Below are 72,089 nucleotides of genomic sequence, written 5' to 3' on the forward strand. Positions count from 1 at the left end.
ACGGCCAAACTTTAGGAGTTTGGGCCGTAAACTCCAATTTAGCTGTGAGCTCATGATATAAGCATGAGTTTACCCCTTTTCTTCACCATTCCTTCCTTTCCAACTCAAGAACACCCAATTCTCTCTCAAGTATCATAAGTTCTTCATTCCAATCTTCCAAAAAATGTAAGTTTTTCTTCTCTTGATTTGTTGTTACAACTACTTATCTAGTGGTTATACATGATTTCATCCATGAAATCCTTTCTTTTCCATAGATCTTCAAGTGTTCTTCATTTCACCAAGAACGCATACTAGTGTTCTTGGGCTTTAAGCACACTTACAAGCTCCTATATTGTAAGTACACTACTCTTAACTAGTTACATGCTTAAATCACTTGTTAAACCCTTAGAAATCATCAAGAAACTCAAGAACATATGGTGTTTACGGCTAAGGCAATCTTCTTGGGCCGTAAACACTATTAAGTGGTGCAATTGTGCCACCACTCCTTCCTAAGGCTTGGAACTTGGCCTAGAACACCTTCCCTTTAAGCTAAGAACCTTAAACATCGAATTGGTACAAGTCACCATGGGTTTACGGCCGTAAACCCATAAGGGCCACAAACCCTAGGTCGTTAACTCATGGAGAATTGGTCCTTGGGCCGTAAACTCTAAAGCAAAGCCATACAACCCTTAGATGTAGCCCTTTATTACTTATAACACTTGAATCAAAGTGTTTTCCATGTTCTAGGGTGTCTTACTTGCTTAATTAGTGTTATAATCACTAATTAGATACATATATGTGCCTTTATATATTAAATAGGATTAGTGTGTGTGTGTGACAACCCAAGTTGTCCCGTTACATTTCTCCGTTACTGCTAACGAAATATTCCACTGTTCAAAAGTTCCATTAATTAAAGGGCGTCAGTTTAATAAACATTTCCATTTGATTACCTTTAACAAGCCGTTAAGTCGTGATAAAAGGAAATAAAAACACAGGACACACATTTCCATTAAGATGGAAGATGTCAAGTTTTGTGTTACGACCACTAAATCGGGTGCGACCAAAAGCCCCGTTTAACGGCAGTATCGGGTAAAATTTCCACTGTGCCCCGACTCAAAACCCTATATAAGGGTGAGTGGAGCCTATTGGAAACTTTTTACACTCTCTCTCTATACTCTCTCTCTAGATTCGTTTTCGCCCCGAAACCGCAACCAAACGCTTCCAAATTGTAAGTCTGCTTACCCTAGCTTATTCTAAACATAGTGATTTATGTTTATAGCCCAAAAATCATCCAAGATGGCATGGAATAAGGAGTTTACGGCCCAGGAACATTCTAGGGCCGTAAACCCCTAAATTGGTGCCAAACATGCCTCTAAACTTGTCCATAAGCTTGGGAATAATTAGGGGATATAGCCTAGGAGTGTTTAAACATTAAAAGGCATGATTTTAGGACTCAAACAAGAGTTTACGGCCCAAGCACAAGCTTAGGCCGTAAACTCCTCAAAATCATGTCAAAATGTCCCAAATGTGCACCAAACTCATCCTAGGGCTTATTACATAACTTAGGGACTTATCCTCTTGATTTTAGACACTTGAAACACTCCAAATGATTTAAAGAAAGGATTTTATGGCCCAAGCATTTATCTAGGCCGTAAACTCCCCAAAACCCCCTCAAATGTTGGTTTTAATCACCCAAAATAGCATCAAACTTCATAAGAAAATTCCAGGAAGGCAATAGGGGCTTAAAACTTCACTAAACCCAAAGGTTGAGAGTTTACGGCCGTAAACTCCCTTGGGAGAGTTCCTAGGCCGTAAACTCTTGTTTAGTACCCTTAGAGGCCTCAAACCCACACATACCTTTTAGGAAAAGTGCTTGGAATAATTCTTTGAACAAGCTAGAAGCATCAAACACCCAAGAATAGGACCTTGGGAGTTTACGGCCGTAAACTCCCTTAGGTTGGGCTGTAAACTCCTTGTTTGGTCCATGTTGGTGTTTTAAATCCATTTACACACTTGATATGTGAGTATAGCAAAGTCCCACAACTGATAAGAGACCCTTAGCACCTGTAAACGCTACCCGGGACCCCAAACACTCAACCAAAAGTGTTTTCCACTCCTTTGAGTGTGTATAATTGTTTAATTAGTATATTATATGCTAATTGTATGTGAACATATGTTATCATATGTTAAAATAGGTCTTTGTGTGTGTTCAAGTCCTTACGTGACCCCGAACGCCCAATCGGCACTTTCGTCGGACCTACTTACACCAAGTGAGTTCATACCCCTGAATGAACCTTTTAAATGCTTTTAAATGTTTTATAGGGGGGAATACAAGTTAAACATGCCAGTTATCATGTCAATCGCATATGATTGATAACCCGCATGCACAAGATTTTACCACTTTTACACTGTTTTACCGAGTGGGACACTAAAATGACTTTTACCTGTTTCATAACTTTTACTTATACTGATTTATTCAAATTCATCCTAAATTGGTTTATGAAAGATCCTCTAAGGTTTTAAACGTATTTTACAAAGGAATACAATTTGTGATTTTCTCTGTACATAAAGGCTTTTCATTAAAGATTTCCCTTTTTGACGTATACTTTTACTTGTTAAACACTGCTGTATCGCTTATACTTATTTTTATACTCTGACTCGGTAACACTTTCACTTATACCTATAGTCGATTATACATGATGATGCTTATACTTATTCACGCTCTTACTTAGTGATATCGATTCTACTTCACTTATACTTGATATTGACTCTACTTCACTTATACTGGATATCTACTCTACTTCACTTATACTTAATACGCTCTCGCTTCACTTATTGTCGCCTCCACTTCGTGATACGCTTATACTTGTTCGAAACTTCTACATCACTTGCGACCGCTCCTACTTCACTCGTCAGACACTCCTACTTCACAAGAATCCCTTATACTTGATACACTTATACTTTACGATTTTGTTATTCCACACTGTATGAATTCACACCATGATGATATGTCTTCAACTATTACACACTTAGTCGTAGTTAGATGTACGTCTGTGCTTATATAGATACATATAAGTAACGATTGAAAGACTTAGGAAGGCTCATCCGCCCTATTTCCTTTTCTTCGTTGAGATGTGGTCTGGTGGGATCGGGTGGCCATCCGAAAGTCGTTTGGTTCATTACTTATTTACTGTGTATATGAGTATGGACATACAGGAAATTCTCCAGTCAGTCTGTTAAGAGTCTCTACCTCTAGTCTACACTTACATTAGAAACCCACTCCCTCTTAGTAACACACTATCCTCTATTTGGGATGCATCTTCGGGATGCGGCCTTCTCCATCGTCTAGTTGGTAACCAGAGTCTCCTGTAGGGAGAGCGGACATTGTGTGTATAGGCCTATACGGGATTGACAACCCCGCACCCTGACTGCTAGCTACAGTCCACGGCCCACCAAGCCAAGGGGTGACAAATATCACATTATATAGATGCTTGTAGGGCGTCTAGTACTCTAGTCAGTATGGTTACGAATATCATGGGTTGCCTTATAATTCATGGCTTTAAGGTAACAGTATTTCATCAGCGATTTACACTGTATGCTGATGTCACCTTTTTCAAAGTCACACTGTTTTGACCTTGCTAGATGTATCTTTAATTTGATACCGTCTAGGGTCTGTTATCTCTGTTTTGACCTTGCCAGATGTATCTTTCATTTGATACCGTCTGGGGTTTGTTATCTCTGTTTGACCTTACAAGATGTATCTTTCGTTTGATACCGTCTGGGGTCTGTTATCTCTGTTTGACCTTTCAAGATGTACCTTTCATTTGGTATCATCTGTGGTCTGTCTTCACTGTTTTGACCTTGCGAGATGTACCTTTCATTTGGTATCGTCTGCGGTCTGTCTTCATTGTTATGACCTTGCAAGATGTACCTTCCATTTGGTATCATCTTCGGTCTGCGTTCACTGTTTTAGACCTTACCAGTTGTACCTTTCATTTGGTACCTTCTGGGGTCTGTTTCTCCATTTGTTAGACTGAACCAGCCGTGTCGTTAGTTCGATACTTTCCTGGAGTCTATGACTCTTTTGCCTTAGTCAGCAGTCCTCACTGCTGAGGCATATGATATTCCCTGATGTCGTTGCTTTCCTCAATAATCAAATTCAGTATTTTGATAATGATAGCAATTTAGGGAAAACTACTTTTTACCCTACATCACTGACCAGTCTTGGTAGAAGGCTGCTTTTATTAAAGAAAATATAGGATTTTCTGGAAAGGACTCTAATACACTGAAATCACTTAAATTACTACTTTCTTAAGTTATTTGAATGAAATGTCACTAAATGCTTATGAACTCACCAGCATTTGTAAAAATGCTAATACTCGCTTTTCAAATAACTTGTATTCTCAGGTTAGCATTAGACAGGTACATCCCCGGAGCTGTTGATGATGATAGCTTTGTACTATGCTGTATTTATTCTATTACTCGTATCACTTTAAAATGTTGTAATGTAACCTTGTAAAACTATTACTATTAATGCAATGTTTTGTTGCACTTTGATTACTATAATGCATGTGTTGTGATACTTGACATGTCGTCATCCACCCCAGAACGTTTCCGCCGTTCCGGTTTTGGGGTGTGACAGATTGGTATCAGAGCATTGTTTATAGTGAGCTAAGTATATCAAATCATAAAAGATATACAGCCTATAAATGCAAAGGGATAAAACACTCTGAACAATAAATTATACTTTAAAATATAACCATATTTTACCAAAGTATAATAACATCCAGAATCTAAACACTCGAACAAAAGTATCACAAGAAGAACAAGAATAAAAGTCTTCGGATGTTGAGCACTACAGACAAATCTGGGCAGTTATGTAATCGTACGCTGGAATAAATGTAACCTGATCAACTACCTTTATTCGAGATGCGATGAACGTGTGCTCATGAGTGATTGTGGTGTGCAACAGGTCTGAAACTTACCAACTAGGACTTGCTAGAGCCAAACATAAAGTTAAAATACTATAGGAGTATTTTGGAACACTAAAAGATCCACACTAATCCCAGAACCCATATTCAAAGATAAGAACCAAACAAGAATTAAAATACCATAGGGGTATTTAGGATACATAGATAACCTAGTGTGAGAACTAAAAGATCCTTATTGATATACCTACAACTACAGAGGGTATACTTCCAAGGTTATATATAATAAGGATCCCATAGGCTAAGAATGTGTGGTTTTGCTCTACTTCCTTTTCCTCGTTGGGATGTGGTCCTAGAGTAGTACCACGTATTCGAAGGCCTATCGGATCTAAGCTATATATGATTTGTATACCCTGTGTAATAGTAGCAGGACTCGATATGGATTACCCAGTGAAATGTTAATAATCTATTAGGATTCTTTAGACATTTCCATTCTCGCACGAACCCTGTAGAAAACCCTATCCACTTCAGTACATAACATAAGAGTTGATTCCGACCCCGAAGAAGTTCATTGAGAATATTTCCTGTTCGGGAATAAATGAACTGGGTCGAGACTATTGAATACACCAAGTGCCCATGTTCTTTTAGGGACATCGGTGAGAAACTCGCCTAAACTTCGGAGATTCCCAGTCATCCATCGCGAAGTGATGACACCCAGAGTTGGAATCAGAAGGAAGGCGGAGTAGAAATTCAATATGTCCATACGAGGAGAGAACCCTAGGAAACTGCCCGAAGGACACCAACGCCGATTCCAGTCAAAGATACGAGGCAGACCGAGGGAGCCAGTACGTGGAACCCGAGAAGTGTCTTTTCCTCGTGTTCGTTACGCTAATACACCCATAAAATAATACAATTTAGTGAGTTAGTGATTACACTGCTCACGCTATGTGTTAGGTAAATCGCCTTGTTCCCGTTGCCAGTAATGCGCTTAGAGCGGATCCTCACACCTCTGTGAGGTTATTTAGCCATAAGCCCTCATGAGCCTCTCTTCCCGCAGCTTCGTTCCGAACTATTCTCAAATCTCTCCAGACCGGAGAGTGAAACCTTTCTCAGTATAAAGGTAACTTAGTAGGAACGACTCGCATCTTATGGCCTTTTCTGATACTCATACATTCACTTCGATTACCAGGACTACATCATAGGGATGTAGGTCGACACTCAGACAACCAATACCCGAGGCACGGGAAAAATACTATGCCTAATACGTTCAGGACAGAAACGTCCAGGGTTAACCATCGTCTCTCATTACCTTGTATTCCTTTCCGTGTAGGAAAAACCATGCCACCGAAGAAGCGTAACCAATCCACAAGCAAGAAACCTACTCTCCTATTTGATGAAGCTACGTTCCAAGCTGCAGTTTCAGCAGCCGTAGCAGCTATCATGGCTCACCTGAATGCTAACAACGCCAATGTTAGCAAGGTGCCCGTTGGAAATTCCAATTCTGACGATGGACAGCATCAATCCACACTTCCATACTCAGCCACCCGAGAACCCCAACTGAACCCACTAAAGAGAAAACTCAAGATAGAGGAGGGAAGTACCTCGGCTCAAGGACCTTCAGAAGGGCAACGAGCTTAGGCAGCCTGTACCCCTGTCAACCCTTCCCTCCCGACTCCAAGAAGACCGTATCTAGGAGACCTTCCCCATTGCAGCAAGTGCAGCTACCATCATCATGGTGCCTGCCAGGAACTCTATTGTGCTAGGTGCCACATGAAGGGGCATACTGCTCGTGTATGCAAAACTCTGGTGGAACGTATAACAGCAATCGCCAATGCGGCGGCCACACAGGTTTGCCGCCTATGTGGCGAGTTTGGACACTTCAAGAAGGACTGCCAAATCGAAGGAAAAGACAAAGACACAGAAGGAGCCTGACACTACTGCTTAGGGAGAAACGTCAAGGAACTCGGTAGATTTTGGTACGACTCTCGATCTCATATAACTAAGCTAAGAACAATAAAAGACTAATTCAAATGCAAATTCTTTCCAGTAAGGCGAAAGTCGCAACACTGTTATAAAATTTAAAATTCATTAGGTAAAACTAGAGTGGCTAAACATATACGTTACGGCCATGTATATTTAAGATGGACAAACCTAGAGTGAGCGAATGCCGCCTCATCTCATGTTCCTCGTTTGGTTGTGGATTTAGGGTGGGGTCGCTCAGTCAACAGTCCTCCCCACCTTAAATATACATGACTAGTATATGTGAGGCGATTATAAAAATGCCTCGTGAGAATCCGTTCATGAAAAGATACTCTATTCGGAAACACTTAGAACTCTCTATAGTTCTGCGTCGACTCTATCGGTCCAAGTATCCGTGGTAGTGATATGTAGGACGAAACCCGAGACGCCTCGAACTTGTGTGCCTGTTCGGCACATGACTCTATCGATCTTCACTTTATATCATGTCGGAGTGTGCCAACTTCGACGACTCTATTGATCATGGTTTGATTTCGTGCAACCATGTGTACCTTCTTAGTGCTGTGAGCTTTCTCCATAGCCATATCGGCAAAGGAAGGTTCTTTCGAACCTGAACCTAACACAAATAATCAAACTTAATGCGATCCGTCAATCGTCCCTCTTATCTCAAAACTTCTGAAGTACCCAAGGGAGGGTACCCTGCACTGTGGACCGACCCCTCGTAGTCAGATGACAACCGAAGCGAAGGACACTACAGATACTCTAGAAGACGACAACCAGCTGGAGCATACTCCGTAGATTCCCCTGGGTGACCCTTCTCACCTCACACAATAGGTTCGTGAACCCAGAGAATAGAACTCATGAGGCTGGCCACTATGACCAGGTATACTGCTGGTATCCATCAAGTATTGGCGGTTAAGCCAAGCATGAGTTCTACCATGAACCTCTTCGCAAAACACTTTCACCCCATTCGATAACATAGGAGCAGAAATCAAGAGAACTACTGCGGATTGAGCTAGTAAAGTTCCGAGTGAAGAGACCCTATACCCACTAGATTTGACTTAGACCGAGAAAACTCAGAACCTTCGGGAGAGTAGTCGCGGTAGGTGCTCGCACTACTCATGCACCTTGCCCACCCAGTTATAGACCAGTGGTGCTTATCATCCTCCACCCTCTCGCAAGGAGGAAATCGTCGTCGCCCTGTAGACGATAGACTTCATTCTCCGAAGTGAACACTAGGATACCGAGAACCACAGGGTAACCTTCGCAGCCAAGAATACTTGGTCAAAGTGCGAAGGTAGTTGCGTTAAATCTCATGACCCGGATCCCAAAAAGATTATAGACTCGACACCAGCCTTGGTGTTAGTCGAGGGATTATGCAGGAGCACGCACTTTCCACACTAGAATAAACCACAATCTTAGAGATTCCTTGGACTATTAGGTGTTCCACGAATACTATCTCAGGCAGAGATAGTAGAACCACCTCCCGAGATAGTCCAACACTCTTCTAGTGAAACCCTATCTCCCCGACCCTCAAGGTTTCTGTATCTCAAGCTTCGTTAGTGCAGGTCCATGTTGCACAAGCTTGAGATAGACACTCTATAGCAAACCGATGACCATAGTCGTGCAACCCACTTGACGATCTAGGAAGTCTCTATCAGCCAGTGGAAAGAAAACACGAAACCGAAGACCACCGGAGCTTCCTAAGAACTAACCTGAAGGACTACACATCCAGTACAAGTGAGAACGTTAGGAACTTCGTAATGGCGATCACGCCAGTGATGATCTTGCCATAGAAGTACACTATGTTCTTAGTACTGAAAATCTCTACTCCTTTCCGAGAGCCTAGGACCATCCGAGAATCCTCATGGAGACATGGTCCAACCCTTTTCAGGCCGCTACTACTTTCGGATATACCACAAAGTTCACATTCGATCGACTCACTTCTTAGACTTGATACGTGAATTCCCGACAACACTCTTCGTACTTCACTCATCTTGATAGAATCCATCGAGAACCCTAACCTTGTAGATACACCAGTTGGAACCCACTAGCCACACGAGAAGGAATCCGCATCCCGTACGCGAGAGTCTGTTGAAATGACAAACACGGACCAGAGATCACTTGGAGATGCAAGGACAACCACATAGGAAGTACTCTCTTACCTCTACTTGGCCATTCATACCTACTTCCTTGCCTAGATCTGAATTTCGGGATGAAATTCCCTCTAACGGGGGGCTGATGTGACAACCCAAGTTGTCCCGTTACATTTCTCCGTTACCGCTAACAGAATATTCCACTGTTCAAAAGTTCCGTTAATTAGAGGGCGTCAGTTTAATAAACATTTCCATTTGATTACCTTTAACAAGCCGTTAAGAATTATTTAATAAGTGAAATATTAAATAATAATCATTGGTAGAAATTAATCTAAGCAATAATGGACTTAGTGGATTAAGTCCTTAGTGGGTTAAGCCCTTAATGGGTTAAGTAAGAAACATTTAACCCTAATTGTCATTTTATGTGAAACCCTAATGTCACATGGGCCTTAAGTTGGGCTTTTCAATTGGGTAATTGGTAATTCGGCCAATAATAGGCCATCCAATAATGATTATGGACTAGAATATCTAGTTGGGCTTTAGGGTAAGGCCCTAATGAAGGATTAGGCCCAATTTGGAAAATTGGGCCATAGATGGGCCATAGTTTGGGCCTAGATGGTTGTATGATATTGGGCCTTTAGAATGCGACATGTTGGACCGAACTGAGAAATTGGGCCTTAAAGGAAGTCCATGTAGAGGTTTGGGCCTAATTTAGTGATCCATGCATGGATCATGAAAGCCCAAAATGTGATGGATTAGTGATTACTAGTGGGCTAGAAGGTGGTTTGGGCTCAATGGTTGGGTTGTGCATGGTAACCCACAAATTCAATTAAGGTTGCATGAAGACTAGGGCAACATTTTTAAGGCTTCATAAGTGCTAAAAACGTTACTATTTGCTTCATAAAGCCTCCTAGCCGTTTTTGACACTCTTTGGTGGATTAGGGTTACACTTTAATGCTTATAATGACTCCTTAATGCTTCTTATGGCTCCTTAAGCAAGCATAGCCGTTTTTTTTTCATTCACAAGTCTCATGGACGTTTTTTTTGTGTTCTTTCAAGAGTTACCTTAATTTCTATTTACTAGTTTTAATGAATAATTGGTTGGTTGGCTTGTAACCACCAAATTTGTAATAAAGGCTTCATATAAAGCCAAATTATGCATGGAAAAAGCAATGCACGAATTTTAATCAAAGAACCATTATTTTCACCTTGAATTATTGTTATAATTCTCAAATTATCTTGTTGGGACGTGTTCTTGACTTGATACGAACTCAATCCAATAGGTCTTGGATTGTTTTCATCGGTATACAACTTAATAGGTCTTGAGTTGTTACTATACTAATCTATCTATTTCTTTCCATTCACATATCATTTGTGGTTGCTATTCTCTCTTAATTTACCTAAACACTACCCTACTCACTAAATCAAGCCCATACACGCATCATAAGTGGTATCAGAGCGCAGAATGGATTTTGATGATCCAGAGTTCCTACAAAATCTTCGAGAAGCATTAAGAAACATCCAAGAAGGTGGAAATCGAAGGCAACCCCGCCGTGGTGAACATAGGGTTGTGGAAGAATTCAAGGTGTCTGAATTGCCTGACTTTGTTGGTGGAACTGATCCTGAACGCTACTTGGAGTGGGAAAGGAAGATTGAAAGAATGTTCGAGTTCAAAGAAGTGGATGATGAAAAAAGCTGCAAGTATGCCATTCTCAAGCTAAGTGGTGGTGCTTCATTGTGGTTTGAAGGGCTTAAGGCCAAGAGAACCCGTGAAGGCAAAGAAAAAATTTGTTCTTGGCTTTCTCTAAAACGAAAGCTAAGAAAGAGATATGTTCCTTCTACTCATAGAATTGCCACTTACAAGAAGATTGCTGATTTGAGGCAAGGAAAAATGAGTGTTGGAGAATACATTGATGAATTTGAGAAGTTGTCCTTGATGGGGGATATTGAAGAAATTGAAGAACAAAAAATGACTCGTTTTCTAAAAGGGTTGAACTACAACATTGCCAATGTTGTGGAGTTGTATCCTTATGCTGATTTTGGAACTCTTTGTGGTTTGTGTTTGAAGTTGGAGGGGCAAGCCAAAGCACGTTATGGTGGGAGTTCAAGTTCAAGTCTCGAAAATCCCAAGTCAAAGTCGTGGTCCAAGCCCGAGTCTAGCAATAGACAAAATTCTGTTTCTACTCCTTCTGGTTCTAGTAGTGTTCCTGTTGCTCCTAAACTTACTAGTGGTACCAAAGAAACTAGTTTGGCGAAAATTAGATGTTTCAAGTGTCAAGGTTTTGGTCATTACCAAAATGCTTGTCCAAACAAAAGGGTGGTGACTTTAAGGGAGGCCATTGAATGTCGTGAAGAGTTGGAGGAAGAAGAGAGGTTGGCGGGTATTTTTTATGATACACAACAAGAAGAGGAAGCAGAGGAGGAGGTAGAGTATGAAGCACCGGTGTATGATACAGTTTTGGTGCTTAGAACCCTTAAAACTCAAGGGGTTCAAACCGTGGCTGATATGGATCAACGAGACCAATTGTTTCACACCAAATGTTTGGTTAGTGACAAGTGGTGTAGTTTGATTATTGATGGTGGAAGTTGTACTAATGTTGCTTCTAATGAAATGGTGACCAAATTGGGTTTGTCTACAACAAACCACCCAAAACCATATGTTCTTCATTGGTTGGATGATGGAAGCAAAGTAAAGGTGACAAAACAGGTTAGAGTTGGTCTAACTATGGGGTCTTATGAAGATGAAGTGTTGTGTGATGTTATTCCTATGGATGCATGTCATATTTTGTTGGGGCGTCCTTGGCAATTTGATAGGGACGTGTTACATAGAGGGAGGAGCAATGAATATGAGTTGAAACACAATAATAAAAAAATTGTGTTAAAACCCATGTCCCCAACGGCCATAAGGTCCATGAATTCTAAACAAGTAAAAAAACCTAATCTTTCTATGTTTGCTAGTGAAAGGGAGGTGGAGCAAGTTCTTGACAAAGGTGATGTTATCTACATGCTTGTGGCCAAAGAGCATGCAAAGGTGGAGAAGATGGTGCATGGAGAAAACACTATTGCTGATTTGCTTTTGGAGTTTCAAGATGTGTTTCCAAGCGAATTACCACCGGGTTTGCCTCCAATCCGTGGTATCGAACACCAAATTGACCTTATTCCGGGTGCTCCTTTGCCCAATAAAGCTGCCTATAGATGTAATCCGGAGGTGACAAAAGAGTTGCAAAAACAAATTGATGAACTCATGAAAATGGGTTATGTTCGTGAAAGCCTAAGTCCTTGTGCTGTTCCAGTTTTGTTGGTTCCAAAAAAAAGATGGTTCTTGGAGGATGTGTGTTGATAGTAGGGCCGTTAATAACATCACCATAAAATACCGATTTCCTATTCCTAGAGTTGATGATTTGTTGGACGAGTTGCATGGTTCTATTGTGTTCTCAAAAATTGATTTGAGAAGTGGTTACCATCAAATTCGTATGCGTGAAGGGGATGAATGGAAAACAGCCTTTAAAACTAAACATGGCTTGTATGAATGGACCGTGATGCCTTTCGGTCTAACTAACGCACCTAGCACTTTCATGCGACTAATGAATGAAGTGCTAAAATCTTTTTTGGGCAGGTTTGTGGTTGTGTACCTTGATGATATCTTGGTATATAGCAAGAGCTTGGAGGATCATTTGGTGCACTTAAAACAGGTTTTCAAGACGCTTAGAGCTCAAAAACTCTATGGAAAGCAAGAAAAATGTTCGTTTTTAGTGGAAGAAGTGGCATTTTTGGGTTTTGTGGTTTCAAAAAATGGCGTGTCCGTAGACCCATCCAAGACTGAAGCAATCAAGTCATGGCCTATTCCTACTAATATTTCTGAAGTTAGATCATTTCATGGTCTTGCTTCTTTCTATAGAAGATTTGTTCGTGATTTTAGCACCATTGCAAGTCCCATAACAGGTTGTTTGAAGAAAGGAGTCTTTGCATGGGGAGAAGAAGCTCAAAAGGCATTTGAGAAACTCAAGGCATTGTTGTGTGATGCTCCTATTTTGGCTTTTCCTGATTTTTCTCAACCATTTGAAGTGGAGTGTGATGCAAGTGGAGTTGGTATTGGGGTTGTTTTGATCCAATCCAAACGTCCTATTGCTTATTTTTCTGAAAAGTTGGGTGGTGCTCGTTTGAATTATTGCACTTATGATAAGGAGTTTTATGCTATTGTTCGTGCTTTAGATCATTGGAGTCATTATTTGCGTGCAAATCATTTTATTTTGCATTCTGATCATGAATCCTTGAAGTACATCAATGGGCAACAAAAGTTGAGCACAAGACATGCAAAGTGGGTGGAGTTCTTGCAATCCTTTCATTTTTCATGCAAATACAAGGATGGCAAAAGCAATGTGGTGGCTGATGCACTCTCGAGGCGTTACTCATTATTGGTGACTTTGGATGTTCGTTTCTTGGGATTTGAAACTCTAAAGGACCATTATCAATCTGATATGGACTTTGGAGATATGTTTTTGAAATGTGCAGGTGGTCCTAATGGTGAATTTGTAATTCAAGATGGCTTTCTATTCAAAGGCAATCGCCTTTGTGTCCCAAAACATGCAATACGGGAGTTGTTGATTCGTGAAGCTCATGGCGGTGGTTTGGCTGGTCATTTTGGCATTACCAAAACTTTGCAGGTGCTTAAAGAACATTTCTTTTGGCCGAAGATGTTGGGGGATGTAACCAACATAGTGGGCAAGTGTGTTACATGTCATATGGCGAAAACAACTTTCAAGCATGGTGTTTACACTCCTTTGCCGGTTCCTATTTGTCCTTGGGAAGATGTGTCCATGGATTTCATTATGGCTTTGCCTAGAACTCAAAGGGGGAAGGATTCCATTATGGTGGTGGTGGATAGGTTTTCAAAAATGGCTCACTTTGTGCCATGTCATAAAACCAATGATGCATCTAATGTGGCTGATTTGTATTTTAAAGAGGTGGTTCGTTTGCATGGTATTCCTAAAACAATTGTTTCTGATAGGGATTCCAAATTTCTAAGTTACTTTTGGAACACTTTATGGAGGAAAGTGGGTACTAAGTTACTTTTTAGTACATCCCATCATCCACAAACGGATGGGTAAACGGAGGTTACTAATAGAACTTTGGGTGCTTTGTTGAGAGGGTTGGTTAGCAAAACTCAAAAAGATTGGGACATCAAACTTGCACATGCTGAATTTGCCTATAATCGTTCTCCTACTTATGCTACAGGTCACTCTCCTTTTGAGGTGGTGTATGGTGTGAATCCTTACATGCCTTTGGATTTGATTCCATTACCAAAGGATGAATTGGTTGTGACAACCGTCATATTCTGGTCAATTCAAAGTCAAATAAAGTCAACAAGTCAAACCGGTCAGCTCCACTAACCCGTGTGTGCTTGGACTTACGCTCAGTATTTACTAAACAAGTCGCTACTCTAATAAGAAAACATGAATCGAAAAGTACGTACAACTAGATCTCTTTAACCTAAAAACTGTACTACGTGGCGAGCCAAACTGATAAAACAATGATGCATACTCATCGGGAGTGTGTAAGATCCTTAAACAAGGCTTAACAGGGTTTACGAACCATGCATTGCGATGCCGGACACTCACAATTGTCACACATGGATCCCCTCTCAATCGTTTTCACTCTATCTCTGACTATGTCAAATCTCTCCCTAATCGCTCCAAGTGTGTGAAATCTCTCCCAAATATCTCTCTGTATGAGAAATCTCTCCAAGAATGTCAAATCTCTCCCAAATCCCTCTAAGTATGTGAAACCTCTCTCAAATATCTCTTTGTATGATAAATCTCTCCAAGAATGTCAAATCTCTCCCAAATCTCTCCACGTATGTGAAATCTCTCCCAAATATCTCTCTGTATGAGAAATCTCTCCAAGAATGTCAAATCTCTCCCAAATCTCTCCACGTATGTGAAATCTCCCCCAAATATCTCTCTGTATGAGAAATCTCTCCAAGAATGTCAAATCTCTCCCAAATCCCTCTAAGTATGTAAAATCTCTCTCAAATATCTCTCTGTATGAGAAATCTCTCCAAGAATGTCAAATCTCTCCCAAATCCCTCTAAGTATGTGAAATCTCTCTCAAATATCTCTTTGTATGAGAAATCTCTCCAAGAATGTCAAATCTCTCCCAAATCTCTCCAAGTGTGAGAAATCTCTCCCAAATCTCTCTCAAAAGTTTCCCGTAACTTTTTGGAATCAGTCGGGTCATTCCGGCCCTTAACCGGGTCAAAAACGGCTTAAAACGGGGCGAAAACGAGAAAAATAGGCTTTAGGAACCGAAACCGGAATGAGAGGCTTCTTAGGACCAACCGAGCCTCTGGTGGCTAAGAGAACCGAAGCTACTATTCACCAACCGAGCCTCTGGTGGCTAAGAGAACCGAGACCGAACCCAAGAAGCAAGAACCGGAACCGAGAGTACTGTTCACAACCGAGCGGTCGGTCCCTCTCGGTCCGTCCCACGCTCTGTTCGCTGTCTCGCTCTCTGTTCGCTACACGCTCTGTTCGCTGTCTCGCTCTCTGTTCGCTGTCTCGCTCTCTGTTCGCTACTCGCTCTCTGTTCGCGTCCCACTCCCTGTCCGCGTCCCACTCTCTGCTCCGCTTCGCCTCTCTGTTCTCCTTCTCACTCTCTGTCTCGCGCGCCTCTCTGTCCCCTCCCACCTCTCGGTTCCTACCCTCTCCCTTCTCCCCTCTCGGCTCCTTCCTTCTCTCTTCTTCTTCTCTCGGTTTCCGCCTCCCTCTCTCTCTCGGTTCAGCATAAGAGGCCGAGCCTCGGCCATAAATTCGCATGTGTCATTTTTAGCCCATTTTTGATATTTTTAACATTTTAAGCTCGTTTTTCGTGATTTTAAAGCGGGATTTTCTCCAGAAATTATATTTTAACATAATAAACTCTAAATATTCATAATTTAAACATATTTTGATGAAAATCATTATTTAAATAATAAAAATCAAATGGATGAATTATTAAAGGTGGAGTGTTGACTTTGCCTTATCCAAAGTCACAAGCAACCACCCCACACCCACTCTTTGACTAACCACACCTCTCCACCTTACCTAGGTCACATCAATGTCTTTTCCACTCAATTATCCCTCCTCCCCACGTTTTTGAGGGCTGATTATTCATCCTCTCTCCTCACTTCTCTCATTTGCTCTCATTTCACAAGAAGATCAAACTCTTTCCTCTCTCACTTTCTCTCTCTAGAAATTCGAGATTCAAGGGCTGATCTTGAGTTTTTCCTCCACATTTGGTAAGCATAATCCATTCTCTTTATGATTATCTCATTTATTTCCACTCAAATCATGGATATCTTAGACAAACTCTCTCATAATTGTGTTAGATCTTCGAATCTTCAAGTGATTCTTCAAGTGTTCTTGGGTTGAACACTTTCCTTCTTCAACACTTACCTACTGGAATCACTTAAGGTGAGTTCATACCCCTACATTTTCATGTTTTCTCAAGTTTTCAGGGGGGGAATACAAGTTAAAACACTAAGAACATATCTAAATTTTTCTAACAGACTTCATCAGAAAAGTTCAACTCCATTCACAGACTGTTTTGGGCATCTTAAACACTTTTGTTTTCAAAACTGTACAAGGTGCAAATAGTTCAAGTTTTTAGCTTTAAAATGGCTACTTGCACATCTCCATACGATTTTTCTACAATTTATGGTGATTTTTACAAAACTGCCTATCATTTCAAACAACAATCCGGACCAGTCTGTGATTATGGACTTATTCACCCAAGTTAGAGGTCATTATAAATTGTGATAAAAATTATGAGCAAACTAGACACATTTTGTGAACTCTCAGAAATTACGGATCTAGTTTTCGACTTCGTATGATTTTTCTATGATTTTTCCAAAACAGGGCAGAATTGCTAAATTTTGCCAACAGCATGTAAATATCATAACACTTTGTATTATGTTGTGTATAATCATAAGTTCTAATATTTGAATGTGTTTCCTTGCTAGTTTATCATTATGAACTGAAACTAAAACATTCATATTAAATATTATTCATTCATTTTGGAACACGTGCTATTAAACTATAAAAAGTATAGTCAATAAATTCACAACACTAATACTTTTCCATAAAAGAGTTCATACATAGTACATACATTTTAGATAAACTATAATAGGTATAGTTTATGATACATCACTCTACGCACTCGTACAAGAAGGGTACATTCATACAAGAAAGATTTCTATTCGCACACATTTCACGTAAATTTATTAAGCTATGGTTCAATAAATTCACAACACTAATACTTTTCCATAAAAGAGTTCATACATAGTACATACATTTTAGATAAACTATAATAGGTATAGTTTATGATACATCACTCTACGCACTCGTACAAGAAGGGTACATTCATACAAGAAATCTTTATATTCACACACATTTCACGTAAACTTGTTATCATATATTGTGAGTTTCTCTATTTTTCTCTCTCTCTCTCCCCGTACGTCCGAGTGCGGGATATAATTCCTGGTAGTTATAATCAGAATCTCCTTGAAGGAGAACGTGATACTTGTATATAGATCTATATTGGGATTGACACCCCACACCTTGCTGCTAGCTACAGTTGGACCTGCAGGTCTACGGGTGACAAATGTCATTTCATTTTTCGCGACACTGAGAACGTCGTGGCAGGTTCACATAGTCATAGTATGATTATAACGGCTCACATAGGGAACAATCCATAAGTTTACGGGATTTTATTTTTAAAACCTAAATGAGTTTTATGTCGATTTAAAATCACCTTTTATCTCTATGGGTACAAATACAAAGTACCGGGTCTCTATACAAAAAGGGGTACAAATACAAAGTGCCGGGTCTCTATACAAAGCTATTATGATATTAAAACTACACTTCCTCTAAAATTGTTAGACTTCAACTATAGTCGCTGAGCGTATATGTTGAGTCATATAAGAATTTAGTCTTGATTGGCCTAGAATTGGTGGTGCCCGCCTCATCTCCTGTTCCTCGTTGGGTTGTGGACCTAGGGCAGACCCACTATATTCAACGTTTTATCTAAGTTAAGCCTTATATAACTTTATATGTTGGACGATTATAGAGGAACTCTACGGATTACTCTAGGGTTCATTACAGCATCATGTAGGATTATTTCTATTCATACTTAACTAAGAAAATATTGGATTTTCTGGAAATCAAACTAAATCGATTTTACAAGGAAAAACGGTTTCTACTTCAAACAAAACTCTTATGAACTCACCAACCTTTGTGTTGACACTCTTTAAAACTACTTGTATTCTCAGGAAATCAGTGAAACAGGAAAACTTCATCGCTTTGAGGATGGGACGCTAAACCGTCAACAAATTATTTTGTCATCATAATGTAATTGCTTTTGAAACATGTAAACATATACTTTGGTGTAACTTTTGCAATTATATATATGGTGGTTGTTTTTACTTTGAGCACTATTATACACGTTGTTGTGATACTGTACATGAAGTCCTCCACCCCCAGACGTTTCCGCCATCCTTGGTTTGGGGGTGTGACAGATTGGTATCAGAGCATTGTTTATAGTGAACTAAGTATATCGAACCACATAAGATATACAAACTATAAATGCATTGGGACTAAGGTCTCTGATTTTAAGATTTCAAAACCACTATACCTTTAAGAATAAATAACTCTTGTTAAAAGTATACATGCATGCATACATACTAAGGTCAGCATTATTTTAGGACAAAACAAAAGTAATGATTGTTGGATATCACAGGTAAGCCTGGGGATGTATGATCAGTCTTGGGAATAGCATAGCCTGATCAACTATGCTGGTCCGAGGAGTGATTAGCATATGCCCAAGAATGGTTGTGATGTGGCAACAAGTCTAAAAACTTACCAACACTACCACAATGGAATACCATAGGGGTATTTTGGCATTATTAAAATTACATCTGCGAGAACTAAATAGATCTTTATCAATAGGTCAATAGTTGCTTAGTGGATACATTAAAATTTTATGTATCCAGGACGTCATAGACTTAGAATCTGTGGATCTTTGCTCTACTTCCTGTTCTCGTTGGATTGGGGATTTAGAGTTAGGGTCGCTTATTCGAAGGTCTATCCTGTCCCGAATACATATAATTAGTATGCACTAAACAATTTGTTGAAGTACCTGATAAAGATCATCGTATAATTAGCCAATTAGTACTTTTGCTTAATTATTTCTTATATCCCCATTTCTCGCGAAGATATCATGGCTGGATTTCCATCCACACGACGACCCGTACTACCCTAACCACGATAATACCAAATGGCTCGGAGAGGAGCCGGAGAATGATTACCCAACCCCTGTAGATGGTCACCAAGCTGAAGGCTATGCTGATGGTTCTGACCCCGACCCTGAAGTGGAGAACTTAACCCCGATGACTCTTGTTCCGAATCCCAACCCTTGACCGGCTTTCAAGGCCCGACGCCTCCTTGGGTAGAGTGCTTGGAAACCTGGAGCAAAGAACAAGACCAACATATGTCGTTTAATAGAGAACGAAGCTTCTACAACATAAACGAAGGAAACTCAGCAGATAAATTTTTTTTTCCAATCCTAGTCTATAGAGTTGCCCGAAACGAGATTCAGGGTAGAACAACTCTCCATAGTATCGCAGAGGTTGATGCAAATACAAGAATACATACGATCCGCACCAATCGCCTTGAGCACACTCGCGAAAAATCTAAGAGAGACCACAAAACCCACTAACTCGTGAAGTTCATTAATATGGACTTCCTTTATGAATTATATATAAGGAATTCTTAAATCGAAGAATAACGCAGGAAAGAACAAGACCAACATATGTCGTTTAATAGAGAACGAAGATTCTACAACATAAACGAAGGAAACTCAGCAGATAATTTTTTTTTTCCAATCCTAGTCTATAGAGTTGCCCGAAACGAGATTCAGGGTAGAACAACTCTCCATAGTATCGCAGAGGTTGATGCAAATACAAGAATACATACGATCCGCACCAATCGCCTTGAGCACACTCGCGAAAAATCTAAGAGAGACCACAAAACCCACTAACTCGTGAAGTTCATTAATATGGACTTCCTTTATGAATTATATATAAGGAATTCTTAAATCGAAGAATAACGCAGGAAAAATCAAATTCTATAACAACTGACTTGTCTTTACTAGTAGGAACTTACCATCTGATCAGTTTTCCTTTTTGCAAACTCATGACAGAACGATGCCACCAAGGAAAAGACCCAGACCTTCGGGCAGCACAACGCCACCACCTCCAACGCCACCTCCCCAGTTTGATCCCAAAATGTTCCAAGCTGCAGTAACAGCAGCCGTGGTAGCTGCAATGTCACAAATTGGCACAAATAGCACTGGTGGTGCTGGATCTGGAGCCACAAACCCTAACCACGGGAATAGTGCAGGACGCACAAGGGAATGCACTTACAAGGACTTCACAAATGGCAAACCCGATTCCTTCGATGGAAGTGGGGGTGTCCTCGCATTAATTCAATGGTTCGAGAGGACCGAAGCAATCTTTGAAATTTGTGCTTGCCCCGAAGCGAGCAAAGTCAAGTACGCGACATTCACCTTCATCGGAAGAGCTCTCACTTGGTGGAACGGCAAAGTTAAGTCGCTTACGCTTGCAGTGGCTAACTCGTTAAGTTGGGAGGACTTAAAGAAGATGATGTTGAAGGAATATTGCCCAAGAGGTGAAGTGCAAAAGCTGGAGCAAGAACTATGGAATCTCAGAATGGCAGGCTCCGACCTTACAACTTACACCAACCGATTTTGTGATCTAGCACTCCTTTGTCCCGCTATGGTCACCCCGGAAGACAAAAAGTTGGAGCGTTACCTCTGGGGATTGTCCCCCGAAATTCAAGATAGCGTGCTCGCCTCAAGACCAACTACCTTCGACAGCGCCAAGGAGTTAGCACAACAACTCATTGACCATCATGCCCACCATGACACTATGACAACCACCCTTACCCAAGCAAGAGGAGGGAACAACGAAAGAAAGTTTTGGGACAACAAGAAGGACCAATCAACCCAAGGCCTCGCTAGGAAGCAACAGATCCTTGCTGTTCATGCTGCCACAACCCTCACCACACCAACTCCCATGAAACCATACGCTGGAACACTTCCAAAATGCAACAAGTGTAACTTCCATCACACTGGGGCTTGCCGAAAGATGCATTGCAAAAACTGCGACAGAGAGGGGCACACTGCTCGTTTCTGTAAGGCACCAGCACGACCTATCAACCAGGTACCCGGCTCTAGAGTAAGCCCAACCTGTTACGAGTGTGGAGAAACAGGACACTTTAAAAGGGAATGCCCAAGGACAAGAGATGCTGGTGGTGGTGGGAGGGTGTTTGCAATCACCGAGGGAGAAACCACTCCGGAACTGCCCGCAAATATCAGTACGTGTTTCTAACATCGACATTTAAATCCCGAAATTCTTTATATGATAAATCTAGCATCGATTAAAGCATGCATAGTAGTAATCATGTGACATCGGGCGAGTTATTCCTCGCCATAATCAAATTCTTGTACTACGAAAAGTCATCCCCATCTTTCCTCTAAATTCCTGGATCCCCATTCGAAGTGCAAATTTCGGGACGAAATTCCCTTTAACGGGGGGATGATGTGACAACCGTCATATTCTGGTCAATTCAAAGTCAAATAAAGTCAACAAGTCAAACCGGTCAGCTCCACTAACCCGTGTGTGCTTGGACTTACGCTCAGTATTTACTAAACAAGTCGCTACTCTAATAAGAAAACATGAATCGAAAAGTACGTACAACTAGATCTCTTTAACCAAAAACTGTACTACGTGGCGAGCCAAACTGATAAAACAATGATGCATACTCATCGGGAGTGTGTAAGATCCTTAAACAAGGCTTAACAGGGTTTACGAACCATGCATTGCGATGCCGGACACTCACAATTGTCACACATGGATCCCCTCTCAATCGTTTTCACTCTATCTCTGACTATGTCAAATCTCTCCCTAATCGCTCCAAGTGTGTGAAATCTCTCCCAAATATCTCTCTGTATGAGAAATCTCTCCAAGAATGTCAAATCTCTCCCAAATCCCTCTAAGTATGTGAAACCTCTCTCAAATATCTCTTTGTATGATAAATCTCTCCAAGAATGTCAAATCTCTCCCAAATCTCTCCACGTATGTGAAATCTCTCCCAAATATCTCTCTGTATGAGAAATCTCTCCAAGAATGTCAAATCTCTCCCAAATCTCTCCACATATGTGAAATCTCCCCCAAATATCTCTCTGTATGAGAAATCTCTCCAAGAATGTCAAATCTCTCCCAAATCCCTCTAAGTATGTAAAATCTCTCTCAAATATCTCTCTGTATGAGAAATCTCTCCAAGAATGTCAAATCTCTCCCAAATCCCTCTAAGTATGTGAAATCTCTCTCAAATATCTCTTTGTATGAGAAATCTCTCCAAGAATGTCAAATCTCTCCCAAATCTCTCCAAGTGTGAGAAATCTCTCCCAAATCTCTCTCAAAAGTTTCCCGTAACTTTTTGGAATCAGTCGGGTCATTCCGGCCCTTAACCGGGTCAAAAACGGCTTAAAACGGGGCGAAAACGAGAAAAATAGGCTTTAGGAACCGAAACCGGAATGAGAGGCTTCTTAGGACCAACCGAGCCTCTGGTGGCTAAGAGAACCGAAGCTACTATTCACCAACCGAGCCTCTGGTGGCTAAGAGAACCGAGACCGAACCCAAGAAGCAAGAACCGGAACCGAGAGTACTGTTCACAACCGAGCGGTCGGTCCCTCTCGGTCCGTCCCACGCTCTGTTCGCTGTCTCGCTCTCTGTTCGCTACACGCTCTGTTCGCTGTCTCGCTCTCTGTTCGCTACTCGCTCTCTGTTCGCGTCCCACTCCCTGTCCGCGTCCCACTCTCTGCTCCGCTTCGCCTCTCTGTTCTCCTTCTCACTCTCTGTCTCGCGCGCCTCTCTGTCCCCTCCCACCTCTCGGTTCCTACCCTCTCCCTTCTCCCCTCTCGGCTCCTTCCTTCTCTCTTCTTCTTCTCTCGGTTTCCGCCTCCCTCTCTCTCTCGGTTCAGCATAAGAGGCCGAGCCTCGGCCAGAAATTCGCATGTGTCATTTTTAGCCCATTTTTGATATTTTTAACATTTTAAGCCCGTTTTTCGTGATTTTAAAGCGGGATTTTCTCCAGAAATTATATTTTAACATAATAAACTCTAAATATTCATAATTTAAACATATTTTGATGAAAATCATTATTTAAATAATAAAAATCAAATGGATGAATTATTAAAGGTGGAGTGTTGACTTTGCCTTATCCAAAGTCACAAGCAACCACCCCACACCCACTCTTTGACTAACCACACCTCTCCACCTTACCTAGGTCACATCAATGTCTTTTCCACTCAATTATCCCTCCTCCCCACGTTTTTGAGGGCTGATTATTCATCCTCTCTCCTCACTTCTCTCATTTGCTCTCATTTCACAAGAAGATCAAACTCTTTCCTCTCTCACTTTCTCTCTCTAGAAATTCGAGATTCAAGGGCTGATCTTGAGTTTTTCCTCCACATTTGGTAAGCATAATCCATTCTCTTTATGATTATCTCATTTATTTCCACTCAAATCATGGATATCTTAGACAAACTCTCTCATAATTGTGTTAGATCTTCGAATCTTCAAGTGATTCTTCAAGTGTTCTTGGGTTGAACACTTTCCTTCTTCAACACTTACCTACTGGAATCACTTAAGGTGAGTTCATACCCCTACATTTTCATGTTTTCTCAAGTTTTCAGGGGGGGAATACAAGTTAAAACACTAAGAACATATCTAAATTTTTCTAACAGACTTCATCAGAAAAGTTCAACTCCATTCACAGACTGTTTTGGGCATCTTAAACACTTTTGTTTTCAAAACTGTACAAGGTACAAATAGTTCAAGTTTTTAGCTTTAAAATGGCTACTTGCACATCTCCATACGATTTTTCTACAATTTATGGTGATTTTTACAAAACTGCCTATCATTTCAAACAACAATCCGGACCAGTCTGTGATTATGGACTTATTCACCCAAGTTAGAGGTCATTATAAATTGTGATAAAAATTATGAGCAAACTAGACACATTTTGTGAACTCTCAGAAATTACGGATCTAGTTTTCGACTTCGTATGATTTTTCTATGATTTTTCCAAAACAGGGCAGAATTGCTAAATTTTGCCAACAGCATGTAAATATCATAACACTTTGTATTATGTTGAGCAAAGTGTATAATCATAAGTTCTAATATTTGAATGTGTTTCCTTGCTAGTTTATCATTATGAACTGAAACTAAAACATTCATATTAAATATTATTCATTCATTTTGGAACACGTGCTATTAAACTATAAAAAGTATAGTCAATAAATTCACAACACTAATACTTTTCCATAAAAGAGTTCATACATAGTACATACATTTTAGATAAACTATAATAGGTATAGTTTATGATACATCACTCTACGCACTCGTACAAGAAGGGTACATTCATACAAGAAAGATTTCTATTCGCACACATTTCACGTAAATTTATTAAGCTATGGTTCAATAAATTCACAACACTAATACTTTTCCATAAAAGAGTTCATACATAGTACATACATTTTAGATAAACTATAATAGGTATAGTTTATAATACATCACTCTACGCACTCGTACAAGAAGGGTACATTCATACAAGAAATCTTTATATTCACACACATTTCACGTAAACTTGTTATCCTATATTGTGAGTTTCTCTATTTTTCTCTCTCTCTCTCTCCCCGTACGTCCGAGTGCGGGATATAATTCCTGGTAGTTATAATCAGAATCTCCTTGAGGGAGAACGTGATACTTGTATATAGATCTATATTGGGATTGACACCCCACACCTTGCTGCTAGCTACAGTTGGACCTGCAGGTCTACGGGTGACAAATGTCATTTCATTTTTTGCGACACTGAGAACGTCGTGGCAGGTTCACATAGTCATAGTATGATTATAACGGCTCACATAGGGAACAATCCATAAGTTTACGGGATTTTATTTTTAAAACCTAAATGAGTTTTATGTCGATTTAAAATCACCTTTTATCTCTATGGGTACAAATACAAAGTACCGGGTCTCTATACAAAAAGGGGTACAAATACAAAGTGCCGGGTCTCTATACAAAGCTATTATGATATTAAAACTACACTTCCTCTAAAATTTTTAGACTTCAACTATAGTCGCTGAGCGTATATGTTGAGTCATATAAGAATTTAGTCTTGATTGGCCTAGAATTGGTGGTGCCCGCCTCATCTCCTGTTCCTCGTTGGGTTGTGGACCTAGGGCAGACCCACTATATTCAACGTTTTATCTAAGTTAAGCCTTATATAACTTTATATGTTGGACGATTATAGAGGAACTCTACGGATTACTCTAGGGTTCATTACAGCATCATGTAGGATTATTTCTATTCATACTTAACTAAGAAAATATTGGATTTTCTGGAAATCAAACTAAATCGATTTTACAAGGAAAAACGGTTTCTACTTCAAACAAAACTCTTATGAACTCACCAACCTTTGTGTTGACACTCTTTAAAACTACTTGTATTCTCAGGAAATCAGTGAAACAGGAAAACTTCATCGCTTTGAGGATGGGACGCTAAACCGTCAACAAATTATTTTGTCATCATAATGTAATTGCTTTTGAAACATGTAAACATATACTTTGGTGTAACTTTTGCAATTATATATATGGTGGTTGTTTTTACTTTGAGCACTATTATACACGTTGTTGTGATACTGTACATGAAGTCCTCCACCCCCAGACGTTTCCGCCATCCTTGGTTTGGGGGTGTGACATTGGTTCACAAGTATGCTAATGACAAGTTGAAGGCCATGATGAAACTACACCAACAAGTTCGTGAGAAGATTGAAGCTGTGAATGAGATGTACAAACAGAAGTCAAACAAGCATAGGAAACCACGTGTCTTTCAAGATGGTGACTTGGTGTGGGTGTATATGAGGAAAGAACGTTTTCCTAACAAAAGGAAAAACAAGTTGATGCCAAGAGTTGAAGGTCCTTACAGAGTGGTGTCACGTGTCAATGATAATGCTTATAAGGTAGATTTGGGAGGAGACCATGGAGTGCATGCTACCTTTAATGTGGGAGATCTTTCACCTTATCTTGATGATGATGGACTTGATGAATTGAGGTCAATTCCTTTCAAAGGGGGAAGGGATGATCCATGCATGGATCATGAAAGCCCAAAATGTGATGGATTAGTGATTACTAGTGGGCTAGAAGGTGGTTTGGGCTCAATGGTTGGGTTGTGCATGGTAACCCACAAATTCAATTAAGGTTGCATGAAGACTAGGGCAACATTTTTAAGGCTTCATAAGTGCTAAAAACGTTACTATTTGCTTCATAAAGCCTCCTAGCCGTTTTTGACACTCTTTGGTGGATTAGGGTTACACTTTAATGCTTATAATGACTCCTTAATGCTTCTTATGGCTCCTTAAGCAAGCATAGCCGTTTTTTTTTCATTCACAAGTCTCATGGACGTTTTTTTTGTGTTCTTTCAAGAGTTACCTTAATTTCTATTTACTAGTTTTAATGAATAATTGGTTGGTTGGCTTGTAACCACCAAATTTGTAATAAAGGCTTCATATAAAGCCAAATTATGCATGGAAAAAGCAATGCACGAATTTTAATCAAAGAACCATTATTTTCACCTTGAATTATTGTTATAATTCTCAAATTATCTTGTTGGGACGTGTTCTTGACTTGATACGAACTCAATCCAATAGGTCTTGGATTGTTTTCATCGGTATACAACTTAATAGGTCTTGAGTTGTTACTATACTAATCTATCTATTTCTTTCCATTCACATATCATTTGTGGTTGCTATTCTCTCTTAATTTACCTAAACACTACCCTACTCACTAAATCAAGCCCATACACGCATCATTTAGAAAATTGGGCCATATGTTGGGCTTTGATCCCTAGTTGACTTTGGGCCTAGTGTTTGGACCTTGGACTTGGGTAAGCCAAGCTTGGGGAATGTAGTAATTATCCAAAGTATGTAATTATAGTTATGTAGTGGAACCCAATTATTAATTGGGTGTTATTTTGATGTTGACAGATCGGGAATCTGTCATCTAGCAGCTGGGGTCGAGTCTGCGGGACTTCAACAGGGTGGGATTGAGCCTGCGGGACTTCAGCAGTGTGAGGTGAGCTTCCTTCCAGTAGGAATGGGTCTAAGGCCACAATGTCGGCCCGTTTAATTAGTAGTAGTTTCCGGACCTCGGTCCGATGCAGTAGTTAGAATGTTTGATGCCTTCGTGGCTCAGACAGTGTTTATGTGTTATGTGTTCCGGGCTACGACCCGATGCAGTATTCAGTTTATGTGTTCATGCTAGTTGATATGTTTATGCTATGCTATGTTATGCTCAGTTAGTTTCCGGACTTCGGTCCGATGCAGGGGACAAGGTCCCAGTCAGTTCCGGACTTTGGTCCGATGTAGTTAGTTCCAGACTTCGGTTCGATGCAGGGGATAAGGTCCCAGTCAGTTCCGGACTTCGGTTCGATGCAGTTTCCGGACTTCGGTCCGATGTAGTGGGCAAGGCCCAATATGTGTTTATATGTTGTTGTATGGTATGTGGTAGTTTTGGGGAGCTCATTAAGCTTCGTGCTTACAGTTTCAGTTTTGGTTTCAGGTACTCAGTTTTCAAAAGAGGAGCTCGGGAAGATTGCAGTGCACACACCATTTGTTCAGCCTGAGATGTTTATACTCTGATATATTTGACAGTTGTTATAATATTTTGAGATACATTGCTTATGATTTCTATGAGGTTTATTGACTATGGTTTTATCATTAAATTAAATGAAATTTTCAGACTGTGTTTTTGGGATGTTACAAATATGTTGTGATATCATGCTAAAAGTTCCATAATTTTGAGATTTACTCAAGTCTTGAAGTTGTTGGAATAACTTACCGTATGTAACTTTTGTGTTTGGTTAAAAATGTTAAGTATGCTTAAATACTCACTATAAAACTAAAGAAAACTTAAAAAGGGACCATACTTGTCAATAGAGTAAAAATAGGCTTTTATTGACATTCTCGGCGTAAATTGGCCAAAATTGTCATTTTTGATAAAAATGGGCTTTATTTGACATTCTCCGTATTAATGGGCCAAAAGTGTCATTTTTTATAAAAATGAGCTTTATTTGACATTCTCGGTACTAATGGGCCAAAAATGGTCATTTTTTATAAAAATGACCCTTTTATGTCATTTTCGATATTATTGGGCTAAAATGGTCATTTTCCATAAAATTGGGTATTTTTATGACATTTTCATCTAAAAAGGGACGAAAATGAGCTATTTAACAAAATTGGGCCTAATATGATATTTTTACATAAAATGGGCCAAAAATGGATTATTTAGCATAAATGGACCATTAATGATATCGTGGATAATATGGGGTCATTTCCGAACATTTTAGTAATATTGGGCCACTTATAACAACTTGGTAAAAAATTTGGCCTTAGGTGACAATTCTATTCTTATTGGTCCTTTTATGACAAATTTTATGTTATTTCGGCCATTAGTGACAACTCTAATAAATTCGAATCTTTCATGATACTTTGGGTAACAATGAGCTATTTATCATAACAATAGTGAAAATAAGATATTTTGACACTTTCAATAAAAACAAATATATTCTTATCAACTATGGTTTGTAGTCAAAATATACACTCACAACATTGTGTATAGATCTATAAGGAGTTGACACCTTACACCTGAGCTGCTCGCTACAGCGAGACAGGCCAGTCTAGGGTGACAAATGTTTTCTCAGAAACCGACGTCTGAAGAATGTCAAGACAGGTGCTCTCTTCAAATTAGTATGGTTATAACGACCCACATAAAGAATAACAACATTATTAATTTACACAACACATATACTCTATTCATGATACGAAGTATGAACTATACATTCACTCTTTTATGTTTAAATTTCACCACTCAGGTCTTAGGGTTAAGACCACACTTTTCATAAAACATAAAATATAGGATTTTCTGGGAATCTCTCTCTATATATATACTCTATCAACAAGAATACACATGCTTTAATACAAGATTTGAAAACAAAACTCACAAAACCATTTTACAGAAAATATCGGATCATCTGGAGTTTACAACTGATACAGAGCTTTTCATATAAACATGCTTATGAACTCACTAAAATTTTATATGTTTGCACTTTTCAAAATAACTTGTATTCTTAGGAACTCATTAAACAGGTTGGCAACTTAGGAAATTGGATGTTTGTTGTATTTTTGTCTTCATCATACATTTGATATTTTGGGATGTAATTTTGTGAACAAACGTATTAATGTAAACCATGTACGTTGTTATATTTTATGTATGGTGATGATGGTGTCTATGTTTCATTTATATACACTTGTTATGATATTACAAAATGAAGTCACCCGCCCCCGGACGTTTCCGCCGTTCTGGTACGAGGGTGTGACAGATTGGTATCAGAGCAATGTTTATAGTAAACTAGCATATCTAATCATACAAGATAGGCAACTATAAATACACTGGGACTAAAATACTCTGGACAAAAATAAAATACATAGCTATGTCTACATATTAGAGTATTATCACAATAAGAAGCTATAAAAGTCTTTAGAGGAATTGAACATCGCGGTTAAACCCGAACAATTATGTAATCGTATTGGGGATGAATATAGACTGATCAACTATATTTATTCAAAATACGACCAACATGTGCTTGGAAATGATCGTGGTGGGTAACAAATCTAAAACTTACCAACTAATTATCCAAAAGTTTTAAGGAACCAAATATAAATAATTAAAATACTATATGAGTATTTTAGCGTGCCATCTATTTTCTTGTATTTATATATTTTTGTGCAGACTCTATGGCCGGATTCCATCTACCTGGAGATCCCTATTTTAAGCCAGAGCCAGAGGAGGAGCCAGAAGAAGAACCAATGGAAGACCCCGAAGAAATAGAAAAGGAACCCATAGAGGACCCTGAGGAACTGGAAGAGGGACCCGTAGAACCAGTGATTGATTTTGATGAGGAGAAGCTTGACGAGAGTGATGAGGATGACCTGGACATGGATTCTGAAGTCATCAACCTGCCATACACGGATAGGATGCATGCTTATAAGATGGGCCCCAATGGCCCCATGCCCCCATGGGCACATGAGATATGGAGGTGGAGCAGACAGCAGAGGATGCGTCCACCATTCGGCATGAACCGGGGATACTGCAACCTAATCCATGGTGGAACTGTGGATCGAGCCCTTCTGGTGATGGTCAGGAGGACCCGAATATAGGTGAGCAGGCACAGGTGACCGCTGACCAAATGGATGCAATGAGATCTGCGGTGGAACGTGCCGAAAGACAGACTTAGGAGGTGGCAACTAAGGAATTTGGATTTTGTTGTGTTTTGATTTCACCATACACTTGGTATTTTTGGGATGTAATTTTATGAACAAACACAATGATATAAACTATGTATGTTGTTATATTTGATGTATGGTGATAATGATGTCTATGTTTCATTTATATACGCTTGTTATGATATTACAAAATGAAGTCACCCGCCCCCGGACGTTTCCCCCGTTCTGGTTCGGGGTGTGACACAATGGTACAACCTACTTGCATATAACATTTGTGAATCACTATGGTGGTCAACCCCAACTCATTCCCAAAACAAACAGTGATTTAGGTTAAGATTATAGCCGAAGATGATAAGTTGGAAATCATCATGCATTAGCTTTTAATGGTTATGATGGAATCACCTATGTAAGAGTGAAGTGGGGTCGCTTTAAATGGAATTGGATGGGCATATTACTAAGAGCTCTTACAGAACCAAGCAAGTGCCCATGACCATAAGGGACACATCAGTGAGAACCGAACTAGGTTAGGAAGAATCATGTGAGACATATTGATTATTTACACAAACGACATAACAGTTCAAGGACATCGAGTCTACTGGTCCGCTAGTAAAATAAATATATATTAAGGAAAGGTTCAAAGGATAACACCTACCTATCCTATACATGATTCAACTACTGTATTTTATTTAGGTAGCTTGAAAATGCTTGATAAATTTTCATTCATATGGGAGATTGTTGGAAAATTGGTGTTAACCAATTTATAAAAATGGGGTTTCCTTAATTTTTTTTAATGTGAATGAGAAATTAATCCTTAAGTGTGAGTGGTGGAAGAAGTAAATAAAAGAGTTTAATGGGTGGGAGAAAGAAAAGAAAAGGTTAGGGACCTTTCTTGCAAATATTTCTTTCTTTTGTAACTGAAATTGTAATTAATATTATAGCTTAATTACATATTGAACTCACATTAATCTTGTGATTAATAGAGGTGTTTAAATGGGAGGTTATAGAATGTGTAGTATAAATACCATTACTCTACAACCATTTGAAGATACCAAATAAGGAAAAAAAACTATCATCTTCCCCACTTCATCTTCTTCTTTTTCTAGCTACATTGGAGATATAATCCATGCCTATTGAGAGTGCGGATGGTCTTGAAGAACCATTTCAAACTATCATATCTTGGGAAACAGATACCCAATAGCGGACGAATTTGTTTTAAGGACAATGTGTTAAACACATGTCTTAGTTTTTTTTGTTTTCTTGTTTGCTTTCATAAATTTTCGTAATATTATTCCTACATAATCTTTTCCGAGAGAGACCAATCAGTTTTGGTTCAGTAACTAACAAATCATTTCACATAAAAAAAGTGTTTCTTAACCTAGATAACTTTATAAACAACATCATAGATTAAGCTAGGAAGCAAGACAATAATTAACAATCTTGATATGAATGAGGTGAAAAGAAGAATCTTATCACAAACCCATCAACATCATGAAATATATCACCACACCTCTTAAACAAATGTAGATTTTATAACATGATAGAATTGTTGATATTTATGATGTTAATCATCATAGGATCTGTATTGTATGGATTAGATATTTTTACCTACTATTATTTCCCATAATTTCTTAATGAGATTGTGACAACAACATACTCAAAAGACAAACCTAGCCTTTGGGATCAGAGACTCTGCATCTCAATCCTTCCAAATTGATGCATCTTATACAAACAACTGCTTTCTGCAAAAAAAAAATAATAATAAAAAAAAATTGAGTTTACAAACTTACTGAAAAATTTCTATGGATCAAACTCCCAACTTGTGACAACCTGAATTTCTATCATGTAAGTCAATTGTGACAACCTGAAATTTCCAAGCTTGTTTAATCAATTAAACCTATTAGTGTTATACTCATTTTGCTTCCAATTATCACTATTTGGAACCTATTTTGAGTTTTCTAACCCCAGTACATCAAAGGAATTAGAGATTATAATTAGCAGCTTAAGTTCTTAACTGCCTGCAACCGTAAACCTCCTCAAAAAGAGAGTTTATGGTCAAGACGAATGAGTTTATGGTCACGGTGACCGTAAACCCATCCCTATATATATGGCACTTAGCCATTTTCAATCACTTTTCACCATTTCAAGCCTAGAAATCGGATTCTCTCTCAAGGATCATAAACTTTTGCTTCCAAATCCTCAAGAACAAGTAAGTGATTCCTTCTTTGGGTGTTAGATCCTTCCTAAATCCATGTTTCACTCTTGATTCATCCAAGTGTTTCATCTTTTACCTAGATCATCAAAGATTCTCAAGAACACGGTTGTGTTTTGGACCGAAAACACCTTCCTTGCCTTCAAAATCGTAAGTACCCTCCTCCTTTACATCTACCTAGTTACAATCCTTCATTTTGGACTTAAGATCATCACTCTTTGCTTGAACAAAAGATTTTACGGTTCTATTAATCTTCATAGGTCGTAAACCCTTATAAAGGGTGTTCTTATTGCCTTTACCCTTCCTAAGGCTAAGCATGGTCCCTAGAATCTGATGCCTTTGAAGGAAGCCCTTGAAAACCATCATTTGTGCAAGATTTGATGAGTTTACGGTTGAATCTCCTTAGACCGTGAACTCTATGACCGTAAGGTCATAAGACCGTAAACACATGGGACCGTGAACCCATGTAACCGTGAACCACTTTGACCGTAAACTCTTATGGTCATGCCACATAGACCGTAAACTCAATATGGTGGTCATATACCCTAGTTATGCAATCATATGTGATTGTATCCCACAAATCTTAGAGTTTACTAGCCAATAAGGGTGTTACCCTTCTTACTTAGTCGTCTATACACTAAATTTATATACATACATGTCTACATGTGTCTATTAGGATCATTGTGTGCTCAAGGTTACACCTGACACTTTGCAATCATCTTTCAACCATACTCCAGTATCACTCACTACAGGTGAGTTCATACCCCTTAACTTATCTTTTAAATGATTTTAAATGCTTTTATGGGGGAGGGATACAAGTAGAAAACATGTTAGTTATATAATCAATCACATGTGATTTATAAACAAAGGATTTCATTTACTTTTAACTGTGTTATCAAACAAACTACTTCAAAATGTTTATCAAACTCTTATACAATACAAAACTCCTTACTAAACTTGTTTTTATATGCTAAACCTTTTCTTTTAACTCTTTCAAACTTATGTATTGTAAAAACCATGTTTACTGCATATATAGTTATATAAGTAAGGTTTGAAGGACTTAGGACTGACAACTTACTTTATTTCCTATTCCTTGTTTGGTTGTGGACTTAGAGTACCCTGTTGTTTGTCCGAGTGTCGTTTGATCCTTAGTTATATATCTAGTATATTTGTATAGACATAAAAGCTTTTACTTCAGTTCAAAACACTCAGTCATACAAACAACGCTACTAGTAAACTATAATAGGTGTAGTTTGGGAAGTCATTACTCACTATTACTAGTACAATGAAACATACCAGATTCAGTTCATTTATGAGTCAGTACAAACTTACTATTATGAGAAACAGAAAGAACATACTATGATGAGAAACTAAGAGAACATACATTATGCTATACAAGAGAACATATTATATAATAGTACAGAGAGAGCATTAATACACTATAACTTACTATACAAACACTAAGATCCGATAACTAGAATGTGGAATACTACTTCATGATAAAACAATACATTGTTGTATCACATTGTAACCAGAGTCTCCTGGAGGGAGAGTGGCCGGCGTGTGTATAGATCTATACGGGACGGACACTCCCACATTGTAACATACGCGTGTTGAAATCGTGTTATAAGTAAATAAAATTGTGAAATATTATGTAAAATTGAGTGTTGAGTTCTAACAGATGGTTTTTACTAGAAATGAAGTAAAACTATGTTTAGAACCACTCTGAAAATATTGGAAGTCTTATGAGATTCCAAATAAAAGCCAAATAGTGAAATTTAGCGAAAATATGAAATTTTAAATAAGTAAAATTTTATTATTTGATGTTGTAGAAAATCTCGTTAGAAATTTGTAGGCGAAAACCTCGTCAAAATCCGAGTTATAACGAAGAAGTTATGACCAACCGAAGATCCGCGACAAAATCGACACGGTGCCGAATGACGTAAAAAGTGAGTTTTTGATAAAATACTTTTTAGCCTTAGTAATCTAAATGAAAGTTGTAGTATTCGTTAAACCGAGAAATTCAATAAAAAGAACGCCAAAATCTAACATCGTATGAGGAAGTTAGGATTTTTCGAAGTTTCATCTTAGCAGTAGACATCTAAAAACTCAAATTTTAGATCGAGTGATTTTTAACCGACACAACCTAAACGAGAATTGAAGGTCTCGTCATTAGTAGTGCAACGGTAAAAAGTCTGACGAAAACGGACGTCGGATGAAGAAGTTATGAATTTTTAACAGATTTTCCTGTCCCGGTCTGTTAAAAATAATAATATTAAAATTAAAGTCAAAATTAGCCGACGAAGTCTAAACGAAAGTTGTATAGCGTAATTTTAGCTACATGTGCATATAAAGAACGTCAAAAACAGAGCTCTTATGCGAAAGTTATGGAGTTTTGAAGTTTTGGCGCGAAAACCGAGAAATTTCGCATAGGTGGCTTCGGCCACATCACCCTCGCTCAAAAGATGCCACGTATCCTAAATTGGTGAGTCACCGAAGCCAGCTGGCGAGACGTGTCGCCTGCCCTCGCATCCGGAGTCCGGTCCGCTAAGAATCCGACGCGTGCCCTCTATCACGTGTGCGAGCCTCGCAGGGGTGCCACGTCCGAAGTCTCGGACTAGACCTTGGTCCAATCAGAAGCCGACACCAAGCCCCTCGCATGCGCAACCCACGTGTGAGCCACCTGCGCACCCTCGCCCTGCTGATGCCGCGTGTCCTCGCTGATGACTCCCCTTCCTTAGCCGACTTCAGACCTCCCTATAAATACAAGGGGTTGCGAGACCTCTCGGGTAATTTTGGAAAATTGCCACTTTCACCTCCTTTTTTTTTTTGATATTTTTACTATTCCGACTTCCCCCCGAAGCCCCGGTACTGATTCCAAAGCCCGAAACACGCCCCGAGACTCCCGAGAAGCCCGGAAAATTTATCTTTTCGGTTTCGAAGCTCTACCTTCGCAGAGCCCGGGTTTCAAGAAAACTCCTGGTTTTCAACAAAGAAAGACATATTTAGAGCTAAAGTACTGCTCAAATTAATATTTTAGCCCCCGGTTATTTCACGGTGAGTTTAATATATAGAAATAATTGTATGTTATGTGTTATATGTGCTACGTGATTTTTAGTGTTATTATTCCGGGTTATTTTCCCGGGTTATTTTTATTTGCTATTTTTAATAGCAAAGAAATATCTTTGACCATGTGATCAGTGAAAGGACTTAGATTCACGTTGGTATTGGTATGTAGCCTTTGGCCATGTGGAACATGTCTCCGTAAGAGAATGAATTCTATTCTATGGTAGTGACAGAAGGTTAGACAGGGCTATAAGCTTGAAATCTACCGAAATGTTAATCCGAAGTTGTATATCTTCTGTGTCGTTTGGGCCAAAGCTTTATTGATGTATATCAAGCATGGAAATTGTTATGTCTCATTGATTGTATATCTTTAAATCAAATCAATGATTGATATGGAATGTTTGTCACATGATTCACATATGCCCTTGTTGTTCCTTGTTCCTCTTTGCTTCTACCCTATTAAAGTATATATATATATATATATATATATATATATATATATATATATATATATATATATATATATATATATATATATGGCATAACGTTATATTGTATCTATTATTGAACTCACTAAGCGTCATCGCTTACCCTCTCGATGTTTAACAAATTGCAGGAGATAAAGATCCAGTATAGTTATATACTGGTAGAAGATTTTTGAATAGTTTGAAACTATTGTATCGATAGAAGCTTATGAATAGTTTGAAACTATTGTATTTTGCACTCCCATATGTATAAAACTATAGAATCCTGGGAAGTTATGTAATATATAACACTTTAAAATAGTCGGTTTGTATCCAGTAGTTTGTAATCTCTTTATCAATGTAAAATATTGTTTTTATGAATATGCAAGTAGCATGTTTTGGAGTAACTATATTGTCGAGTATGAAAGTTTGGGTCTTTCATAAATACGAAAGTTAGGGTCTTTCAATCATGGTATCAGAGCAGTAGTTTGAGTGAACTAAATTCCACGGATTGGTATTTAGACTTAAACTATTGGAAGTTCAATATATGAACTTAATCATTGTAAGTATAGGGATATAAACCATAGGAAATATATAAGTAAAACTATTAGGTAATAATAAACCCTAATATTCTAAAATACAATGTCACTCCGTATTGCAGAGCAATGGCTGAACAGGTTAGTAGCCATACCCCTGAGGTTGGTGGAGGTCCTCGACCCGAGGAAGTGAATACTCCAGTATCTCCTCGTGAGGAGCAACTCTTGGGTAAACTTACCGGTGTTATTCGACAGACTCTCGAAGAGCACAAAAAGAATGGTGATAAGGGAAAAGAGAAAGTCCCTGGAGAATCTTCAAAAGGAGAGTTGAAGCATCCCTCGTTCAAAGATTTCAAGAGTAGTGGTGCTACAGAGTTTTCCGGTGTTCTCAATCCCATTATTGTTCTTACTTGGACCCAGAACACAGAGAAAGTGTTTCGTATTTCTCATGTGGATAATGAAGACAAGGCTAACTATGCTTCCGCAATGCTCATCGGAGAAGCATTGGTCTGGTGTGAAGCAACATATGAAGCTCTCAACGGGTTTGACTAGGAGAATTTAGCCTGGGAAATGTTTAAAACTTGTTTGCTAGAGAAGTATTGTCCTCTAGACATGAGGAGGTGATTGGAGAAGGAATTCCTCAAGCTTAAACAAGGAGGAATGACTGTGAATGAGTATGAAACACAGTTTAATCAAAGAGCAAGGTTTGCTACAAAGTATATTCCAACTGAAGACGAGAAAATTCAGTTATTCATGGAGGGACTACGACATGAGATCCACGATTTCGTTGCCAATCGAGAAGTTCTGTCATTCGATAAAGCCATTGAATATGCTCGAAGACGTGAGCATGACTTAGAAATACGTGGTGCCACTGTTACTGCTCCGAAGCATCCACGTACTGAAAGAACTGTTCCTGTTCCTTCTTTTCTACCAGCTCAATCCGTTCGGACTGAACCTGGTAATCAAGTTCAAACTCAAAGTGTCTCTCGTGGACGCGGTAGATCACAATCTTTTTCTATGCAATCGCCTTCATGTCGTATTTGTGGAAGGAATCATCCAGGCCAATGCAAAATAGACAAGGAATCCATTGTCTGTTATGGATGCGGAGAAAAGGGTCATATAAAGCCAGCTTGCCCAAGAAAGGATGTTACTTGCTATGCATGTGGTATTACTGACCAGAAGAAGCGTTTTTGCCCTACTCTTACTAGTCAGATGACGGGAAGTCAAGCTTCTGTTCAACAACCGGCGAGAAGCCAAGTCCCTGTTCAACAATCAAAGGGTACTCCAACTAAAAAGGAGGAGGTGCCAAAAGCTAGGGGTCGTGCATTCTAGATTACCTCAGAGGAGGCACACAAGGACTCGAATGTTGTGATGGGTACATTTCTTGTCAAATCTAGACCTGCTCACATCTTATTTGATTCTGGTGCCTCAGATTCTTTTGTGTCTTACGAATTTGCGCATGCCTTTCAAATTGCTTGCTTTGTACTCGCACAATCATTTCACGTAGATACCGCGGGAAGTATATCATTACTTGCTGATAAAGTCTATAGGGATTGTGTTATAGAAATTGAACGCTATACTTTTCTCACTAACCTGATCCCTATCTCCTTGCCCAACTTTGATATTATTCTCGGCATGGATTGGTTATCAAAGAACCACACATAACTCTTGTGCTATGAAAAGATAATACATATTCCTATTGAAGGGGAGAATCTTATCTATGTCTACGGTGAACAAAGACTCTTAAAAATAATCTCTTTCCTCAAAGCTCGTAAATTCATATCGAAAGGGTGTTCTATCTATCTGGCCTACACAGTCGATGTCTCAGAAGAGGAGAAGAAAAATGTATATGATGTTCTCGTTGTTAACGAATATCCTGACGTTTTCCCCGATGACTTGCCTGGTCTTCCTCCGGATAGGCAAGTAGAATTCCGAATTGACCTTGTGCCTGGTGCTGCTCCAATTGCAAAGACTCCTTATCGTCTTGCGCCAGCTGAGATGAAAGAAATGATGATCCAACTGCAAGAACTACTTGACAAGGGTTTCATTCGACCGAGTACCTCTCCCTGGGGGTGCTCCGGTACTATTTTTCAAGAAGAAAGATGGATCGATGCGGATGTGCATTGATTATCGTGAGTTAAATAAGGTGACTATCAAGAACAAGTACCCACTACCTCGCATCGATGACTTGTTCGATCAACTTCAGGGTGTTAGCTATTTCTCAAAATTTGATTTAAGATCTGGCTATCATCAGTTGAAAGTTCACGAGCAGGATGTACCGAAGACTGCTTTTCGTACTCGATATGGGCATTATGAATTCCTTGTTATGCCGTTTGGTTTAACAAAAGCTCCGGCTGTATTCATGGATATGATGAATCGGGTATGCCACCCAATGCTCGATAAATCAGTCATCGTATTCATTGATGATATTCTAATCTATTCCAAGTCTGAAGCTGATCGTCATATTCGTGCGGTATTGGAACTTCTTCGAAAGGAGAAACTATATGCTAAATTCTCGAAATATGAATTTTGGCTTCGTCAAGTTCAATTTCTCGGCCATGTTATTTCTAGTGATGGTGTATCCGTAGATCCTATCAAAATCGAAGCCATTCAAAATTGGGAAGTGCCCCATAATGCTTCCGAAATTCGTAGTTTCTTAGGTCTCGCGGGATATTACCGGAGATTCATTAAAGACTTTTCTCGTATAGCCGTACCTCTCATGAGTCTTACACAGAAAGAGGTGAAGTTCGAATGGGGTGAAACCCAAGAAAGAGCTTTCTAAACTCTAAAAGATCTTTTGACTCATGCTCCAATCTTATCACTCCCAGAAGGTGATGATGACTTATCAGTATATAGCGATGCTTCAAGATTGGGACTCGGTTGTGTGTTGATGCAACGTGGTAAAGTGATAGCCTATGCCTCAAGACAACTGAAAGATTATGAAAAGAATTATCCCACTCATGATCTCGAACTCGCTGCAGTGGTATTTGCCCTAAAACTTTGGAGACATTATCTTTTTGGTACAAAGTGCCAATTATTTACCGACCATAAAAGTCTCAAGTACATATTCAGTCAGCAAACTTTGAATATGAGACAACAACGAGCCATGGAGCTGATCAAAGATTATGATTGTGAAATCCTATATCATCCTGGAAAAGCTAACGTGGTGGCTGATGCACTTAGTAGAAAAGTTTATCGCAATAGTATGTGTTATGCCATTACTCATACTACAGTAAAATTCACTATTTTAGATGAATTAGAGAAATGGCAAGCAGAGGCCCTAAAGCCAAAAAATGTGAAGAAAGAAGGGATGATACATTATAATGATGCTCTACTTGATGATCCGCGAGGATTAAAAGTATTTAAGAATCGGCTGTGGATTCCAAAGATTGGTGGATTGAGACAAAAGATTTTAGATAAAGCCCATAAATCTAATCTGTCAATCCATCCTGGTACAAGTAAAATGTACTATGATGTAAGAGCTGATTATTGGTCGCCTGGATTGAAGAAAGACATTGGAAGATATGTACAGGAATGCTTAGTGTATGCTTACAAGTCAAAGCAGAGCACCAAAAGCCTTATGGAACCCCAGAAAGTCTTAGTGTTCCTGTATGGAAATGGGAGGAATTGTCCATGGATTTCATTACCAGATTGCCAAAGACTTCTAGACAACATGATAGCATTTGGGTAATTGTCGACCGCCTGACTAAAAGCGCTCATTTTCTTGCCATGCGTGAAACGGCTCCAATGGAGAAATATGCGCAAGTATACTTGGATGAAATTATGGCAAGACATGGTGTGCCACTAAAGATCATTTCCAATCGTGATACTCGCTTCACTTCTCACTTTTGGGCGAGTATGCAACGTGAATTAGGATCTGGTCAAACGGAAAGAACAATCCAAATAGTAGAAGATATGCTTCGTGCATGTGTCTTGGAGTTCGGTGGTAACTGGGATAAATACTTACCTCTTGTCGAATTTTCGTATAATAATAGTTACCACGCTTCAATCAAAATGCCACCATATGAAGCATTATATGGTCGCAAGTGTCGTACTCCATTATGTTGGTGAGACATAGGACAGAAGATCCTTGGAGGCCCTGAAATGATTCAAGACACCACCGACAAGATTCAAATTGTACGAGAAAGAATGAAAGCGGACCAGGATCGACAGAAGTCCTATACAGAAAAGAGAAGACGACCCATAGAATTCCAAGTGGGTGATTTCATGCTGCTGAAGGTATCTCCATGGAAAGACCTTATGAGATTTGGGAAAGTTGAGTCCCAGATTTGTTGGTCCTTTCAAAATCATCCAAAGAATTGGAAAGCAAGCATACCGCTTATAATTGCCTGAAGATTTGGCAGGTATTCCTGACGTATTTCATGTGAGCTATCTGCGCAAATGCCTGAGCATCAATGATGAGACAGTTCCATTATCCGAAGTGAAATTGGATAATAAGTTAAGCTATGTAGAAGAGCCGGAAGAGATCGTGAATGAAAGAACAACTAATCTACGTTATAAAGAAGTGGAGTTGGTGCTTGTCAAGTGGAAACACCATCGAGGCCCAAATTATACTTGGGAAAATAAGAATGAGATAAGAGCAAAATATCCCCATTTATTTTAATCGATGTAATTTCGGGGACGAAATCCTCAAAAGGAGGAGGTATTTGTAACATACGCATTTTGAAATCGTGTTATAAGTAAATAAAATTGTGAAATATTATGTAAAATTGAGTGTTGAGTTCTCACAGATGGTTTTTACTAGAAATGAAGTAAAACTATGTTTATAATCACCCAGAAAATATTGGAAGTCTTATGAGATTCCAATTAAAAGCCAAATAGTGAAATTTAGTGAAAATATGAAATTTTAAATAAGTAAAATTTTATTATTTGATGTTGTAGAAATCTCGTTAGAAATTTGTAGGCGAAAACCTCGTCAAAATCCGAGTTATAACGAAGAAGTTATGATCAACCGAAGATCCGCGACAAACTGACACGACGCCGAATGACGTAAAAAGTGAGTTTTTGATAAAATACTTTTTAGCCTTAGTAGTCTACATGAAAGTCATAGTATTCGTTAAACCGAGAAATTCGATAAAAAGAACGCCAAAATCTGACTTCGTATGAGGAAGTTATGATTTTTCGAAGTTTCAGCTTAGCAGTAGACAGCAAAAAACTCGAATTTTAGATCGAGTGATTTTTAGCCGACACAACCTAAACGAGAATTGAAGGTCTCATCATTAGTAGTGCAACGGTAAAAAGTCTGACGAAAACGGACGTCGGATGAAGAAGTTATGAATTTTTAACGGATTTTCCTGTCCCGGTCTGTTAAAAATAATAATATTAAAATTAAATTTAAAATTAGCCAACGAAGTCTAAACGAAAGTTGTATAGCGTAATTTTAGCTACACGTGCATATAAAGAACGTCAAAAATGGAGCTCGTATGCGAAAGTTATGGAGTTTTGAAGTTTTGGCGCGAAAACCGAGAAATTTGGCATAGGTGGCTTCGGCGACGTCACCCTCGCTCAAAGGATGCCACGTATCCGAAATTGGTGAGTCACTGAAGCCAGATGGGGAGACGTGTCGCCTGCCCTCGCATCCGGAGTCCGGTCCGCTAAGAATCCGACGCGTGCCCTCTATCACGTGTGCGAGCCTCGCAGGGGTGCCACGTCCAAAGTCTCGTATTAGACCTTGGTCCAATCAGAAGCCGACACCGAGCCCCTCGCATGCACAACCCACGTGTGAGCCACCTGCGCACCCTCGCCCTGCTGATGCTGCGTGTCCTCGCTGCTGACTCCCCTTCCTAGGCGACTTCGGACCTCCCTATAAATACAAGGGGCTGCGAGACCTCTCGGGTAATTTTGGAAAATTGCCACTTTCACCCTTTTGTTTTTGATATTTTTACTATTCCGACTTCCCCCGAAGCCCCGGTACTGATTCCAAAGCCCGAAACACGGCCTGAGACTCCTAAGAAGCCCGGAAAATTTATCTTTTCGGTTTCGAAGCTCTACCTTCGCAGAGCCCGGTTTTCAAGAAAACTCCCGGTTTTCAAGAAAACTCCCGGTTTTCAATGACGAAAGTCATATTTAAAGCCGAAGTACTGCCCAAATTAATATTTTAGCCCCCGGTTATTTCACGGTGAGTTTAATATATAGAAATAATTGTATGTTATGTGTTATATGTGCTACGTGATTTTTAGTGTTATTATTCCGGGTTATTTTTATTTGCTATTTTTAATAGCAAAGAAATACCTTTGACCATGTGATCAGTGGAAGGACTTAGATTCACGTTGGTATTGGTATGTAGCCTCTAGCCATGTGGAACATGTCTCCGTAATAGAATGAATTCTATTCTATGGTAGTGGCAGAAGGTTATACAGGGCTATAAGCCTGAAATCTACCGAAATGTTAATCCAAAGTTGTATATCTTCTATGCCGTTTGGGCCAAAGCTTTATTGATGTATATTAAGCATGGAAATTGTTATGTCTCATTGATTGTATATCTTTAAATCAAATCCATGATTGGTATGGAATGTTTGTTACATGATTCACATATTCCCTTGTTGTTCCTTGTTCCTCTTTGCTTCTGCCCTATTAAAGTATATATATATATATATATATATATATATATATATATATATATATATATATATATATATATGACATAACGTTATATTGTATCTATTATTGAACTCAATAAGCGTCACCGCTTACCCTCTCGATGTTTAACAAATTGCAGGAGAGAAACATCTAGTATAGTTATATACTGGTAGAAGAATTTTGAATAGTTTGAAACTATTGTATCGATAGAAGCTTATGAATAGTTTGAAACTATTGTATTTTGCACTCCCATATGTATAAAACTAATGAATCCTGGGAAGTTATGTAATATATAACACTTTAAAATAGTCGGTTTGTATCCAGTAGTTTGTAATCTCTTTATCAATGTAAAATATTGTTTTTATGAATATGCAAGTAGCATGTTTTGGAGTAACTATATTGTCGAGTATGAAAGTTTGGGTCTTTCATAAATACAAAAGTTAGGGTCTTTCACACACCTTAAATGCTAGCTACAATACCAACCGATAAGGCCAAGGGGTGACAAAATGTCACCTCACTATTTTATGACCCCAGAAGGTCATCAGTTATTCAGCAGTCAATCAGCATGGTTACAAACAAGTTCACATCTAAACCTTTAATTACCAAATAGCAATTAAAGGCAACAATACTATCCGAGGTGTATAGCTCATTTAATATGACATGGAGTCTTTATTTTATTATTTTATAACCAGTAGTGTCACTACTAAGATAAAACATTCTTTTCCCCTACTGCATCTACTTTGTGACCTTCTCACATAAATGATAACATAAACTATACTTTTATAATGATAGTTTCACTTGGGAAAACTCATACATTTACAAAAGAACAAACATACAATTAGTCGGGTCTTGGTAGAAGATTACATTTCGGTAGAAAATATAGGATTTTCTAGGAAGTACAAACATTTACAAAACACTTACATTACACTGTTACAAACATTTTTATACGAACAATGACACTAAAATGCTTATGAACTCACCAAATTTAAAGCTGATAAACTCTTTCAAAATAACTTGTATTCTCAGGTCATCAGTAGACAGGTACCGATGACAGCTTTTGAGAAGATGGAGCACATCTAAGACTCATCTCTTATTTTGATTCATATTTTTGGTGTCTTTATACTATACAGAACACACTTGTATTAAAATTATATTATTAATGCAATGGATGATGTTGTTGCTTGTTTACTATTATACTTTGTTGTGATCTGTACATGACGTCCTCCGCCCCAGAACGTTTCCATCGTTCCGGTTTTGGGGTGTGACATCAATCAAATCAATCAAAAGTTCAGTCTTGTTTCTGTTATCTTTTATTGTGTTAAGGGTTATATTATGAGTTTCTAAGCCTATTAGACTCAAGGATTGTTTGTTAAGAAGTATTAGCTTGATATTAGAAACCTGCATCCGAGCCAGGAAACTCATCAAGGGAGGTTCACGGCCGCAAACTAGGTTCACGACCGTGAACCCTCCTTAGGCCGTGAAGTCTATGCATATATGTGAGTTTTAGTCATTATTTATTAACTTCTTCTCCTTCTATCCATGAACATCAAGGTTTTCTCTCAACTATCTGTTGGATTAATGTCTAAGTCCATAACTATAATTGGTAAGACTTGACCCGACTCGGCATGGTCCATTTGGGTTGCATACCATCATGCACTTGGATAGACTAAATGAGAGAAACAAGACACTTATGGTTATTAATATATTATAAGTTCTAGTATATTAATAATAAGAATAATGAGATTATTTAATTAGTATTGATCGAGAATTAATCTAGGATTAATTGAGTGATCAAAAGAAGACTAATTAAATATATATGGGTTGATTGTGTAAATCATCCATACTTGTATAGTGGGCTAATGCTCCATGGATTATCTAGTTGGGCCAAAACCCATATGATGCTCCATGGATGCTCCATGGTGTATTTGAACCCATGGATCCAATGAAATGGAAAGTCATGACAATTAGGGTTTACCCTAATTGTATAACTATATAAGCATCTTATTCTTGAGGAAAAATCGGCCACTAGTGAGAATAAGAAAGGGCTAGCCGATTTCATGAAGTGTAGAATTCTCTCAAGCTATTCTAAGTGTTTTGATGATTGTGAACCATTTGAGGTGTCACACTTGGGGCACTAGGCACTCAAGCTTCATGAAGACAAGCACCATCAAAGAGGTATGTATTCTATCTTGTTATATTGATAGTTTTGTATGCTAGATTAGGATAATACCTTGGATGTTCATATTTGCATGTATAATAGAGAAAACATAGATCCAAGGTATTTAGGGTTGCATGTACACTTAGGAGTGTTAGAATGCTCATAACCCAACAGTGGTATCAGAGCCTACGCTTGTTTTCTTGTTATACTTGCAATAGAAGCTGAAAAATCGAGTTTTGTTGCTGTCTACCTAGCAGACTCGCCGAGTCCATGAAGGGACTCGACGAGTCTAAGGCAAAATGCATCCAACTCGCCGAGTTGTGTTCATGCACTCGACGAGTTGGACCCCAGACAGCATATCTTCGAGGTTTTTGGCTGGAATTGGACTAGGAACATTACCCTAAGATGTTTTTGAACTTATAAACTTGTTTTTTGATGTGGTAATGTTCATGCTAATCCATTTTCAAAGATAGTTGTCAATAGATTCATGTTTTGTATTAGTTTAAAGGTTAGACTAATTACATGAAAAAGATTGATTTGAATTATCTTGTTCTTATGAGTTTCTTAGATTAATAGAAAAGTTGAATGAAATAGTTGTTTTCAATCCATTTTAATCTAAGAGTTGAGTATAAAATGTGTTTGTGTAACTTATCCTCAAGTTACATGAAGAGTCACATTAAAGACTCATAAAACTCATAAAGTTGGCAAAGGTTACAAAAATGAAGAGTCTAGTTCTAATTAATTGGAGTTATGACTCCATAATTTGTCCTCAAGTTATGGAGGACCAAGAGTCTCTTCATTAAATAAATATAAAAATAAAAAAAATAATGTAACCTTTATTAATTTCATGAGTTATAAAATAAAGAAAAAGTTAATTCTTTATTAGTTTAAAGTCTTCCATAATTTGTCCTCAAGTTATGGAACTTGAAGAGTTTTTGGATTAAAACTACTTTAAACATATAAGTTATGGAATTAATTAGTTTTGAATAGTTTCAAAACTTGCCCTCAAGTTTTGGAATTTGTAAAGTTTTCTCTTATGAATAATTTAGTTCCAAGTTAGCCCTTAGAATTTTAAAAGTTAAAATTCAACCCTTATACTTTATAATATTAAAAGTTAATAATATATATATATGTATAAGAGTAAAGTCAGTCTTACCGCTAGTACGCCTCATTCACGAAGCCGGTCTATAAGGTGGGTATAAGGTTGTTGCCTATAAAATGGCAACTTAATGGGTGTCCACTCTCACCCACCGCTTGCTTGACTGGTGGAGGGTCGTTAGCCGAACGGGTTTGACATGACTATAATTCTCCCTTCATTAAAAGTATTAATGATAAATACTAAGTAAATAAACTCTAAATAATACCCAATCTTAGTTACTTAGGAAAATGTGAATAAGGTGCTAATCCATGAAATTACACTTTGCACTTTGTTTAAGTCGGCTAGTGGAGCGTGTGTGATTAACCGGCACACTAACTCGTATTTAACAAGGTAGGCAAAGGGTAACTTAATGTTTATCATAGTATCGATGGAGCGTGTGTAGTTAACCGGCACATCGATTGAGGGATAAACACTTAAGGGTACCAAGTAATTTGCATGGTTACTTCACACCTTGTTTTGTGATCCTCGGCATCCCAGTCACAAAACCTGAAGGGCACACTCGAGATTGAAACATGCCATTGAACAGTTCAATGAATCTCAAAAGATCTAGGAGTTTCAAAACCAATTAAAACCTAATAATACATTTCGTTTATCTTGGTGGAAATTGGTGAATCGTCATTCACCTACCTTCAAATTGTTTTATAGCTTGGATTACGGCATACCTCTTTTAAGTTATAAAATAGTATGTTGGGTCCTAGCCTTAATATTTCATATTGGGTGTCATATTAAGGACTTTAAAATCAACTATCTTGAATATCTCCCAAAAAGATGTCTGGTTTAGACATTTATGATCTTCCCAAATCTCTTGAAACAAGCTTTCCTAAATGAAGATGATGTCCCATGGAAATCATACTTCTGTCACCTCCTCCAAATTATTCTCCCTACCCCACAAGTTCTTTAAAAGTTTAAAGTCACTCGAGCCCTATTGGCAAGTAAAGGTCTTGGTGTGGTCACATCTTGGAGATGTAGTCACATATTGACAAGCCGGGAGAGTTGGGTGTCAAAGTCTTGAGAAAGTTGGTGGTTCAATCACTTTCTAAGTCACATAGTGAGTTCTTTTGGAACACCTATGAAACAGACTATGACAAGACCCTTAATGATCTTATCTATTTGTTAAGATCAACTTCCTGAAACTTTATGGGCATTGACAATAGTGACACAAGAAATCCAGAAAAGCATTCTCTTCCCAATGGAAAGGGATTGACCATAGTCAACTAGGTTGAACAAATGGTAAAGAGAAAAGCTAAGTCTGTGATAGTCCTATGTACCATTATCAAAGGGTCCATATGTTTATATTGCCAAAGTAAGGGTCATTAGTTGCGAAGCTGCCAAATTTACCTAAGGATGTTAAAGTCAATAAGGTTGACTCTACTTCAGGTAAAGTCCACTACTCTAACTCTGTTAAGTTTCTATTCTGAGATTCCTGATACATGATGTGACTGAGTCACATGGTGATGTTTTAAGAATCAAAGAAAAGTGAAGAAACTTAAAAAAAAAAAAAAGAATATGTTGAATCAGATCGCGTAGATGGATTTCTATCGCATAGTTTGAAGATTTGATTCTTGAGCTACTTCTTAGGAGTTATGAGATCTTGCTTAGGAATAGATAACAACAAGTTTTCATATGGATTGTAAGGATAAGTTTTTCCGCATAGTTTTAAAATTAAAAAAAAATTTGATTTTATTTATTTTAAAATATCCTTACAATGGCATTTGAGAAAAAAAAATTGTTGCTTATATGATTCCATTAATAGCAAGAGTGGAAATATGAAATTGATTCCTTCATTTGTGATAATGTCTAAATTTACCAAATAAGGAAAGATTCTCATCACCAAGTCTCAATTGGACCGGAACTTGGAATCATGCAAGTTGTATAGCATGATGAATGAGAACTTTCAAGTATTGGAAAAATTAAGGCTAATTACTTGTTCACATGGATGTGTGAGTCAAGTAATGGACTAAGGGATCAAGTACATAGTCATGTGCACTGATTAAGTCCACCACAAAAGATGTAAGGCTATTCATCATAGTTTACTAAAGCTCAGTAAATATGATTATACTTATAAGCTTAAGTGTAACTCTGAGACATTGGAAAAGGTTTCAATGCATGGCCGAGCGGATAAGAAGAATCAAATTAGGCAGAAGGATAAAAGTTTCTCAAATCTGAAAAGATGGGAGAGTACTTTAGTATCATCTTTGTGATCATCTCAATGATTAAGAAACCATATCAAAATTAGTTCTCTAAGGAAGTCTTAGTGCATTCTTATGACTAAGAAGAAGGGATCTTGAAATTGTTGAAATGGTTAAATCAAGAAGATGAGTCATACTTCGTTCCAATACAAGTCATACTCCAAGATTGTAATATGAGTGACATGTCTTAAAGAAGGTTTAAGAACACTTATCAAATGTAAGAGTAAAAGTTTTCTACTCTTGTACATTTGAAATTGGTAAGTTGTGATGTTTTGGATAAAACAAAGACCAACTTAGGCCAATTGTGTGAAGTGTTTGTCTTGGTTAGAATCCACACTATCTCTTGGATGTTTGACAAGGGAGTCTTAAAGGTCTTGAAAGTCTCAAGAACTAATCAAGAATAAAACCTGAAGTTCTTCACTAGCACACGACTTGAGGTTTATAACCTATCGTGTTGACATATTCTGTGCCCATTCTAGTTAAAGTTGGCTTTGCATATGAGTTCTTAGAGTTCTCAATGTGTTGCACAACAACTTGGAAGCAATGGCAGGCCCTTGAGCTGCCAGGTGGCAAGAAATTAAGATTGAGTTCAATCCATATGGTTTTGGATTTGTCATTATCCTTGTCTTGTGACTATGGTTTTGACAATTCACATGGATAAGAACACATACACCATTAAATCTAAGTGTCATAAGGTTTCTCTCCGATTCATGAAAATGATGGTGAGGAAACAATTTCACTACGTAGATTTTAGTTAGATAGCAATTGTGATATTTGCATTCTCAAAGTCGTTAGTGGAGCGTGTGTGGTTTATCGGTACACTAACCTGGACTTGTGAGAAGTGGCAAAAAGGTCTAAGCATTATGATTACGGCATCCCTCTTCATAATTGTTTAAACACACAAGTATGCTATCTAAGGGAAGGTGTATGTTTTTGATAAAGTCTTATCAAAACAATCTAGTATCAGAAATCTGAACTTTGGTAAGAAAGTCAATAAAGTATTGATTTCTAGAAGTCGAGCTTTCTGAGTACATGTCAAAGCTAGTGGGAGCATAAGTGTTATGCTAATAATCATCATGTTAGTGGGAGCATGATAATTATGATAAGTATTGCAAGCTAGCAATGTTAATTATAGAAAACAAAAAGGTTTCAATTGGGAAAAAGTTGTTTTGCTATAATTAAGGGAGAGGAAATTATACTTCATCTCAAATCTATAAGCTTAGATCGTGAGGTTTTAATCATTTAGTCAAGGATATATATGAATTCATGTTGGAATGGCTCAACATAAGGAAATTATGTATATGGATCCATTATTTGCATTCTTAAATTCGATTATGATTACGGCATCCCTTTTCATAATCTGAATTATGAGAACTTGGCAAATGGAAATGTTATAGCAAAAGACTGGTTTAGTCTTTATGTGAGACATCATGAATCGGGTCCCATATGCTTCGGATATAGGACCGATTACATGTGCTATATTCATCCTTTCTAAAATTTTCCAAATGCCTAGGGCATTAAGAAGGGAAAAGGTTTAGAACTGGATATGACTAAAAGGATTAAACAATTGTCGAGGAAAATCTAAGGTTTACCAAAGATTGGTTGCTCAAGGACAGTTGGAAGTATAGTGATAATTCTGGAAGGACCATATTGACATAATCTGTAAGGAGGCAACTCTTGTTCAGAAGTGATAGTCAAAATGAATCTGGAAATGTTTCAAAGTCAGAAATTTCAATCTGTGTAAGATTAAGGAAACTTAATGCAAGAAGGATGTTTCCAAGGAATTGATCTCCTTTGGAATACTCTGTAATGATTGTTGCCAAGTCTTTCTAACTTTGTGCATAATCATTACAAGAGGATCAATGCATATAAGTTTAGAATCTAACAGATTTCAGTAAATGACATGAATTTGGAATTCTTGTATTTACAGTAAGGATTTGAGAGTGTGAAAAGAGAATCATTGAAGTTATGTTCAATTGATCTAGTTCACAAAGTAAAGATCATAGACAAACATAGTATGCATACTTGGTGTATGGCATGATTAGTGTTTAGAAAACATAGTGTACATGCTTGGAGCATGGGACAACTATTGTTTTAAATTCAAGAATAACGTTAATAGCTGAAACAGTATACAATGAATAATGTGTAATCATATGGTGATAAATAAAAGGTGTTTTATTTATATTCATAAGTTCTGAGACCATATTGGATTCAATTATTATTGTGTTGCACTTTGCATGTTTTGACTTCCCGAATAAACTAGGTTATTCTTCTGGAATGACTAAGTTATTCAAACCATCCACAGTCGGTGATATGATGGAAGTAGATATGAATTAAGACTGTCATGGGTTGGCTTGTAGAGGTCTAAGGTGTTGGACAAATGGCTACAACACTCATGAGTGCTCATAAGTTCTGAGTATTGGATTCAACCCGCGCTCATTGGAATCACTTCATGGATTTTATCACGAGTGATCATGAGATGATAATATCTTATATTCTTCAAACCTAGAGATATGATTTGTTACTATGAGTTGGTTGTACATTGATTGCACGAAAATGCATTGGTAACTCGATGTTATTAAACGTGTCTTTGTGTATGATTCAACAAGTAGTAGAACAAGCCATATGAGTCGAAGTTTATCCATTCCTTTTACCTTCGGGATAAAAGCGATATCTGTGGGCCCCTCGATGATTTGATGATGACCAATGGAAGTGCTCGGCCGGGCCAGGACTGATTTGATTTGTTCAATTAGTCAGTCGTCATAAATCGGAAATCGGGAAACAACAAATGGACAGAGAGAATGATTATAATCCATGTCTCAGTCCATATGATATCTAGAATGGAGGAATATATGATCCCTTATCTAATGGACAAGTCATTGACAAAGGTCAGAGTTCATCTACAAGGTCAGAGTTCGACAGAAGCTTTTGAGAGCTACGATTGCCAGTTGGTTCCTGCAGTCATATGCAATAATAGTTTTAGACTTATCCAAGTGGGAGACTGTTGGATTAATGTCTAAATCCATAACTATAATTGGTAAGACTTGACCCGACCCGGCATGGTCCATTTGGGTTGCATACCATCATGCACTTGGATAGACTAAATGAGAGAAACAAGACACTTATGGTTATTAATATATTATAAGTTCTAGTATATTAATAATAAGAATAATGAGATTATTTAATTAGTATTGATCGAGAATTAATCTAGGATTAATTGAGTGATCAAAAGAAGACTAATTAAATATATATGGGTTGATTGTGTAAATCATCCATACTTGTATAGTGGGCTAATGCTCCATGGATTATCTAGTTGGGCCAAAACCCATATGATGCTCCATGGATGCTCCATGGTGTATTTGAACCCATGGATCCAAGGAAATGGAAAGTCACCAATTAGGGTTTACCCTAATTGTATAACTATATAAGCATCTTATTCTTGAGGAAAAATCGGCCACTAGTGAGAATAAGAAAGGGCTAGCCGATTTCATGAAGTGTAGAATTCTCTCAAGCTATTCTAAGTGTTTTGATGATTGTGAACCATTTGAGGTGTCACACTTGGGGCACTAGGCACTCAAGCTTCATGAAGACAAGCACCATCAAAGAGGTATGTATTCTATCTTGTTATATTGATAGTTTTGTATGCTAGATTAGGATAATACCTTGGATGTTCATATTTGCATGTATAATAGAGAAAACATAGATCCAAGGTATTTAGGGTTGCATGTACACTTAGGAGTGTTAGAATGCTCATAACCCAACACTATCATCAACCGTTAACCCTCCTATCTCCTCAAAAGTGTAAGAAACTCATCCCTTTCTTGTTGTTCATGTGAAACCCTTTAATTTCATCTCTTAATACATCACTTTTCTTCAAGCTCTTCAAGGGCTGAAAACCCTTCAAGGGCCATGAACCCTTCAAATCTTCAAGCTTGGGCCGTGAACACATCAAGTGTTCTTAGGTCGTGATCCCTTCTAAGGCCGTGAACCCCTTCACTCTTGTAAGTGTTTTCTACTTCATTGTAAGTGTTCTCTACTTCCTAAGGTTGTCTCCCTTACACTATTAGTTGTTATATGCACTAATTGTATATATATATATATATATATATATATATATATATATATATATATATATGTTATTATTTGCTAAATAGGATCTATTTGTGCTCGGGACTTCACTAGTACAAGTAAACATCCTATATCGATCTTTCATTCGAGTCACTCACACAACTGGTGAGTTCATACCCTACAATCAACCTTTTAACTGTTTAAATGCTTTTTAGGGGAGAATACAAGTTGAAAACAATGAAATTGTGTTATATTTACAGATGAAAACTTACAAACATTATAACTTTACTGCTTTTGAACACTATTAAATATCATTTTCAAAACCCTTTTCAAACCACTTTCAAACTCTTTTCAAGCTATCTTCAATTTCTCTTTTACTTTCAAAAATCATATTTACTTATATATTGGAGTATAAGTATGCTTTAATGGAATTAGGACTATTGTTAATGACCTTGACTCATGTTCCTTATTTGGTTGTGGGCTTAGGGTAGGATTCAGTAGTCCGACTATCGATTAACTTATGATTATACATGCTAAATACATATATGAATATTAAATCTCATTTTCAAGTTTATACTTAACTCAATTGTATATGTTGAGCAATTGAGTCTTTTCTACAATTCATTACAATGCAAACAAACATACTAATAAACTATAATAGGTATAGTTTAGAGAACATACATATACACATACAAGTACAGGAAGCAACACTATACATATACAAGTACAAAAGGATCATACATATACATTTACAATAATACAAGAGGAACATACTATACATATACATTTACATGAGTACAAAGGGAACATACTATACATATACATTTACAAGAAACAGAAGGAACATACACACTATACATGTACATGACAACTAAAATGTGAGATACTATTTCATGGAACAACAAACACTTGTTGTGTCACGTTTTGTAACCAGAGTCTCCTGGAGGGAGAGTGTGAGTTTGTGTATAGATCTATACAGGATTGACCATCTTACACCATGCTGCTAGCTACAGTGGGACCTGCAGGTCTACGGGTGATAAATGTCATACCATTTTGACGTCTGAAGAGCATCGTGTTTTACACTAGGTCGATCAAGTATGGTTATAACCTCAATCACATTTTAACCTTAATTAATCAACTTGGTTACAAGGCAGTAAACTATCAGTAGGGTATTTTAACTTAATACAACCACTTATCCTCATTTTCCATTACTTTATACAATGATATTCTCACAAAAGCTATGCATACTATCTTTTAAGTAAAATATAGTCACTAATATGGAAATCATACTTTTATACTGTTATTTAAGTACAAACATACATTTCATACTATTTCAAGTACAAACATTACATTTCATACTATTTCAAGTATAAACATTACATTTTACACTGTTACAAGAGAACAAACATACAAACAGTCGGGTCTTGGTAGAAGACTACATTTCATTAAAAGGAGAAAATATACGATTTTCTGGGAAAGTACACAAACAAACACACTACAAAAATACAAACATTTTCATGAAACAAATGCAAACATTTGACACTAAATACTTATAAACTCACCAACATTTTATATGTTTACGCTCTCTTTCAAAATAACTTGTATTCTCAGGGAACTAGTAGACAGATACATTTGCACAGGTTTTGAGAAGATAGAGCAGGATCAAGACTCGTATTTTATTTTGATATATATATATATATATATATATATATATATATATATATATATATATATATATATATATATTTGGTGTCATACTACTTTACAAAGAACACACATGTATTTAACTATATTATTAATTCAATGGATGTTGTTGCTTGTTTTACTATTTTGCATTGTTATGATACTGTACATGACGTCCTCCACCCCCGAATGTTTCCCCAAATTCGGTTTGGGGGTGTGAAAGATTGGTATCAGAGCATTGTTTATAGTGAACTGAGTATATCAACCCATAAAAGATCTACAACTATAAATACAATAGGATTAAAACACTCTGACCAAGAGTTACGCTTTTTAAAATATAAAAAGTATTTGACCAAAAGTATACATACATGCATTCATACTAAGATCAGTATCACACTAGAACATAACAAAATTATTGTGATTGTTGAATAGCACAAGTAGGTGTGGGGATATATAATCAGGCCTAGGAATGACATAGCCCGATCAACTATGCCTATCCGAGAAGTGATTAGCATATGCCTAGGAATGATTGGGATGTTGCAGCAAGTCTAAAATTTACCAACTCTATCTACAAAGAGACATTAAGAACATAAAACAAACATTTAAAATACTATAGGAGTATTTTGTGGTAATATAAATAACTTACGTGAAAACTAAAGACCCTTATTAGTAGGTCTATAATTATTGAGTAGGTACGATAAGGTTGTATATAATTAAAATATTATAGACTCAGAATCTGTGACTTTCACTTTACTTCATGTTCCTTGTTTGGTTGTGGACTTAGAGTTGTGTCATCTATTTGAAGGTCTATTCTATCTTGGATTATATATAATTGGTATGCACTATGTGATTATAGAAGTAACTGATGAGGATCACCCCTATAAGTATTAATAAGTTATACGTCTATTAATTGTCTCTTATACCCCTATTCTCACGTAGATATCATGGCTGGATTTCATTATCCTAGAGATTCGTACTTCCCTAACCAAGGGAATGGAGGTTGGCTAGAGGCCGAACCGACAGAAGAATTCGAGGAAGAGATGCCTGGAGACTCTAACTCAGAACCCGAAGTCGACAATCTACCCCTAGTGGCTCCAATTCCAAATCCTAACCTTCGACCAGTATTTTAAGGCCCAACACCTCTGTGGGCAGTGAACTTGAATAGGTGGAGCCTTGAACAGGGTCAACCCCCTCTATAAAATGGAGACCGTTGCTTCTACAATCTGAGTGAGGGAGTCTCAGTAGATAAATTTCTTCCAATCTTGGTTCGTCGGGTCGCTCGCAATGATGAGCAAGGAAGGGCAGCCATTCATCAAATGGTCGAGTTAGATGCGAACACTGGATTCAATATTGTTCATATTCTCCAGTTAGAATCAGCTCACGTGAGAGCCGTGCACCACAACGAGGCTCTGTAGAGGGAGATAACTGCAACGCAAGCTAAAGTCAAAGAGCTTCGAGCACGCCAGACAGTGTTTGAGAGGTGCATGCTCAAAATGGAACGCCAGCTGGCAGAATCAAAGGCTCATCCGAGCGGTTCCCATCGCAAGTAGAGGGCACTCTACTCTCCCTTTCTTTTGGTTAAAGGAATAGCCTTCATATATACTCTAAGTAGCACTCTTTCTGTAAATATTCCTGACTAGCAAGTACCATTTCACTAGATCTCTATTGTTGTCAAGTTTTCCCTCTATTGGTATGATGTAGACCTACTCCAAGGTCAAATTTTCCGAACTCTATGTATCAATAATACCAACTGTAATGACAAATATCTTGTTTCCTTTAGGATCACATCTATCAAACCTATTCTAGCTCACTATTATTCAACTTGGTATTTCTATTGTTGTCTTATCCTTACTTCATCTTTAAACCTATAGCTAAAGGATGTTGCCTCATAAATGTCCCATTAGAAATCCTCCAATTACTCCAACTCCGCTGCCACCTCCACCGCAATTTGATACTTCGATGTTCCAAGCTGCCATGACTGCGGCTGTAACCGCGACCTTAACACAAATTAATTCTTGTGGCACTAGTGGAGAAGGAACGGTAACAACTCCAACCAAGGTGATAGTTATGCACGTCCAAGGGAATGCACCTACAAAGACTTCACCAATTGCAAACCCAAAGCCTTTAATGGCACTGGTGGAATAATTTCCTTATCGCAATTGCTTGAAAAGACAAAGTCGATCTTTGAGATATGCTCCTGCCCAGAAGGAAGCAAAGTAAAATTTGTTGCCTGCACCTTCTCTGAAAGAGCCCTGACATGGTGGAATGGCCATGTCAAGTCACTCACTTCGGTAGTGGCAAACGCGATGGGCTGGGATACGCTGAAGGACCTTATGTCAGCGGAGTACTTCCCGAGGGGCAAAGTTCAAAAGCTCGAGCTGTATCACCCAAATTATCAAAAGAAATTTTTTACATTTTCCAAAAACATAATTTCATTCATATATATATTGTAAAAATGTCATTGTATCATATAACAACCATAGAAACACAATCCCAAGATCATAATACATAAAAACTCCTCGTGTATGTACTAATCATGCCGGCGCCTTCCCGCGATCCTCACTGGTACCTGAAACACATAACACAACACTGTAAGCATAAATGCTTAATGAGTTCCGCAAAATACCACATATAACAATTATTAGCCACTCGAGGCTATAACTCTGTGGACCCTCTGGTCCTAACTCTGTGAACCATCCGGTTCTAACTCTGTAAACTCTAGAACATACACAACATAAATCACATAGAAATAATGCAACACATCTCAATCACATAAACAACATACAAGATACTCTGCCATATAACTCTAATTACTACTCTAGGTAAAGTATAGTGAGAAGACTCACCTCGGGTAACTCGGTAATCTCGAACTCGGTAAAATCTGATCTAGCCTCCGCCTAATCATATGGAATAAGCACTCTACTCAATACATCTCTCAAGGCTAGACTATTCCCTCTCTTAGTACTCTCAGAAGGGTAAAAGACCATTTTACTCCTCTCATGGCTCCAAGACCCTAAAGTTAACCAAACCCTAAAAGTCAAAAAAGTCAACTCTCCGGGTTACGCTGCGCGTACCAAACATGTACGCTGGGCGTACCTGGTGTCTTCACAGAAACGGGGTGTGCAACCCCTTACGCCGCACGTACTGAGATTATGCTCCGCATAACTCCCAGTTTTAGACTCTAAGCTTTTGGGGTCTTAAATAGTTAAGACCCACGTCCAACTTCTAGATGTGACCACTTCTAAGCCTCTTAATCCATAAAGTTGGTGACTTTAAGCCTTTGCATGGCTGGACAAGTCACTATCACTCATAATATTCCATTTCCCAAATCTAGAGAGCTCATAACTCAAGCATGACCTCATATCAACGACCAAGATGGAAACTTTATGGATCTAGAACACAAATACAACTGATATGGGACAGATCTAGGTCCATGGAGCACATTGCATTCATAAAGTCTCCACCTTTGGGACTTTTAACCCTAGAAGTGGTCCATGCAACATCAAACCAAATAAGGATGAATGTTTTGAACTTTATACATCTAGATGAAGCTCCTTTCTCTGAAGGTATCAGATCCAATCTTGCACTTCAAGTCCTGGCCTCCACAAGCTCTTCTCCTTCTTCTTCACTAACACACCAAAACAATTTTAGCTCCAAAATACGCACACTCAAGTTATGGACGATGGAAGGCTCTCTTTTAGGGTTTCACTCTCTGATATGGAGGCTGAGAAATGAGCCTTAACATCCTTTAAATAGTGCACAAGCCAAACATTTAGGGTTTGCATCTGGACCCATTACGCCCAGCGTACCCAAGCGAGTCTGCGTCCAAATTTAGTGCATTAGTACGTGCATCGTACTTCCCAGTACGCCCAACATACTCATTTGCTACAAGAATTCTCTCAAGGGACCACTCTTGATGTCACACCCCGAAAACCAAAGGCGGAATACATTTCCGGAGTTGACTACCGTGTTGAGTATCAAATCCAATGTACATAGTAAGTAAAGTAAAACAAGCATTACATTACATAATAACAGTTTTACAGTTGTTTCAAAAGTAAAGTTTGTACAGTTGTGATACATAGTATATATAGACAAAATGTAACGTGTCTTCATATACACCGTCTTCATGCAAAAGGATCTTCGGGTACCTGTTCTAACGCTGACCTGAGAACACAAGCGGTTTGAAAATCAGCATAAAGCTGGTGAGTTCATAAGCGGTTTTTGTTTGTGAAAATACTTCGGTTTCCTTTCTGTTTCTGAAATGTTATGTACACCAAGAAAATCCCGTATTTTCTTAAAAGTTGGTTATTGTTTCACAAATGTAAAGTATAGTAAGTTTGTACACTGAAAACATGTTTACTTATCATGTGTTACCAGGAAAGTCCCATACTTTCCTTATTGTATGTTTCACATTGTAAAAGATGTAATGTTATCCAGTTTGTTACTCTTTCTAGTTATGTAAGGGTTACCCAGGAAAGCCCCATGCTTTCCTGCATGTAGGTTTCTAATGTAAACGATGTTAAAGATGTAAAAGATGTAAATGTAGTTAGGTTCCATGTTTTTCCCCAGGAAAGTCCCGTACTTTCCTGAACGTTAGCTACAGTACGTGAAAGATGTAAAAGATGTAAAAGATGTAAACGATGTATAAAGTAATCCATTATTACTGTAAGTAAATCTCTGTTATCCTAATTGCGAGTTCCATAACCATACAATAGACTGAAACCTGTGGCAATAAGTAGTCCACATGTGGCAATAAGTCGTCCACATACTTATGACTTTCGTCACCCTTGAACCATTTCGGTTCGGCTGTAGCTAGCAGCCAGGTGTGGGGTAGTCAGCCCCGTATAGATCTATACACTCAAGTCACGCTCTCTAAATACCAGAGATTCTGGTTATGGGTGTAGTCCTCCACTCGCGTAATCCAGGTGGAGTGTTCTCCGAGGACGTGTCTCCAATCGTACCGGAATAACAAATTTACTAGTAATAATATGAAAGTCCTCCACTCGCGTATGTGCGTGGAGTGTTACCGAGGACAAAACAGTGTACAAGTATTATATTCAAATGTTCTAATGTCATGCTTTTAACTGATAAAATGTGGAAAATCATTTGTGAAATACATGTAAAACATACTAGTTTAAAGACTTATTTCACAAATATATGTTACGTAATCTGTATGTTCGATCTGTTATCAGTTGTAGTTATCAGTTATAAAAGCATAAGAATATGAAACACACATTTGAAAACATGTTATGAGTACAAGAATTATCTTGTACTTTGCTTGTGTTCCCCCCTTGAAAACAGTGAAAACAGTGAAAAAGGGTAGGGGTATGAACTCACCGGACTCGGAAACGTGTCGGTTTTGAATGCTAGACGTCGGTTCGGGGTTTGATTACTCGCGATGACCCTATGTAAAATGATATAATGTCCATATATATACAATTAGAGATACATTCACTAATCATATGGAACATTACACTCCAATGAGGTTAAACACCTCAAAACGAGCGTTTGGAGTGACCCGGGTGACATCTTTGGATTTGTAATGACACAAGGGACTTGGGACTCGAGTTTTCTCCTCATAAGTAAACATTTTAAGTAGTTTACAACATTGGAACACCCACATACATGAGTTTACGGCCGTAAACTCATGTGGGTGAGGTTTTGGTGTTTTAAGGGCTCAAATGGGCTTAGGGATTGCTAGAAATGATTATCTAAACACCTTGGAACACTTGGAATGGATTTAAAACATTTAAAACATGAGTTTACGGCCTCACTCATAGAGTTTATGGCCGTAAACTCACAATGGCTAAGAATAATTGATTTAAGCTACTTAGAGCAATCACATGTGATTCAAACTAATTTTCTAAGCATTGTTATGAATTTAGAACATCAATTAAGACATTTGTTGGAGTTTACGGCCTAGAGGAATGTTCTAAGGCCGTAAACTCTCTTTTACCTTTGAAAAAGATAGTTTTTGGTGCTTAAAACAATCACATGTGATTCTAGAATTTTATACAAACCATTTGGGTGTGTTTGATGCATCTATAACATTGTTTTATGAGTTTACGGCCAAGGGTATGTTCCTAGGCCGTAAACTCTCATAAATCATACTTTTGTTGTGTTTCAATCCTTTAAACCATTTTTAGATGCATCTAGATTTTACCACAAAGCCATAGATTGAGTTTGGAAGCATTTGGACATGTTTAAAGGCCTTAAATCACCCTTTTAGAGGAGTTTATGGCCCAAGAGTATGTCTTGGCCGTAAACTCTTCTTTATTACTCAAAAATCAAGTTTAAAGTGTTCCAAGTCTAGATTAGCAAGTCCATGGTTCATGTCTAAGTCCCAACTAGGTTTTGGAAGGGTTAATTGGCTTAAAAACCCTTGAAATATGAGTTTACGGCCCATGAATGTTCCATGGCCGTAAACTCATGAATGTTGGCCTATTTCATGATTTGAACTCGAATTTGGATGCCAAATATGTTATAGATTAAGGCTAGGAAGGTACCTTAGAGATTAGAAGCCTTAATTTTGAGTTTTGATCTCTTAAACTTGGATTAGGAGAGAGGTGGGTAATGTTTAGTGATAATTTGACCAAAGGCTTCAAATGAAGTCCTAAACACGTTTATATAGTGTTTAAGTTTTGGACACGGTGTAATTTTACCCGATACCGGCGTTAGACGGGGTTTTTGGTCGTACCCGATTGAGTTACCGTAACCTGATACGGTAAATTCTAGAATTATTTCGATCACTAGAGTTGAGTGTTAAAATGATTTCTAAATGTATTAAGACACCCATTAAGTCATTTTAAATGTGTACTAATTAATGACTTAATTAAACTGAGAAATCGGAAATCGGAAATCGGAACGACGATCGGTTGCGCGAGTTGATTTATGAAAAAGTTACATTAATATGAAGCGGAAATTTCGGGTTGTTACACTTGACAACTTGACAAAATGGAAGGGTTTAATAGCTTTACCTGAATTTCGGGATGTTACACGAGTAAGAGATATGGGGCCTAAAGATGAAAGGTTCCGATATAGTAGCCTAAACAACCAGATTCAGCGATCTGGTGGCTCTATGTGGTATGGTCCCCACGGAAAACAACAAGATCGAGAGATACATCTGGGGGCTGGTACCTCCATTTCAGAGGAATGTTTTGTCTTCAAACCCCTCTACATTCGACAGTGCCAAGCGGTTGGCATAGGGACTCATAGACCATGGGGTCCCTCCACAAACAACAACTACCCCTACTGTCCCAAAAATAGCAAAAGCGATCGACAGCAAGAGGAAGTTTTGGGACGGGAAGAAAACTCAATCAACACAAGACTCTGCCTAGAAACAGCAGGTTGTGGTTGTTCAGTTCGCAACAACCCTTGTTGCCCTTGCTCCAATGAAGCAATATGTTGGGAGCCTGCCTAAGTGCAACAAGTGCAATTTCCACCACAACAGACCCTGTCGGGAAATGCACTGTGTTAACTGCGACAGGAAGGGACACACTGCCCGTTTCTGCATGGCACTGACTAGGCTGTCACACCCTCGAACCAAACGGCAGAAACGTCTGAGGGCTCGTGTGACTATAAATAAAAATAAACTCACAATGAATATACATGAAAACATAACACAATCATCACCAAACATTACATAATACAACTGGTATTGTTCACATAAAGTATATTGTCTTAGATTACATATCCCAAAATATTAATTGTATAATGATTGACATTACATAAAAATAAATCCATACTCTTGAGATTCCCTTGCTTAATGGTTTCCTTAGAATACAAGTTATTTTGAAAACGGTCAACATATATAATGTTGGTGAGTTCATAAGCATGTTTGAATGAAAGATTTTGTATTATTTGTAAAACCCAGAAAATCCGATATTTTCTATAAATAGTCTAAAAAATGATGTAATAGTCGAGTATAAACGCATATGTGAATTCTATTGTAAAATATGTATAGATAGGAAATCCAGAAATTGTTTGTATTCTTTCTATTGTAAGTAGAAGGTAGATGAATAATAGTAATTCCCCAGAAAATCTGATATTTTCTGATTATAAATGTGTTGTGGTCTTAAACCCTAAGACCATGTATTGATATATGTATAATTTGTATGGACGTGGTTAATACTCTGATTTCCGTAGTGTTATGATGACAATGATCTTTGTGTGATTTGTTATAACCATGCTTGATAATGGCTATTTTGCCTATCTTGGCATTTTCCAAATGTCAGTTTGATGAAGAATGAGGTTGTCACCCTAGACTGGCGTAGTCTAATTGTAGCGAACAACTGAGGTGTGGGGGAGTCATCCCCGTATAGATCTATACACAAACTCTCCCTCTCCCTCCATGAGACTTTGGTTATAACTACATGCTATCATATACTCAGTGGTTTCAACCGACATGTCTCACTAGATCCCAATTGTTAATACGTGATTATTCGAATTGCACGATATAAGATGTATATGGATTTAATTTTTTTTTTTTGCACATACCAATTAAATATTAATATGAATGAAGAAAGCCTAACCAACATGAAAAAGGATAACTGTGGCCCATTAAACATGTAAGTTATTTCCAGGCCCGTTAAGTAATGCAAAAGGATACTTAAAGCCCATTAAGCATCTAATGAATAGTCCAGGCCCAATTAGCATGTAAATGGACCACTAAGGCCCAATGAACATGAAATGAATAGTTTTGACCTATTAAGCATGTATATGGGCCACTAAGGCCCAATAAACATGTAATGAATGAATTTGGCTTAATAAACATGAAAATGATCACGAAGACCCAATAAGCATGTTTAGTGAGTATTAGGCCCAATAGTTGCACCGTTGTATTTCTGTTTGTTTGTTATAACATGATTCGTTTTAGTTGATGTGTTTACCGAAAATAATGTAAATAGCCCAATATTTTATTATCATGAGATTTTTAATCCATTACATCATAACTTTACAATCTGGGCTTATTCTAGTAAAACTTACACTTTAGGTCCCTTAAGACATAAAATATATGTTTAGGGACTTATTTCTCATAAATGACATTTTTGGCCCATTTTGGTTAAAAAATAACATTTTAACCCATTAATTTATAAAACTTTTTTTTGGGCCCATTTATCTAGTAATTATCAAATTTGGCCCAAAATTACTTATGTTGATGTTTTCAACCCATTTTTAAAGGATTTTACATTTTCATCCCCTAATTGGATTAAAATGACCTTTTCGGCCCTCATTTGATAAAAATTTCATTTTCAGCCCTTAATTAATAAAAATGATAGTTTCGGCCCTTATTTAAGAAAAATGCCATTTTCAGCCTATGTTTGCAGAAATTTACATTTTCAGCCTCTTTTTGATATAAATGGCATTTTCGGTCCATTTTCCATAACATTAACATTTTAGGCCCAACTTTGAAACAATTATCATTTTTAGCCCAAACCATGAGTTTTTCATTTTAGTCTCAAGTTTACATATAATGACATTACGATGTTACTGAACCACTATTTTGAAATAGTGTTTACGAATAACGGTGACGCTATTAGAGACGCTATTGACCGCTATTTACCGCAAATCTCAACATTGTTATAGCAACGTTACACCCACTTTTATAATTTTGTACATATTAGGCTACTTTGACAAAGAAAAAAACGTTTGTGTGTTATTTCAATATTAAATCTTTATTTTTTAACCAGTCCACTAAACTTTTTGTCTTAATAAGTCCAAATAATAAATATAATTAATTATAAACTATAAAGCAACAAATGACAACTTCCCTTTCTCATCTATTTTAGTACATAGAAACCACAGACGACTTGAATTGCGATAACATTTTAGACAGTTTTTAGTTTCTATATTACTATATTAGAATATTATATATATATATATATATATATATATATATATATATATATATATATATATATATATATATATATATAGATTATGTTATGTTTTTATATGACTTCTTATGATATTAATTCTATATAGTATTAATAATCTAATATATAAATTTTGTATAAATATATAATATAAATTATACATAATATTATACAACCAGCTATACCACTGCTATACCACCGCGATAACCGCGATTTCAAATAGCAGCATGTGACCGCTATTGAAATTTCGAACGCGATAACTGCTTAGCCCCTAGTACCAAGATATCATAAAAGTTCATTTTTGAAATATAGTAACCCTTTTTGTCCTTATGAAAACCGTATATGTCATAAAAGTCCCAACATTTTTGTTTATTTTACAAATATAGTCCTTAAACATTGTGTTTGCTAGTTTATTCAACAAGTATGTATGTTTAACACTTTCATCCTTAAAGTATGTTGTTTAGAGTGTTTTAGTTTACCAATCTCAACCATTTTTGCTATAACTTTCGAGATCTAGTATGTATAGCCATATTTTCACAAGAGAAACACGCATAACATGCACAATACTTAGATCTATCACATAAGCAGTTGTATTCTCCCCCAAAAACATGTAAAAACCGAAAACAAGGGGGTATGAATTCAACTATCAAACTAATCATATTGCTACTCATGGATTCATTATTTCTTCTGATCTTCTCGATCGTGACAGTCTGACTACCAGTTTCCATTGAATCTAATACGAAAAGTGAATGCTACCAGAACCACTATAGTCTTACATCACGCTTGGCCTCCAATGACCTACTATTTCTCGAATCCGATCATACTGTAGCCTACTGATATTCGTCCGCCTGACCCCCTGGCCTAAATCATTTGAAGGAATTTGTGAGTGAATAAAAAATCTATCACTTTCTCATTGTTGAATAGGAACCGTTGAATGCTACGGGCCACCCCACAATCTTAGAATACTCCTATGCTAACTAAACACTAGTGAATGCTACAGGCCACCCCCACAATCTTACTATACCACTATACTAACAACTAACTAACGAATGCTATGGGTCACCCGCAGTCTTACAATGTTTCTACTCTATCTGCCAACTAGTGAATGTTACGAGCCACACTACAGTCTTACAACACTTCCACACTACCTGTTAACTAGTGAATGCTACTGGCCACACTGTAGTCTTACAACACTTCTATACTATTTGCTGACTAATGCTACAAGCCACCCCGCAATCTTACCACATTCCCCCACTCTATATGACCATTGGTGAGTGTTATGGCTATCTCATAGTCTGACAACACCTTCCATGCTATCTCAACCGCTTACCATAGTCTTACCAGTGATTACCAATCCAAACACACCTAAACTCGAGCACTCACATGGTCTAACATTCCATACTAAACTCATGTCCCAACTAGGATACTTAACCTGGTTCCCCATATTCTGCTACACTTCAATCAGATGTGGTCCCAAAGTCGGCTGGTTTCAAGAACTTCCAATTCACATTATCCCCCATACAAGCAGCCACATGGGCTACCTTTTCCTTTCCTGATAGCAATACGAGCTAATCCCAATTTCATGCTTACTTCTGTCCTGGGTACCTAAACGGTTTTCCCCCACTTAGATCCGACTAAGTCTCTACGACATTAGAGAAATGGAAGGAATTCTGATCCTTCCTACCTTCCAATGATCGATCTACAGACAATCGGTGCTTACTAATGCTAGCAATCCATTACTAGCCAATCTCAATGATTACCCAACTCCTGGAATCCGGAAGAATACACTTGAGACCTTAACCATTTCGATAATCCAAACCACATCCCATGATACCATACCAATTCCTTGAGTTCTTATGCCGATGACTAAGAACCACAACTCTTGCCACGTACTGACGAATCTCTATTCTAATTTCTATCCTCAAGGAATCATTGAACTCTAACCGACTTCAGTGCATGCGAAGGTAAAATTTCCTGTACACATCCAATGATGAAACAACTCATGCAACTGACACCACTATCTTCATGCTACATTCCTTTCCTAGCAATGATAGTTCCTTGAACTCCAAAGTTTTTCCATAAGCATATGTCGATCATTCCCGAACAGATGATAGAATCACCGAACTCTGGCTTCACTGGAGACCTACCCTACTAATTCCTAAACAAAGATCCTCCAAATAATACTCCTAAACAGATCTCGACAAAAATCCGGAATGATAACAGTACATGCGGAACCCATTCCTCAAGATACTTCCATTTGAAAATTCATCAAGGACTCCTCGGCATGCAGATAGGCATATAAAAATCCTTGATAACCTAGACAATAGCAGAGAACCGACCCAAGATCTAACTTAGTCAAACTCAATCAAAATTCCATAGTGATACAATTTCCCAAATTCCATCTTAAAGTGGTAGAAAATGACATACCTGCGAACATCTGAAGGAATCCTAACCACCCCCTGAGTTACCTCGATCAACCTGAGGACATGGTGCAACACTTAGTTCTGATCCAATGACATAACTAACAGTAGGATCCCCCTCCCTGAAGGATTCTAGGGATCCACATGTTTTGGACTCCAGATGAGCCCCTAATTGCCCCGCGACGGTTTCAGCCCGAAAGGCCCCAGGATGACTATAGAGAGCTCCAAAATCCCTTCCTTGGATGAACGAAAGACCACCGAGGTCCATTCTAAAACTTTACGAGTAATCACCTATGAGATGAACTTCCACGACCGCGCATCGATTGGCCCAAGCCCTGCTCCTGAGCCGGAACTAGAATCCAAATCCCATTCATGAGTGCTTAACACCATACCGAACTGACATTCAAGAGATCCGAATATAACCAAGAATCCTCACCCCATAGGCTTCCTAGATTCTCCAAGACTCTTCCTTATTCGAGTATGAATCCTGTGCTTTCATTAGTACGGGCCCAATACTACCTTCCACACCTATCCATACTTTCCTCAAGAACCATCTCGAATCCTCCAAGTCACCTTCTCAAACTAATACCCTGAATGCTCGCTAAATTCGCAACCAAATCCACTAAAGCATTTCCTAGGCTTTCCTAGGTTCTCGACCTTGCCTAGCCCTCAGCTACTGAAAGACTCCCACCAATGTCAACTAACTACCTCATGGATATAGTCACATGAAACAGAGATCAGATAATCCTTCGACTAAAAGACTCAATCCTAGAACGGTTGGACTAAGACAAGAGCTGCGTAATAGGGCTAAGTCCTTCACTCTGAGATTATTCAACCTACGCCTCGTGTGACTTAGCATATCCACTTAGTAGTAAATTCACATCAACAAGAGCGCTACAAATCATAAAGCAAGAAACATTCAGACAATAGGGAAAAATATAAAAAGCATATCGCCAATCATACCATTCTATCCAACTATTTGAACCATACAAATCATGCAATTCCAAGAGATCAAACAATCAAGCATAATCTAAACATGCCATCCTATCACTGACTGATCAATACTAGCATGCAGGTCTACAAGCTCATATAGTAGGCATACAAGGCCTCCTTCCTAGATCCTTAGCCCTAATCTAGCATGCATTTCACATATTCATAATTCATAACATAACATAACATGTATGGGTATCTTGGGGAAAAATTACTTGAGCTCGGCTGATTACACGCATCACGCCTCCTGTTCTTTGTTAAAACCCTTAATTTTATATTTTAGAAAAATTATTTTCATTATGAAATCTTTCAAACCCTATATTTGAGTCCAGACACGCCCGAGAGTGTGTCTGAATCCCTCAAACCAGGGCTCTGATACCAACTTGTAACATCCTAAAATTGAAGACCAAAAATTTCATTTTTACTTAAGTAATTATGAAAACCATTATTACAAAAACATCAATAGTTCCATCTCATATCATAAACAAATCAGTATGTAAAACAACCAATCATGTTATAAAAGATAATATTAGAGTACAACTCCCAAATATCTAATCATGTGGAAAATCATAGTGTTATGCGCTGCGATCATGCCGACTCATTTCCTCTCAAAGAAGAAGTACCTGAAACCAAAACTGTAAACCGTAATCATGAAGCTTAGTGAGTTCCCCCATCATACCACATAACCACATACTATTAAGTATATCTGAGTGCCCGACCTACCCCTTCGGTCTGGTCCAACCGGATACTGCCAAGCATATCTGGGTGCTGGCCTCTCCTTTGGTTTCACCGACCGGATACTGTCGAGCATATATTGGTGATGGCCTCCCCTTCCATCTTACCAATCGGATACTACCGAGCATATCTGGGTGTTGGCCTCCCTTTCGGTCTTACCGACTGGATACTACCGAGGATATCTGGGTACTGGCCTACCCTCGGTCCTACCAACCAGATACTGTCGAGCATATCTGGGTGTTGGCCTCCCCTTCAGTCTTACCGACCGGATACAGGGTCTATCTCACCCTACCACTAGCACACAATATCATAGCATACTAACACATAAAACATAACATATAGTGGCATACCGGACAATTATCACACAAAAAATCATCTAACTACAAACTCCTACTAGTGGGTCGGCCTTGGTGCCTTAGACCCACTGCTATCAGGAAGGTAACTCACCTCGCACTGTTGAAGTCCCGTGATAAACTCTAGTTGCTGGATGACAGATTCCCGAACCGTCAACATCAAAACAACATCCAATTAATAATTGGGTTCCAATCCATAACCATAAGTCCATGCTCAGGGTAAAAAGACTACTTTCCTCCCAACCTAGCATGATCTCAACCCAAGGCCCAAACACATTCTGAAGGCCTGAAAGCCAAACAATGAACCAAGGCTCAACATATGGCTCATTTTTCCAAATTAGGCCCAAACCCTTCACATGGGCCTTACTCTAAAGCCCATCCAAAATTCCTAGTCCATATATGTAACATCTAATCCATGTATTATTGGGTTTGGTTGAATTTTTAAGGTTGTGGTGCATAGACTCGCCGAGTTGGTAGTCCAACTCGTCGACAGGGGTATTTAATCACGCTCACAGATTGGGATCGACTCGGCGAGTCAGTGCTGTAGGGAGAAAACCCTAATTTTGGGGTTTGCCCCTATATAAACATCATTAGTTGCGTCATAGCCTTCCATTTTGCAACCTAGAAGCTGTTCACGGCCACAAACCTCTTATGTATAAAGAGACAGAGCATTTAGGAGCTTGTCTTTGGGATTTTGGGGAGAATTTAAAGCTTGAAGAGGAAGTATCAAGGGAAGAGCACTAGACCGAGTGTCTATTTTGTATTGGGCACCTTATTAAGGTATTAATCTGTTGCCTTAAAGCTTAAAGTTCTTAGATTTCTTTTGGAAGATTATGGCTATCATTGGGGAATTGGAGCCAAGTTTGGATATGGACCTATCATAGGGATATCATTCCAAATCCTGACCTTCTTAAGTCCCAAATGTCATAAAGTTGTCTCCCTGGTGCACCCTAATTCTTATTCATGCATTAGAGACTTGTAAGAAGCTTGGTGATGTGGTTTTAGCATTATGAGACTATGTATGAACATAAAGTTGGCAACTTTACATGGTATTATCACTAGGAGAATATGGATCTGAAGTTTGGGACCGTAAATCCCACTGGAATGGACTGAATACATGGGAACTCATTGAGTCGCTCTGGTGACTTGGCGAGTCGAGAAGGTTTTCTCATTCAAAGCCAAGGGTTTACGGCCAAGGGTTCATGACCAAGGGTTCATGGTCAAGGGTGTTCGGTTGAGAGTTTATGGCCGTGAACATCAAGGAACTCGACAAGTCTCTCAGATGACTCGGTGAGTTGACGAGTTAAGCAAGGAACCCGACGAGTGGCTAATTGTACTCGAAGAGTCAAGGTCAATATGGACTGTTGACCTTGGCTACATACATAGACTTTGACCAGGGTTGACCTGAGGGTATTTATGGGTCTTTATTAAGTTAATCACTTAATGATTATGGGCAGTTGAGAAGGAGCAGCGTGTAGGACATGTCTGATTTCAGCTTATCAGTTCACAATCGAGAGGCGAGTCTTCTTACCATACCAATGGGTCTAAGGCACCAAGGCCGACCCATTTTATGATAGTTGGTATACTTGCTATGTATGTATGCATGATATGCGGTAGAGATAGACTTTGTGGCTAATGGTAGAGACAACCTTTATGGCTAATGGAAGAGATAACCTTGTGGCTAATGGGAGAGACAACCTTTATGGCTGATAGTAGAGATAGCCTTGTGGCTAATGGTAGAGATAGCCTTTGTGGCTAATGGTAGAGATAGCTTGTATAGCTAATTGATATGTGCTAATGGTAGAGATGGCTTTTATAGCTAATTGATATGTGATATGCGGTAGAGTGGCTGTTATAGCTGATTGATATGTGATAATGGTAGAGATAGCTTTTGCAACTAATATGATATGTGTTATGTAGATTGTGTGTGGGGTATGCTTTGTGTTTTATGGAACTCTTAAATGATGGGAGTCAGCTACTAAGTGGATGTGATGATATCCAAGAGGTAGATGATTGACATCATGGGGAGTTCTTCAGCAGTTAATGGCAGGGAGAGGTTGAGAACCTAGGAAAGCCTAGGATATGCTCCAGTGAGCTTAGTAGAGACAGTTCGGTGAGGTTGGGAGCCTTGGTGGAGCCTAAGATATGCTTTGCGGGATACTGTGTTGCTATTGGCGGATATTTGGTGCATTAGTGAGGTAGGCGTCTTAGAGGATTCGGGAGGATTACTGAGGAAAGTATGGATAGTTGTGGAAGGTAGTATGAGCCCATACTACTGAAAGCACATGATCCATACTCAAATCAGTGAGAGTCTTGGAGAATCTAAGAAGCTAATGGGAAAGAAAATTCTTGGTTATGATTGGACCATGAGAAAAGTTGTTGTGTAGAATGCGGATGAGCATGCAAGGAGAAGGACCAGTGTTTGGTCCTGGCTCCGGTGGAGAGCCAGTTGGCAGAAACGACTGCTAGGAGTTTTGAGTTCACCTTGGATCTCTTGTATCAGTCGACAAAAATTGATTATGCGATCTATTGCATTTTCAGGATTGCAAACCATGTCATGGGAATAGTTTATAGATGGCTTAGAGTAGAGGTTGCTCCAGCTACTATAGTTCAACTGTTGGCGATTGAACTAGTGAGGGTGCCAGGGTGCGAAACCCTAAATGGTATGGATCACAGAGCCGAGGACGAAAGATTGATTAGGAGTACCTCAATAAGAGAGGTTTAGATCAGGTGAATTTATTGGAGGGTTTCATGCAGAGACCCAAGAGTTTGGATCAGTATTTGAGAGGTCAATAGGGTCGGATCCAGTGCAATGTTTGCAGGAACTGCACAATGAAGTTTCGCTCCAAGATATTGGGCTATCATTGGGATCGGAATGAGGTGTTACATCATGTTCTCAGGGTGGCCGACGTATCACAAGAGGAGGTGGTCAGGAATCCTTCAGATATTTGCGGATATGCTAATTTCAGCCATTTCCGGTGGATATTAGGTAATTGTATTGCTTGGGTATCTTGTTAAATTGGATCTTGGGTCGGTATTCGGCTGTTGTCTGGGTTAACAAGGGATGTCAGATGCCATTTCGCTTGAAGAGGAATCTTTGAGAGATCTTCAGGTGGATGTATCTCGCAGAGTGAAACCTGCGT

At 38.3% G+C, this 72,089-nt stretch overlaps 1 protein-coding gene across 1 annotated transcript; it reads left to right on the forward strand.

Annotated features, from left to right (window-relative positions):
• The first annotated feature begins 10,445 nt into the window (after window positions 1–10,445).
• LOC145040575 (uncharacterized) lies at window positions 10,446–30,375 on the forward strand. The gene is made up of 5 exons (XM_078988485.1): window positions 10,446–12,210; window positions 12,290–13,856; window positions 14,217–14,298; window positions 25,873–26,163; window positions 29,908–30,375. Exons 1-5 carry the CDS (start codon window positions 10,446–10,448, stop codon window positions 30,373–30,375), a joined length of 4,173 nt encoding a protein of 1,390 aa, XP_078844611.1.
• The last annotated feature ends 41,714 nt before the right edge of the window (window positions 30,376–72,089 follow it).

This window comes from Lactuca saligna, chromosome 4, assembly GCF_052625555.1.
Source record: "Lactuca saligna cultivar CGN05327 chromosome 4, ASM5262555v1, whole genome shotgun sequence".
Taxonomy (NCBI): Eukaryota; Viridiplantae; Streptophyta; class Magnoliopsida; order Asterales; family Asteraceae; genus Lactuca; species Lactuca saligna.

Excerpts from the sequence above, each read along its gene's own strand:
- LOC145040575 (XM_078988485.1), top strand. The coding sequence starts at position 10,446 with ATGGATTTTGATGATCCAGAGTTCCTACAAAATCTTCGAGAAGCATTA. Across the intron at positions 12,211-12,289 it reads GACAAAAGAGTTGCAAAAAC|AAAAAGATGGTTCTTGGAGG; the intron begins AAATTGATGAAC and ends GTTGGTTCCAAA. Across the intron at positions 26,164-29,907 it reads GAGTGCATGCTACCTTTAAT|CGTGCCATCTATTTTCTTGT; the intron begins GTGGGAGATCTT and ends TGAGTATTTTAG.